This window comes from Ursus americanus, chromosome 10, assembly GCF_024610735.1.
Source record: "Ursus americanus isolate L20-20 chromosome 10, mUrsAme1.1.p, whole genome shotgun sequence".
In the NCBI taxonomy this organism is placed as follows: domain Eukaryota; kingdom Metazoa; phylum Chordata; class Mammalia; order Carnivora; family Ursidae; genus Ursus; species Ursus americanus.
Window position 1 is genome coordinate 78,316,344 of NC_142136.1, and position 71,922 is coordinate 78,388,265.

Here is a 71,922-nt window from a genome sequence, read left to right on the forward strand (position 1 = left end):
AGACCCCCTGGCCTCCTGGGGCTGGAATGTTCCATTCTCACAGGCCCTTGGCTGGGGAGATCCCTCTGGACAGTAGAAGCCACAGGGGCACCGGAAAGATGTAGGGGTGGCGGAAGTCTGGCCAGGAGGACAATAATAGCCTGCTGAGCATGGCCCATCTGGGAAGGGTTTTCCGGACCCTGTGGAGAGGAGGTGGAGGCAGACAGAGTCCACAACAGCGGGCCTGGCTGCAAATGAGACGGAAAAGGAGAAAAGGGACTGGAAGAGTGTCTGGAGCTGTGCCTAAGCTTAGACGTGCAGTATGCCCTGAGGCTCAAGGTACCAGGCTTTGCAGTCAGCTCTGCTGCTCACTCCCTATACAGCTGTGCAGGAGGCCTCTCTGTACTCAGGGTTTTCATCTGCAAAGTAACAGTCCTATTGTGAGGATAAATGAGTTAAAAGGCTTGTCTGGTCACATCCCATGGGATCATATAGAGCCAAAGTGAGAGAGTGCTGACTTAGGGACCTAGAGCTCTCCTGCCCTGGATGCAGGTAATAGGCCAGTGCCTCATCCTCAGCCTTATTCTGATGTGACACAGAGACGTGCTCCTATGGGGACAGCAGGGGACCATTTGTGGGAATTCACACCTCCCTTCTTCTGCTTCCCAGGACCGTGAACCAGTCTGTTTACTGCCCTACCATATCTGGTTCTAGGTGATTTATATGTGAATGAAGTAGACAACTACAATTGACAAGTGCACCCCATACTCTGTGCTCCTTCTCTTTCCACCATGGTTCCTGCTATGTCTACCCTCTTATTCGTAGGCTCAGCCCTGGCAGGGTCTCCCTGAAGTCCTGTCCCCTGCCATTCTGGAGAGAAGCCCTGCTTCCTGAACAAGGCCATTACCTTCAAAGCCCACAAGCGCTCCATGAAGACTCCACCCCTGTGGGATCAACGTCCCCCCACCCCAGGACATCCAAACCATCTTGTCTGCTAAAAATCAGTGTGCTTGGGCTGGGACATTCATGTTCTTGTCTGTCTTTTTCTATCCCCTTCCCCACTGTTAATTCTCAGGGGTTGGGGCCAGGTCACCTTTGACTTCCCCACCCATCCCCATGTTCAGGCCTCAGGCAGCATCCCTTATATACGGCTGCAGGTCATATGTGATGGGGGAACTACGATGTCACCTGCAAGCAGGTTAAATGCCTCTGGGACAAATGGATCAGTTAAAGACCCTGCAAAGTCCCGGAGACAGCTCTTGTCACCTGAATCTGAGCAGAATTGTCCTGCAGGACAAGGCCTACAATCCTTAGCACTGCGTGCGCCAGGCCACTCTCGGAAGGTGCCCCTGGGACATGGGTGCTGGGCGGGGTTCCAGGTACCCAAAGGGCAGTAGTAGCCAGCAGGACAGTCCACTGGCCAAGTAGGCCTGGTGCCTGGCCTCTGGATCCTGAAGGAACAGAACCTGTGGAAACAGTAGGTGGTCAGGAATGAGAGTCAGGGCCTTCTATATCCCTAGGTTTTCTAGGAAGTGAGGGTCCTCCAGAGGAAGGAAGCTCCTGGGGCATAAAGGATTTGGGCAGAAGTGAACCTCCCCATGACCATCTGAGGTCAGAGGAAATGGGTATCAAGGTGGACAATGGCCTCCTGTGTCATGAGTCTTGTACATGAAGCCTACAGCTCTTCAAGGCCCCTGCATTGGCATTAGGGTTTTAATTACACTGGGCTCTGCAGGGCAAGGGTGCCTGGAGTGCCTGTGGTCACTGGTCCCTGCAACATGTCTGAGTCCCTCTAACTTCAGAGATGGCAGGAAAAGTCAGGTGTCACCCAGATAAAGAAGGAGCCCCAGCCCCAGCAACAGTTCCTCACTTTCCAGCAGGGCATGTCTTGCAGATACTCTGTCCAGGTTCATCTTGATACTGCCCTGGGGGGCAGAGCTGGGGTTCCAGGCTGCCTGGGGGGCACAAGTGCCCAATGGGGCAGAGAGTGCCTAGAAAATCCACAGGAGACAATTATTTCCTCTTGGGAGACTCCCCATCTCCTTCCAGCCAGCACCCACAACAATTCTCTTTCCCCCCATGTGAGTATGGCTGAGGGGGTGGGGTATGTGATTCATGGTGCTTCTGATGTATGACACTCCTGCGTCTGGCCCCTTACACCTCAGTCCTACAGATGCCTACAGGGGACGTTCCCGCTGAAAACCAGCCCCGTGTGGAAGGCCCACGTAGGAACCTCCTGGTGGTCCCTTGTGGAAAGGAGCCAGATCTGTAGTGACAAGGCTGAGAGGGGTAGAAGGACAGTCAGTGCTCTCCACAAGTTGGGTGTTGAAACTGGGAAACTCACAAGTTACCTGAGGCAGCCCCAGGCTCCCAGGTCATCTCTCACCAACAGTGTTCCCAGGGGTCCTAGTCCTATGAAATGTTCCTCAAAGTCTAGCTTCTTTGGGCATGTAAATTTGTGAAATGCTGTGTCAACTAAGTCCCCTGGAGACCCCTGTGCTCTTCATCATATGGAGCACTAGCAAGCAGTAGGAAGCCTGTCCATGCTCATGATCTTGGTTTTCCATGCGCCTTGGATTAATGAAGGCATGAGATGAGGGTTGCAAGGGAGCTAGTTTAGAAGACAGACCACAGGAAGAGTTGGAGCAGGAGCAGGAACCCGTACTCTTTAGGATAAAGAGTTGAAACTGTTTCTATTCTTTTATATAGCAACTTTTAAATTTCCTGGGATATTTGATGCATTTTTTTGGAGATGTGGTCGTAAATAGATTGTACTCTGGGGTGGGGCTGTGTCCACGCTGAGGCCACATCTGCCAGGTGGGGACAGTGTGGGGGGATCCCTCTTGAGAGCTGCAGTATCAAAGGGAGCCTCCCTGTTTGGTGAGGAGCCCTGTCCCACTGAAGGACTATCAGGTTGTAACCTTGGTGAGAGCAGGGCACTTGAGCCCCTTGGTTCTCTATAGACAGTGCCCGACACACAGGTGGTTCTCAATGACTGTTGGTTGGAAGAATCCCTTAGAATGGAGGTCATAGGCCAAGTGGCCTGCAGGCTGGGTCTGCCTGCGAGGAGTTTTGCTTGGCTTGCACAGAAATCTAATCTTTTAAACTTAGTTACCTAGATTTGCAGCTTTCCTTGAGCCCTGATGTGCATTGTGGTCCCTTTGTGCATTTGCATTCACAGCTGGCCTGGGCCCTGAAAGTGTGATCTCTACTTCTAGGAGGGGTCCTTTATGCCCTTCCAAATCTCTGATTGGTATTCTGGTGGCCATTTGTGTGGGTGTGCAAAGATTGTGTCCTGGCCAGGCCCGTTTTTTGCATTCAGTGGCTGACCTTTCCTTGCACAGCACACTTGCTAAAGATTCTCAAGGCCAGGCACAGTTCCTAGGAACTAGCGGTGACCTCACCCTGCTTTCCATTGTTGCAGGAAAGAGTGTCAGAATGCAACTGAGTAATGTAGTGATAGAGCCAACTTTCAATACATTCTGATTAAAAAAAAAAAAGGATCCTGATTTAAACTTCTAGTGTAATTACTTACATCTCAAAACTGATTATAACCAACCTGTTCTTGGTTCTCAGCTGAGAACAGAGGCCCCAGAAGACAGAATTGTGCCCCCTCTGCTAAGGGGAGCTCTAATGCACCCTTGTCCTTGGGGTCTGAGCTTCTACCCCTTCTCTGCTGGACCCTGGGTAGCACATGAGGGGTGAAGACCCTTCCTGGCCCCTCACTAGAGTTCCTTATATAGCCTTCCTCCAAATCACGGGATTCTCCATTTTGACTGATTTTTAAAAAATGCTTCTTGTTTCTTTTCTCTACCACTCATCCCACACATTTTCCATCTCCCTTTCTGTGCTCTGGGCACATGAGGAGCCTTGCTAACACTCGTTGCTTTCAGCCCCTTCAATGGAAGTTTCCAGTTCATGAGGGCCTGTCTCACTGCAGTTGGACCTCAGGAGCCTGAATACAGAGGGAGAGCCCACAAGCATGTTTTCCTTCCAGGCCAGCCCACTCAGGGTCCCACAGCATCCTACCCCTAGCCAAATGCTGAGGAGGTCCGCACTTACCTGGACTGTGCCCAGAGACAGAGGCCCTGGGGCAGAACCAGCCTCCTTCACATGGGGCCTCTGGGAAGCTCAGGCCGGCCCTGGAGCAGAACCAGCCAGCTGGACATGGCTGGCAGTCCTCCCGAGACGTGGCCCCAGGGATGGGCAGGAGAAAGCCTGCAGGTATACACTCTGTAGCTACCGTCAGGGGGCCTCTCTTCCCGATGGAGACCCAAGGTGGCGCCTCTCAGATTGCGGAGCTGTGATCTGGTCCTGCTTTGCCTGCTTAGTCTCACAGACCAGTGGCTGAAGGACTCCTCAGCCTCCTGCGCTGCCTCACCACGTGGTGGTCTGGGCCACCAGATGAGGTGCATCTCATCCCCCCATCTTTGCTGCAAGGCATCACTCACTTGTTGCTGTGCCTCTACCACACACCCCTCCGTGTCCAAGCCTTTCCCAGAGAGCCTGGGCCCAAGCTCTATATCACCTCATTCATTATTCCACCCCCAAGCCCCAGCTATGTGGATGCAGGATGGACATTGCTCTTTAAGTAGTTTGGGAGACATCCCAAGATGTCTCTCCAAGGCTGGACCTCCACTCCTTTCTCTTCTCAAGGGCCGAGAGCACACCCTTGCACTGCCGGTGCCCCCCTCCCCCATCGGCAACTCACCCGGTGGGCATGGAGTGGGCCTGGGGCTGCCCTTGGGACAAAAGTGGCCTGGAGGACAGAGGTCTCCTGTGATCCCATCAGTGGGGTTTGGGACAGCTGCTGCTTGAGTGCAATGGAACCCTGCCCTGCAAGGCCCAGACACAGCCACCAGACCAGGCAGGAGGCAGTAAGAGCCTGTAGGAGAGAGGGAAAGACAGGATCCCCAGTCATGGGGAGGGGAGAGATTGGGGACCCCCCCCCCCACCCCAGCCAGCAAATATGTATTGCAGTCTACGGCCAAAGCATCCCCATCCAAGCCAGGCCTGAGTTCTGCCCTCCCAGGTCAGAGAGGATGTGGCCTAATATGGCTGTGGTGGGGTATGTCCCTGTCCCCTTACCTGGCTCACAGAGTGTGCAGTCTGACTGCTGGACACCCCCTCTCTGTGGCTTGTAGGTGCCTCTGGGGCAGGGGAACTCAGAAGCAAAAGATGTGGACACAGGGCAGTAATGGCCTGCAGGACACTCCTTCCCCACTACAGAGGAGGTGTTTGCTGGGCAGAAGAAACTACAGAAAAGACAAGTGGGGAGGAGGGGGCTCACAGGTCTCTGTGGCCCCACCAGCATGAAGGGGGGCAGAGATAGCTGCCTGGGCTCACCTTTCATCGCTGGCCTCAGGAGCTATTGGCCCAGGGTGGGTAGGGGCGGGGGGGGGGAGGGGCGGACAGGACTTAAATGGCTTAAATTAGAGCAAAAGAGGCCTAGGTTTGAAATTAGGAATGACTCAGCTATACCCAATAGAGACGTCAAGAGGCCTAAGAAAGTTGCTGGATGGTGTGGCAGTTCTTCAGAGACATTTTTTAAAGTCACAGAAAACTCAGGTTGAAAGGGGTCTTAGCAAGCCTCTGGTCCAGCCACTTCCTGTAGCAGGAATGCACACCCTGCCCAGCTGGACACATATGCTCCCAGGATGGCCTCTCAGCACTCACCCTTCAGGACAAGACTCGCAGTGGCCCTGGGCGACCAGGCTGTTGTAGGTGCCTGCTGGGCATGGCCTGGGGGTAACAGTGCCTGGGGGGCAAAAGTGCCCTATAAGGGAAGCAGATTCGACAAGTCAGGGCCTTCTTGGCTTTCAGAGTGTTCCCATCCTAAACCCAGCTCCTATGGGGTCCCGGGGACACTTGGCCCCTGAGGGCGGCCTTGGAGCTTGCTCCCTCCCAGCTCCCCAGGCTCCTCCTCAGGCCAGCCCCCCAAGGTACCTGCAGGGCAAGGGCCACTGGTCCCATCTCCCAGGGAGCCGTTGGGAACAAGGGCCCCGCGGCGGCAGAAGAAGCCTGTGCTGCAGGGCCCAGAAGGGCTGGTGAGACCCGCAGAGCCACAGTAGTGGCCAGGTGGGCACAGGGAGCAGGCAGCCTGCAGGAGATGCCCCCATTAAGATGCCAGCCCCCAGCTCTGTCCAAGGCAGGGAGGCAGGGACCACACCAGGAGGCCCAAAAGGGGCCTCATGTCCGAGAACATCTTGTCCTGTCTCACCTTCCTCCATCCACAGCACCCCTGCCGGGCACTCGCTCCCCTCACCTTGCACCTTCTCCAGGTGGGGCACAAAGCCTTAATGCTCCAAACTATTCTATCAGCAGGGTGTTCTGCTTGCTTGCTTTTTTTCTCTTTACCTTCATGTCCTTTTGTAGTTTAACCAATCACACCAGGGGAAGCCTATCCTTCTGATCTACCTCCAGGGAAGCCTTTTCTGCTCGTTTGAGTGTGGAGGACCAAGCACTCCAGAGCGCTGGGGTTTCTGGGGATTTTAACAAGCCAGGAATATTCTTCTAACAGCAGGAGGGCCTCTCAACAATGAACCTCAAATCATGACTTGGAGGTGCTTGTGAATAGAACCAGATATTAAAGTTGCTTTCAGAACCTGGAAATTTAAATAGAATTTTGTGCATCCTCTGGTGGCCCTTTATAAATTATATATTAATTATATTATAAAGTAATGCCTCATGTCACTCCTCTGCTCAAACCCTACTTTGGCCTCTATCTCACTCAGGTAGCAGTCCCCAAGGTGAGCACAAGGTGCTGTATAGCTGGCCCCTCCCTCCCTTTCCAACCTCCCTCCAGCCCACCCTCACAGGGCACCCTCCTTCTGCTCCCTGCAATCCCCAACATGCACCTGCCACATGGTGGGGGGGGGGCTGCACCCTCTGAGTTTCCAAAGTCAGCTTGTACAGCCATACACGCAGCTGACAGCTACATGCTGGGAGCCTGCTGTGTGTCAGGCACTATTCTGACAGAGAAGTGAGCAAAAGACAAAACTCCCTAGCTTTGTGGTGCTTATATTTTAGTGGGGGAATACAGAAAATAAAGAAGGCCAGTAAGTAAAATGCTATGGTAGGCTATGATATGTGCTAAGGAGGGCCAGGGAAGACCCCCCCTGGGAAAGTGACTACAGTCCCCAAGGAAGAAGAAACTAGCCAAGTGGCTCTGTTCTCCAATCCCCATTTGACCTCAAGGGCAGTATGGACTGGCTAGATCCCAACAGGGCCCTTCCCACACCCAGCCTCCTCCTGGGCTGAGGTCTCCCTACCTCTGAGCTGAGCTTGATGCGTGCACTGAAGGTGCCAGGTGGGCAGGGCTGGGGCACTGCTGAACCCCTGGGGCAGTAGTGTCCCTGAGGACAGGGGCCAGCCTCCTCTGGAACCAAGGAACAAGTTAGCCTGGCCCCTGGGAAGCATGTGGTGAGGAGTGGGGATTCCAAACAACTCCCTCTGCCTCGCTGGGACAGGCTCCGGGCCCTGGAATTGGGCTGCGGGTCTCTCCTGCAGGTCACACCCTCCACACCTGGTTACTCCACCACAGCCCTGTGCTGCTGCTACAGAAGGGAAGAGATTGGGGGAAGCTGTTCCTGACATGGGCTGGTGGCATCTGGAAGGGACTCCTGAGGGAGGCAGGGCTTCTGAGGGAGGCAGGGTCTCTCTGGAAGGCTCAAGCCCCAGGGTCCAGGGGTGGACAGATAGCGTTTGAGACTGAGGCAGGGTTTCTGTCACCATCCCAGCTCTTGCTATAGAGACCTTTGGAGACCTTCCCATGTTGGCTGGTATTTTGACATTTTTCCTAGTTTCTGGAGGTGCCTGGCTGTGTCTTCTCTCCTTCTCCCTCGACCCACATGGGCCCTGTTCCAAGACGCCTGTCACCAGGGCTGCTTGGTGACTGAGGATGGGGACCAGCCAGTTCTGAGCTGTTGCTGGGTAGACAGGGCTATTGCAGCGGGCAGGTCAGGAGCTGGAGGGATGAGCTGTGCTTCAGTCAGCGTCCTCACCTGTGTTCAGGCCGCCCTGAGCATGTGTGACCCTCAGGGCCCGAGGGCAGCTGCAGAGCGGCAGAAAGCTGGACTGGGGTCAGTGGGCCTGGGCACTCAAATTGGCTACTGACTATGTGCCCTTAGGCAAAGCACACTGTCTTCCCGAGCCTCAGTTTCCCTTCTGACAGAGACAGGGATTGTACTGGATCATGGGATTTTGCCCTGTGGTCCCTGGATTCCAGAGAGGACTTGAGCCCCTGAACATTAAAACCACTGGAATGATCCCTCAGCTATACAATGAGAACCACTTGGAAGGGTTAACAGATTGACCCTACCTTGGCTGGGCCCCACCCTCAGTCCTCGGATCTGATGGCCTGCCCTCCCACTACCCCATATCAGTATGTGCCAGGTGACTCAAATGCTCAGCTGACGAGTACTTCTCAGTGACCCCTAAGGTGAGCTTCCTCGGGCCTTCCTTGGTGTTTGCCCTCAGCCTGGCCTGTGTGCGGTACAGGAGTAATTGGGGTATCCTTCCCAGGAGGGATAGTAGATAGTGGAGACAAATGCCAAAGCATTGTTCATGCTGGGCACCAGGGTCCTGCTCTCCCATGAATGAGAGCTCAGGAACACAGCACAGGTCAGGTACCCTAGTTCTCCTGGACAGAATAGACTCATCAGTCTCTCTGGTTGACAGAGTAGAGGCAGGGCTCTGAATCTGTCCCCTACCTCCCAGGTGGGGGGCTTAGGAAATGGAGCAGGGGATCGGTGTCCCACAGGGAGTGCCTGGTACCTTCAGTGCCCTCCTCTGGGTTGGGCCGGGTGGACCCTCTGGAGCAGAAGAAGCCTTCCCAGCACTGTCCCCCGGCCTCTGTAGCATTGGCCCTGGGGCAGAACCGGCCCCTGTCACAGGCTTGACATCCTGGCAGGCTACTCAGTCCCAGCACAGGGCCGTAGGTGCCTGGGGGGCAAGGCTGCCAGTCAAGCCCTGTCCCTTCAGGGCAGTAGAAACCTGTGAAGGGATCAGGGCCAAGATTAGAGCCTGAGGAAGCAGGGGATGGGGAGGAAGGTGGCAGAGGGTAGGCTCTGGGCGCTGGCTAGAGTACAGCATGGAGGCCTGGCGTCTCTGCTGTGGGGCTCCTGCCTAGGAAGTAGAAATGCTCTGTAAATCCAGAAGTTACCACCTTACAATCAGACTATATAGCCCAGGCCTTTGAGGGAAGTTGGGGAAGATAACAGGCATGTTAACTGCTCTGTTGCTTTGGACCCTTTGCTTAGTCAGCCAGGCTACTGGCAGGACACTAACCTCTTGGACACAGCTGCGGCCTCAGCCCTGGAACACAGTAGTGGCCACTGGGACAGATGTCACATTTTGTTGTGTGGGTGCCAGAGTCATAGGAGCCAGGAGGACACGGAGTGGGGTCAGCCATTTCCAGAGGACAGAAGTGCCCAGGGGGACAGGATCTCCCAGACAGTCCCTCCATGGGGGTGGTAGGGACAGTTCCTCCAGTGCAGGAAACGCTGGAAAATGTGGGCCAAACAAAAGGGCCTCAGTCAAGGGGAGTCACTGAGGAGCACGCAGCCACAGGCAGTGGATGGACTTTAAGCATGGGTCTGGGAGCCGTTCCTAGCCTATTCTTTCTTGAATCCTGGCATGACTTAACCTCTACATGTCTGCAAGTGGCCCTCAGGCCCCACAGGCCAGTGAGGGTGGCACCTTCCTGACTATAGGGATTTCTTCTTCTTGTTTTCTGGCTGAGTGTGGATCCTGGAGTGGAAACAAATCCTCACTCTGTGGACACTGTTCCCTCAGCTCCATGTGGGTATGTTGCCTACCCTGGGTAGCAAGGTGCTGGCCAGATTGGCAGGTGGCCGCCAGAGCAGGGTCTCCCTCCAGAGCAAGCTTGACATCCTTCTGGGGTTCTGTTCCCTTCCTCAGACCAGGTGCCAGGTGGGCATTGGGTGGGGACAGGAGCTCCTGTGGAAGTCAAAGCAACAGAGGGAAGAAGCCCCGGGGGGAGACACTGGACTGAGTTAGACTCCGATCCATTGGATTTTTCCCTCTGGACAGACCAGTATGGAAGTGCTTCCCCCTCTCAGCTTCCAGAGGGTAGGGACCAATTCAGTTTTGGAGTCCTTGAGTCAACTTCACTGAATGAAAGGAAGACACTTCCCATTCTGCAAGGGAGTACCCAGGTGGAGGAGAAATAACCAGGCCCTGGAAGCATCCTCAGGGCAAAGGAGGAAGGTCAATTGCTCAAGTGAGGTTTCCTGAGGTCCAGGTTGGGAAAGGGTTCTGAGGAGGGGAAGGGTGAGGACTTTTGAGCAGAGTGGGGAGGGCATGTTGGGGAGAAGGGTCCTATGCTTGGCCCTGCATAGCTTAGCACTGCCCTCCATTTAGGGCTATGGCTCATGTGCTGGGAGAAGGGCTTAAAACCCGTAGAGACCCGCCTTCAACAGTAGAGGCTGGAAGGGACTTAGCCTCCTTCTGCCCTGTCATGGTTGGAGTGGCCCCAGAGATAGTGAGGTACCCTCGAGGCAGTAGTGCCCAGCAGGACAGAGGAGGCCCCGTGCCCCATCGGTGGGGTCCTTGCTGGTGGCTCCTCCCTTGCACCAGTGCCCGGCAGCACAGTCTCCTAGAAGAAAGGACACTTTGTCAGCCTTTCCCACTGCACCCCTTGCTGGAGAACACAGCACAAGGCACAGGGCTGCTCATGCTGTCCCCATACCCTCCCCCACCATGGCCACAGACTTCAGGAGTTCCTGACACAAAACCAGCCCGAGCAGCCCAGGCCCTCTGACGAGCAGAATCCAGAATCTCCTCCAGGTTTAGTCAGTACCAGGTTTCCGGGTCAAAGTGGCTGTGGGGTCTGGGCCAGTCTGAGATTTGCCCTTAGAGACTGCCAACTGCCAGGCCTGGATTTTCCTTATGGATCAAAATAATTCCAGCCATTTCACAGGGATGCCACCTAACACCCAAGAAAGTGACACCCTCCTTCTTCCCTGTACCCAAGTCAGCTGGGGAGGCTAGTGGCAGAAATGCTAAAGACCCTTTACAAGAACCCCTGAACACAGTGTTCATGGGGCCTCCGTGCTGACATTGGGCAGCTGGGGTGTGGCTCTACTTTGAGACGAGAGTTCTGCGATGAAGGGACTCCCAATTCTTGGTGATATCATATCACCTGGAAAGCTTTTTAAAACTAGACACTGAGGCCCAACCCCACACCTCCTGACTTTCTGGGGTGGGGTGGGAGATACAGTGTTTCTGATATAAGAGCTCTTGGGGAAGCAGTGGGAATCTTTGCCCAATAAACCCTGCTGCTTGGGCCCCATTTTTACCAGCGATCCAGGTTCATGTAGCTTCTCCCCAAAGCACCTCCTTCTCAGCCTGCTCTGGGACCCACCAGTCAGGCCCACCCACTGCCTGAGTCCTTTTCTGCCCTCCAGGACATACCTGTTGGTGCCGTGAGCCCTGCCAGTGCACAGAATTTCCCAGCGGGACACAGCTGGCATTCAGTCATGCTCCTCAGTCCCCTCCGAGGGCCATAAGTACCCACTGGGCACCTGTGGAGTGTGGCCACGGCTGTGCCCAGGGGGCAGTAATAGCCTTGAGGACAAGGATACAGGCTGAAGTCCTGGATGGGCCCAGCGCTAGGGTCGCAGTAATAACCTGGCCAGGAGTGAGGGACACTCAGGAACACTATCCCCTCCCTGAAGGCATTTAGTCATAGCAGGTCTCCTGCCACAAGGGCCCTCAAGGGCTGTGCCATGGAGCCCCGGACCCAGATAGCTGCCTTTGTGAGCTCTCACTCCTGGCCTTGTCCCTTTGCCTGCACCTCAAAATCTTGCTGCCTCTCACCTGCTGGGCACTGCCCACTTGGGGCCTGGAGACCAGCCTCCTTGCAGTAGAAGCTTCGTGGGCAGACCTGGCACGCAGAGGGCATGGTCTGCTCTGGGAGGCTGGAGAAGGTGCCAGCAGGACATGGTGTTGGCCTGTGGGATGCCGCAGCTGAGGACACAGGGAGGCAGCATGGCTTGGTTGAGGGGAGGCCACAGGTCCAGGGGGTAGGATCCTCAAGGGCAGTAGGTGTGAGCCCAGCCTCAGAGATGGGGCGGAGCCCGTCATGGTGTTGACTGTAAGATCCACCTCTGCTAACGTCCCTGAAGCCCGGCTCCCTCGCCCCTCTGCAACACACAGAGAGACCCCAGCCCTTCACCTGTATTTGGAAGAGCATCATCAGGGCTCATGCCACTGACAACTAATGAGACTCCTGGTGTGACAAGGCCACTGCCATCAGTTCTCAGCTGTCCATACCAAACAACTCAAACCATAGCAAACACCCCAAGTGTATTTTAACCATGCCCCTCTGCAACACTCCTTGGCCTTGGGCTGGACTGTCTATGGCACCCCTTTTCCCTTTGGCCCCTTCCCAAGTGTCCCAGCATCCAGACAAAAACTGAGGAATAGGATCTGTTAGCAGCCCCCTGGGCAGGAGGGTGCATCAGGCTGAGAGTGGGGCCCCTGGAGACACTCACGGCAGAAGGTTCCTGGGGGGCAGGGGGCCCCTGTCAGCCCATCCTCTGGAGCTGGGGACACTGCTCCTTCAGCACAGAAATAGCCAGCCTGGCAGGGCCCACTGGGAGTGGACAGTCCTGGAAGTGAGAGGGGGTACGGGGCTGGGGCTGAGTAGACTCGTTATGCAGATAGACGGGGGTCCTTGTGCAGTGTCAGGCCCCAGAGGACTGAGTCACACCAATGGCTGAGCCTATGTGGAGTGCTTCATCTCCTTCTCTCCTCTGCCCAACCTTGTGATACAGGTGCCACTCTCATCTCACAGAGGGCCTGAGGCGTTACCCGCAGTAGCAGAGCTGAGATCCGAGCATAGGCTGGGGTCTTGGCCTCACTGCGCTTTACCATCTGAGGGTGGTTGAGAGCTGGGACAGGAAGAGTCTAATTCACATCTGAGTCCCCAGTGACCGATAGCATCTGGTCATAGTAGGTGCTCAGGAAGTTACTCAGACATGGGGATCAGTGAGAGAACATGAGAGGGGCCACTGAGCCCCTCCCTCTGCAGAGAGACCTGCCCTCCCAATGCTATTCTGTGATGACCCACCTGTCTTCACTCAAACACGGTGGCAGCAGGTTTATGTTAGCACAGGCTGGCCTGTAAGCATGCCAAGAGCATCATCCCATGAGGCAGGTGCAGACATCAGCTCTCAGTTTACAGAGGGAATAGTGGTTCATGCCTGCATTCACACACTGGTGAGAAGGCTGGGGTTCCCACCAGTTCTCTCGCTATTCCATGCCTGGGTCACTGCACAGTGGCCAGAGAAGGCTCCTGGGTCCTTACCTGCCGTGGCGCAGAAAGAGCCTGGGGGGCAGGGTATAGGCTCTGGGCTGCCCTCGGGGCAGAAGGATCCAGCGGGGCACATCCCCCCTGTAGCCGTGGCTGGGCACAGGCAATTGGTGGTGGTGTAATTGTCTAGGTCAAAGGGGCGGGCAGTCCAGGCTGCCAACACGCAGAACCAGCCTGTGGTGGAGACCAGCACAGAAAGTTAGGCAGTGGGGGAAGAGGGTTGGTAGTGACCGGGCAGGGGTCGGGGCAGGGGTGGGGAGGATTCAAAGGCTGCGTTCACCCAGACTGCAGGCCTACCCCTACCAGTAGCTGTTCCAGGAGATGGTCCGGGTCAATCCAGGCCCAGGGACAGAAGTAGGAAGCACAGGGATAGGTGGGAGCTTCTTCGGGTGCTTTGGGAAACGCACCTGCATCACAGGGCCCAGAGGCCTGGGTCAGATTCTCCCGCCCACAGTAGTGGCCTGGGGGACAAGGCAGGCAGCTATCCAGGCTCTGGGTCAGTGGGTCTGGGTTGTAGTAGCCCCGAGGGCAGGGGAACTGGGTGGCGTATTTGGTGCCTAAAAAACAAAGTTCAGAGGAATGAGTCCAGCTGGGCCCAAGACTGGGGAGGGAGGCCCTGCTACTTGCTGCTCCTGGAGCTCTTGGGCAAGACCTGTTGTGGCCAACTTCTGGCCTGAGCCACAGGAGCCCCTCTCTCACCAACTGGTTACATTCGGCTTCCTAGGCTGTGCGTTCCCAGCCCCAGGGTCCACAAAGCCATAGAATATGCTGGACTCATCTTCCTGATGGTCAACTCTATTGAAAAGCATGTGGCCCAAAATTTGAAATGTTGGTAAAGCAATTTTAAATCTTTATTTTTTAGCTAATAGATTATGTTATGGAACAGAAAGTAAAACTCTCATAATTTTAAAGGTAAAGCTAAAGACATGAAAGAGCTGCCAGCTGCTTTGGGCTCAGCCTCTGTGAAGGGACAGGTGGTGGGAATGTCTCAGAAGCAGAGAACATCCGCGTGATCCTTAGTTGCTGCTGGAGTTTACAGAGCAGCAAGCGCCAAGCCCCACCCCACCCCCAGCCACCTGTACCAGGCCCTGCTATTCAGCCTTGCCTCTGGGAGCTGTGGCCCAGGCACTCACCCCTGGGGCAGTAGAAGCCGGCGGGGCAGGGGTGCCCGCTGTAGGTGGTGATGTTCTCAGGGCAGTAGTAGCCAGCAGGACAGGGGAAGCAGGATGTTTGGCCAGTTAGGTTGCTGTAGGAGCCAGCAGGGCAAGGCTGGGGGTGGCTGGTTCCACTGGGGCAGAAGTGGCCTCGGGGACAGGGCCCCCCGTGCTCTGAATGGCCTGAGGAAAGGAAGGAAGCTGAGTGAAGAGTGCAGGCCCAGTCACTACTGAGCATACTGGAGCCTGGGCCACTGGTGCAGTGACCAAATGTGGACTTGGGTTTGGGGCAGAGATTCAAAGGTTTTAGAAAGAAAGACTGCTGATAGCTAACATTTGTATAGCACCTTCCAGATCAAAGAGCATGTGCTTAATGCATGTGTTATATTATTTGAGCCTCAGAAAATCCCTCTTTCGTAGGTGGTCAGTAATAATGACTCAGTTTTATTGGGGATGGAATCCTGGGATGGTGATTGATGTGTGTGACCAACATCTCTCTGTGCTTTGCCCGACTCAAAGCCCATTTTTTTACATTCCCGTTTGTGTTCTTTTGAGGACACACAATGTGATTGTTAATTTTTTTAATAAGATGGATTTAGAAAACATTGCTTTCATGTGTAGTTGTAATGAACCAGGATGGCTGGTTCTCTTTTTGGCGAATTATCCTGGCTGAGGAGTCTCCTATGCCTCCTATAACCCCCACCATGTCCCTGCTCTCTTACTGCTCACCCAGCTCCCCAGAACCTAACCTTCCATGTGAGAGCTGGATTTTTGCCTCAGATGTTTTTTGGACAGATGGAAGTGCTTGAGAAGAGGGATTTTAAGGGCCCTGGCCCAGGTTCGATGGCCCTCACCAAAGCTGCAGCTCAGTGCTGTGTGTGTATGGTCCTCCCTCCCCCTTCAGATGCTCCCAAGGAAGAAAGAGCATCCTCTGAGAACGTGAGTGGAGAGAGTCTTCCCTGTGAGCTCACCTTGCACTATACCTCCCCACAAGGTGCTGTCTCCACCCCATGAGAGATGAGGTCCACACTCAGCTCACTTCTTGGTGCACCACAGGGCACCATTCTGGAACCTGCTGGCTAGTCTCTGGAAGCCCCCAGGTTTCCCCTGCTCACATTCCTGAAAATCTATAACATTTCCATCTTTGGGTCAGTGGGGCTCTGATTCAGGAGTGGGGCTGAGGTGGGCTTGGAGACACAGATGTGACAAGACCCCAATGACCACAGTCCAGAGACAGTGAGCCAACTGTGGGAAAAGCTGCTGCAGGCACAAGGACAGGAAGCCAGCAAGTCTAGGAATAGCGGTCAGACCTCGAAACACTCTGGCCGAGGATCAATTCCAGACCCCACTTGCTCACACCCTTCCCCTCTGTCCTTAAACTGCCCCATGACTAGTCACCTCCCATAATCAATGTGCCAGGACCTCTGGATATCGAGCCAGTGCAGGACCCATGCCTATCCTGAGAGACCCCGTACCTGCTGGGATTGGGGACGAGACTCCTTCCAGACAGAAGTAGCCAGGGGAACAGGGTCCAGAGGGAGCAGTGAGGCCAGATGCACCACAGAACTGGCCAGAGGGGCAGGACAAGCACTCCGATGCCATGGAGAGAAACATCCTGGGAAGACAGAGAGAAACATGGGCATTAGTGGGACCAGGAGGCTTTAAGGGTGGAGCAGCCACATTCTGGCAAGGGACATGCATTTCTGGGGTTGCCTTTTCATCTCCTCTTTTGGGTTCCCTGGGATTCTTCCTACTTGCAAGGCATCCACGGCATCATTCTGACAGATGCCTGAAGGACAGTGTGACAGGTCCCTCTTTCTCTTCCTGCCACTCTCCAAGATAGGCACCTTGGTATAGTTGTCCTTTTCCATCTTTTTTTTTTCTTAAGATTTTATTTATTTGAGAGAGAGCAAGCGAGATAGAGAGCACAATCAGGGGGAGGGGCAGAGGGAGAGAGAATAAGACTCCCCGCTGAGAAGGGAGCCCAAGGGGCTCAATCCTGGAATCCCAGGATCATTACAAGAGCTGAAGGCAGATGCTTAACCAACTGAGCCACCCAGGCGCCCCTATCCTTTTCCATCTTAATCCCTATTCCAAATCAGGCTGTTCAGGGCTACAGACCCTTTGGTCTGGCAGCAATAGGCAGAACATCAAACAGCCCTTCAGCCATTGGCTCCAAGCTGTCCCCTTGCTCTGCGTACTTTCTCTTGGGGACTGGGAGGTTCCTAAAGATGAGGAGGTGAGACTCTACTCTCAAATGAGACTCAGGCAGATGCACAGGATTCTTAACGGCCTTGCTTTCTTGGGCATGAGTGTTCTCAAGCTACCAGCAGCGTATGTCACCTGCCCTCATTCCGTCCAGCAACCTCTCTCTCCTTCCTCTACTGGTCACAGGCCAGGTGGAAGTCCTGCTCTGTAAGGCCTTATGTTCCTCTGTGGCAGAGGGATGCTGCTAGTGAGATGGTCAGCGTAGAAGGAAGACATCTCTGGGCTCACCCTTATGGGCCTGGAGGCAGTGGCACTCACCGATCTGAGAAGGTGCCCACAGGGCAGGGCAGAGGCACTGCTGTGCCCACTGGACAGAAGTAGCCTGGAGGGCAGGGGCCCCCTGCCATGGCATGGATGTGTCTGTCTGGGTGGGTGACGTCGGCTCCTGCCCAAAGTCAGAAGCGGGTGAGATCACAAAGCAATCCCTCCCCAGCCCAAAGCCAATCACTCAGCAATCCCACCTTGCCCACCTTCTGAAGAGGACATTTCCTGAAATAAAGCAACAGAGATTAAAAGCTGGAGTGGCATCACCCTCGACTGCCCAGGCAGCTCAAGTCCAGGGTCCTGCCCAGTCCTGGCTCCCTGCTGGGACAGTGGGTGGAGTCCCTGAGATGTGACCCCTTCTAAATTAATCAGAAGTTATTTAGGCAGACCCCAAAGTTGGGGAGAAAGTACAGGGGTGCCAGCATTTGGCCTATCCTGGAAAAAGGTGGGCACGGGACAGAATGGGAGAAGTGGGGGCTTCACACCCAGCTTGAGAAGGAGAGCCTGGGCCATTGAATGCAGGCCTCTGAGACATTTGTTTTGGAAACCTGTTCCCATCTTGGCCAAGTTTGTCATTTCTATTTGCACCATTATGTGCCCTTATGGTTAGCTCACAGAGCACACGAAATGCTGATGATAAACTCCTGAAGAAGAGGGCCCTTGTATAGTTAGGAGAAGAGCAAAGAAATTAGTGTGTGATCCCAGTTTTGTAACTGCCCCCAAGCTGGCGGATTTGCCTGTGGAACCATGTGTGTGTACGCATTTGTCCGTGTGTGTGTGCACGTGGGAAACATGGAGTGCGGCACGGCTACATGTTGTAGTTCTGAAACAGGTAGCGTCAGGTGGGGAGGAAGGCAACATAACAAGAGTTTTAAAAATCTGTGTTCTTACAGCTTGCATGAGAATTGTCTCCTAAGGATGCTGGTGTAACAAGGGGAGGATGAATAGCAGCTGCACTTTGATGGGCCTTCTTGGGATAAGGGAGGGCTGGGGTTGGGGAACGGTTCTGTTAGCCTCTGGACCCCATGATCTCATCTCTGGTGCACCCCTGGACCCACACGTGAGGTAGAGGTGCCGCCCAGCAGGGACTGCTGGGCTGGTGCTCATCCCACAGCACAGTCCTGGAGTGCTGCCCTGGCCATGGAGAACCCACACTGGTGACACCGAGATCATGATGGCAGGGCCTTGGGAGACACAAGACCTCAGCAGGCCTTGGTTGGGTCACTCCACCGGTCAGGCCCAATCTCGTCATTGGAAGAAGGACATGGAGGGAAGTCCTGTTCCAGAGGCTCCTCCAGCCCAGAGTTTCCATGACTTGTGATCTGATGGTTGCCCTTATTTAGCCCCACACTTAACTCACCCCCCAGAAGGTCTCCTGACACTGCCCCGGGAAGTCAGGCACGGCCAAGGTTGGGCCTGCAATACTCCCACCCTTTGAAGAGGGTGCCAAATGGAGCCCCTGCTCAGCCTGCCCTGCAGGAAGCCCAGTCCCATCCTGTCACTTCTGTGCCAATGACAAGAGTGTTACCAAGTGTATGTCCTCGCTTACCCAGGTCCAGGCCAAGCCCCTTGTCTCCTCCGCAGAACCTGCTCTCCTGTGTTGTGGCCACTTCTTAGAGCCTCAGGCAAGGTAAGCATTAATTACTGTCCTTCCCATGCTCTGTCTTACTTAATTTTTATCTCAATATTACAAATGTCTTTACTCTGTATTCCTATTGGGCACATGAAGAAACTGAGTGAAGTCATTTCCCACAGCAAGGAGTGGTGCACTGGGCTTCTGCCTAACCCAAAGGCCCTGTCCTCGACCACCGTTCATAGGGCCTCCTGTATTGTAGGCTAGCAGGGACAGGTTTCCAGTGACCTGTTGCTCCTCAGGTCCCAAAACACAGCTTTTACCTGTCTCCCGGAGAGACCCCAGCTGTCCCTGTCTGTCTGTCTTCTCACCTGCAAAACATGGCCAGCAGCCCTGGGCCGGGCTTCGACCCTGCCATGGACTGGGCACACCCTGGGGGCAGGGCAAGGGGAAATGGCCAATGCCTTGGGGGCAGTAATGACTGGGGGAGCAGGTCCTCTCCTGGTGGCTCTCTTGGTCTAGAAAGTAAAGCAGCTGTGTCATCTTGTGGCCCTGCCCACCTTGTGCTGTAGACGGTTTCCATAGCAACTCCGGTCTGCCATCCGAGCCAGCCCAAGTACCTGATCCATTGCCCTGCTGCCCATCTGGCTGGGGTGTGGCCACCAGCGAACCTTCAGGGCAGATGTGGCCCACAGGGCCAAGGTCTCCCCATGGGCCACTGAGAGGTCTCGGGTTCCATGCCCCTCCTGGACAATAATATCCTGGAAGCAGAGAAAGCACACAGGCTGGTCTGTTTTTTGGTGCTGGAGTGCAGCTTCTTGCCTTCCCATCTATGAGGGTCCCGCCACACTAATAACGGCTTTGAAGGGAACAGGCTCTGTGGATGTCCCTGATGAGATATTAATTTAGGTCCCTTTGAATGCGCATCTTTAAATACATGTCCATCATTTAGTCAAAGGGAGGCTGAGGAAGGCGGCAGGATGGCAGAGCAGAGTGTCTGCCTCTCATCTATCTGGGCCTAAACTTTACTCTCCAAGGCGCCCATGGATATTTTGTTGTACATGGAACCCCCCAACCTGGAGGCCCTTGGGGGGAGGTCAAAGTTTTATTTCAATCACAGATGAGGTAATGGGCCTTCCTAAACACTGTCTCTGGGCCTTCCTTGGCTAAGCAGGCAAGAATCTCTTCCTTAGCCTCTGGAATACTGCTGCCCTCCCTTGGACATGACCCTTCTTTTCCTTCTCCTTCCCCGTCATCTAGGCCTCAGGGGCTGGGACAATCCAAAAGACTTGTGCATTCCCACCACATTTAGAAGCCCCACCCAGCAGCTTCCAGCCTCCCTCCCTCCTATTTTGGCCAAGCCCAGCTTCACTGACCTGGGCATACTTCCCCTAGGCTCTCTCTAACATGTCTCTGCCTCAGGAGCTGAGGGTCCCAAGGCCAGAGCCCAGGAGGCAGGCCTGACAACCCTCTGCTTGGTGCTCTTCCTGCCAGGCCATCGGGGGAGATACGGGTGTCCTCACCTGGTGCACATGGGCCCTTGGGGGCAGCCTGGCCTGCTGCAGCACAGAAAAGCCCAGGTGGGCAGGGCAGGCACCAGCTCATGTCCCGTGCCCCTCTCTCTGCATTCCAGGTGCCAACTGGGCAGGGCCTCTGCCTGGCATCCTTGGTACCAGCGGGGCAGAAATGGCCAACAGGGCAAAGGTCACCAAAGGGGAGTCCCTCCTGGAGGAAGAAGGTCCTGTTGAGGTTTAAAAGTTGAGAACAAGGGGGTCCTCTCCATTGGGCTCCCTCCTAGTCCTTCTGAACCCCTCTCTGAGGAAGCCTGCCTTGCTCAGCCAGCCGCTCTGGCTTACTTGTGCACGTCAACCTGAGCTTACACCTCCCTCCACGAAGTGCTTTCAGGAAAATGAAACAAACTTTAATAATAATAGCCTGAATAATCCCACTTCTCTGCCTATTGGCTGAAAGTGCTGTTACACAGCTTTACTTTGTCTGTCTTCTCTCTCTCACTATCATCTTTCAGTCATCCATGATTCAACAGTATCTGTACTTATCGTTATTGATAGTTACCTAGTATCCCATTGGGCTGATAGGCCATGTCTGTGCCTAGACATTTCCTTTGTGTTGTTTTGTGTTTTGTTTTTGCTATTAAAATGTGTGGTGTTTGACACATCTTTAGCATCTTTAAATAAATGATATTTTTTCCTTTCATGTTCTTTCCCACGTGGAAGCTATTGGATCAAAGATTATGAACATTAACTCTCGTTAATGTTGTGCAATCGTTGTCCAGCAGCCTGGGCCCAGGCACAGCCCACTGGCAATAGACTCTATCCCTTAGCAGTGCCTTCTTAGGGCTTTGGCGGTTGTGATTACTTTTGATGATTAATAGATGCATATTTTACAGAAAAGGCTTTGCTTCCTGTGTCTTAATTATCAGGCCTGCTGTGCCTTTTCCTAGTGTATCTGTATTTGGTGCCTTTTTAGGTGGAAGCTGGAATCTGACATTAGATACTTTGGTCCATCTCATTTTCTTGGCTATATTTAATGGTTGTGGTTCTTCTAGCTCTGTTTCTGCAGTGGTTTCATCCCATCTTCTGGGGGTACTCTGTCACCCCACTAGGCAGTGGGCCCTAAAGGTGCATGCTGTGTCCTCTGACGCTGGCCCAGGCCTCTGAGCTTAGGCCAGTCTTGCCTCCATGAGGCCCAGGAGGGTCTGTACTCACCGGAAAGGAGGTGTTGGAACCAGGCCCACAGTGATGCCCAGGACTGCATAGCCCCTGGGGCTTGGCCAGGCCTGCTCTGCCACAGAAGGTCCCAGGGTGGCATGGCTGGCAGTCTTCCACATGGGCTGCCCCTGGGGCCTCTCGGAAAGTGCCCTGGGCAGAGGGAAAGATGTTACTGAGGTCAAGGGCCTGGAGGCCAGAATGGGACTCCAGGGTTGATCAGGCTGGCCACTGTGCAAGGAAGGGAGCAGAGCAGGGCCCCTCCACCCTCTGGACAAACAGGGCTGGGGAGGAGGAGATGGCCTGCTTAAAGAACCAAGCCTCCAAGACACTCATAAGAATGAGTGAGATTTACTTTTTGATAGACCAAAAGTGTTGGATGGCAAAACACCCACCCAGTGAAGAAATGTTGTAAATTCATGCAAGATTTTGATAGCAGGCCGGAAGAGAAAATAGAGGACACCAGATCATCTGAAGAGGTGTGTGTATCTTAAGGAGAGGAAGCCATGACTGCAGTAGGGGATGGGGTGATTGGAGGGTGGAGGCTGGAGAACAAAGCTGCCCCCCCCAGCCCCACCCCTGCTGGGAGCTCTGCTTGAGCCTCAGTCTCCCAGCTCCTGAGCCCCTCCCTCGTTCTCCCTGTGCACCCCCCCCAAGCCTGGGTTGCTTTGTCCCTTGTGACCTCTGGTCTAGCACCACTATCAGAAACCAGCTTCAAGAAAGGGAGTGGTCCAGCACTCCTCATCCGAGTGGGGCAGGAAGCACAGAGCTGGGCATGTGGCCATGTCACAGTGAAGAAGTGTCCTCCATCCCAACCACCAGTGCAGGGCTGATGGCTCCAGAGCCCTTGCAGGCAAAAGTGAAGAGATGCCAGGAGGGCTGAGGGGAGCTTCTCACCATGGGACAGGGGATGGACAGCAGGCCCCGGGCTGGGCAGTAGTGCCCAGGTGGACATGCTATGGGGCCAGCCAGCTTTGTCTGGTTGCAGAGCTTTCCTCCTGGGCATTCCTGGCACCAGAGATGGCCTGGACCCTGGAAGGGGGATTGACAATAACATTGGTTTCTTTCCACGCCTCTAACATTTGGGCCAGGCCTGAACATAGCAGGTACTCAGAATACATCCTGAATTGAATTGGGAATGCTGCCGCCTGGGACCCCAGGCTCTGTGATTGTGCCTTCCTTTCTGAGGAGGTCAGGGCATGGGAGGCGTTCAGAGCAGGGCAGATGCCAGTAAAACTGAGGTGCGCTCTGAGGTTGTCAATGCCTGGAGGAAGAGGGCTCAGGATGGAAGCTGCACTGGCCATTTTCCCTAGCCACATTCCCACCTCCCTGACTTTAGGATCCTCCCACTTCTGGGCCCTCTAAGGGATGGAGTCGGTTCTGGGAACACTTACAGAGAAGCTGCCAGCACCACATGGCAGTGGAGTGGCAGTGCCTGGCTCAGGACAGTGGTGACCTGCGGGGCATAGCACACAGGCCACAGCCAGCCTCGCACCTGGACTCTGGAGGAAGGTTCCCCTGGAGGAGAAGCAGAGAGTGGGAAGTGTGGGTGCCCACAGCTTTCCTGCAGTCACCATCGGTGGAAGGCAGGAGACCTCTGCTGCCCCTAGGCTTACCCTCAGGATTTAAGGGCCAAGTCCCATCCTGGCTGTAAGTCTCTGGATCATACGAAAGATGTGGTGGGTGTGGCCCTAAATGTGGCCTAGATGGGGCAGTATATTGAGAGAGATTTTAAAACCAGGCTTATGGGCTAATTGTGCTTCTACTAAAAGTTTGCAAATGACATATCTGATAAAGGGATGGTATCCAAAATATATAAAGAAATTTTAAAACTCAATACCCAAAAAAACCAAATAATCCAATTAAAAAATGGGCAGAAGGCATGAACAGACATTTTTCTAAAGAAGACGTACAGAGGCCAACAGACACGTGAAAAGATGCTCAACATCACTTATCATCAGGGAAATACAAATCAAAACTACAATGAGATACCACCTCACACCTGTCAGAATGGCTAAAATCAACACAAGAAACAACAGGTGTTGGCAGGGTCGTGGAGAAAAAGGAACACTCTTGTACTGTTAGCAGGAACGCAAACTGGTGCAGCCACTCTGGAAAATAGCACAGAGGTTCCTCAAAGAGTTAAAATAGAACTACCCTATGACCCAGCAATTGCACTACTTGGTGTTTATCCAAAGGATACAAAAACAGTGATTCAAAAGGATGTATGCACCCCGATGTTATAAACATTATCTATAATAGCCAAATTATAGGAACAGTCCAAGCATGCTTGATTGTTAAAGATGTGATATATATATATATATATATATATATATATATATATATATATATATACACACACATCTTGTTACATATATCTGTATTTATATATATGTATGGAGTATATATATCCGTATATATATCTTGGAATACTTACACTACTCAGCCATAAAAAAATGAAATCTTGCCATTTGCAATGACATGAATGGAGCTATGTTTGCTTATGTTGCTTATGTTAAGCTAAATAAGCCAGTAAGAGAAAGACAAATACCATGCAATCTCACTCATATGTGGAATTTAAGAAACAAAACAAATGAGCAAAGGAGAAAAAAGAAGAGAGAGATGCAAACCAAGAAGAGACTCTTAACTATAGAGAAGAAAATGATGGGTACCAGAGGGGAGGTGGGTGAGGGGATGGACTAAACAGGTGATGGGGATTAAGGAGGACGCTAGTGATGAGCACAGGGTGTTGTATGAAGTGTTGGATCACTATATTGTACACTTGAAGCCAAGATTACACAATATGTTAACTAACTGGATTTAATTAAAATCTTTTTTTTTAAGATTTTATTTATTTATTCGACAGAGATAGAGACAGCCAGTGAGAGAGGGAACACAAGCAGGGGGAGTGGGAGAGGAAGAAGCAGGCTCCCAGTGGAGGAGCCTGACGTGGGGCTCAATCCCATAACTCCGGGATCACGCCCTGAGCCGAAGGCAGACGCTTAACGACTGCGCCACCCAGGCGCCCCAGGATTTAATTAAAATCTTAAACACAAACAAAAAGTTGTGTGTTCCTCTACTTTGGTTATGTTTTTCTGTTGATGTGGTCTGTTGTATGTCTCTCTCTTTCTCTCTCTCTCTTTCTCTGCCTTATTTTAGCTGATTTGTAATGGCCCTTATATAATAAGGTGGTAAGCAGGTGGATGTTGGGCCTGACATTCATACTGAAAACATCTCCCTGCTTTGTTTGCCTTTAACTTTGTCCACGACGTTGCTGAAGGACAGACGTTTGACGTAACTGCCTTCAGACCCTGTGGTCTTTTCTCAACTATTTCTGCCTTTCACATCATGCTTAGAGTTTCCATTCTCTCAGATTTTATAAATATGCATTTATATTGGTCTCTTAATTTTACAATTTTGTTTTGTACATTGAAATCTGTATTTGATCTGAAATTTATTTTGATTACTGCTGTTTTCACTGTTTACACAAAGAACATGTATTACTTTTTTTAAATAAGAAAACCTCTTAAGTTTTGCTTTTCGACCAGAGAAATTAGGGCACATCTTCATAACGCAGTCAAATCAACAGAGAACCCCAGAGCTTGGGCCAACTGATACCGGCTAAGACTTCAGCTGGAACTAGCTTCCAGAATGTTTGGCCTTTGGGGTGCGCTGTTCTGAAGCAGCTTCTCTACTGGGGTGTGGGCACTTCCTCAATGACTCCAGCCCAGAGTGAGTTGTCTCCCTTTCAGTATCTAGGGCCATGGGGAGTGGGAGTTGGTCCCATTCCAACTCTCCACCCTGCATCCCTGAGCCCTGGCCCTTGCCTATTCTGTTCCTATGCCCTGTCTCAACAAAGCTGCCAGGTCCTGTGGCAGGCTAGGCCTCATCCCTCTTTATAAATCCCTTGGTGCCTGGGACAGCACTGGGCTCCAGCCTGTACTTAATAAACATGTGGTAACTTGCAGAACAGCCATACCCCTCAGCCTCCCTTACCGTGGGCAGAGCATGGGCTTGGGGGCACCACTGGGGCAGAAGGCCCCTGGGGGACAGAGCAGACAGTCTTCCACTTGGCCATTGCCTGCTTGAGAGCTGTATGTGCCTGCTGGGCAAGGGAACTGAGTGCCCCACATTGTACCTGTTTCAGAGAGAAGGAGAGGGGTCTCAGGAGGAAAGAGAGAGGTCAGAGCTGCATTATCAAGGCACAGAAGCTTCTCACCCTACTCCCTGGAGACAGTTCCCCAACAGTGGTCACAGGGGAAGGGGCAGGGAGTAAGGTATGCCACTTACCTAGGATCAGCCTTGTCTGGGCTGAGATACACTACGAATTCCCAGTCAGGAACCTCAGCAGCTGACCAGCCCTGGCCCTCCTCTCAGGAAGGTTTTCCTGAAATCTAACCTTATTTTGGGGAGTGTGCAGGCTGGTTCATGGCTTTCTCTCCTGGCACTCACCTGTGACCTTGCCAGGGGAGACCCTGGCCCCACTCACCTTGTGGGCAGTAATGCCCAGCTTTGCATGTGCCTGAGGGCAGTTGGGCTCCACCGATACAGAACCAGCCCCTGGGACAGGGCGCACACTCCTCAATTGCTGTCAGTCCAGTCTGGTTACTCCAGGTGCCTGGGGGACACTGGAACTGGGTCGGCTGTTTGGTGCCCAGAGGACAATAATGACCAGCTGGGCAGGGGATTGGGGGCCAGTCTGGACTCCCAGTTCCTGCAAACACAATCCTGAACTAGACCTGGAGGAGCAGCAGCCCCTCCAGCTACATACGTCTGGCAAGTGCAGGGACATGGGCTAGGGCCTGGCACCGGGGGAGGGGACATCTAGACTAGCAGGGGCTCAGAGGCTTCTTGAAGCAGCAGGGTGGGAACTCAGAGTGGTCTTCATGGTCCCATCCCTGGGCACCCTAAGGTGAGATGAACCATGATATTTGTGGGCAAACAAATGGCTGTGAGTCAGCGTCTATTTTCCTGACCTTCCTGCCTTGGAGTGGAGATGGTTCTTCACCCAAAGGCAGGGTCCAACAGGCAGCAAGGTTGCCTTTCCCCATTTTCACTCACCCCTAGGACAAGCTAATCCCGAAGGGCAGACGTCACACTGTGACAGGTCGGAGAGGTTGTTGCGGCTGCTGTATGTCCCAGGTGGGCAGGCATGGGTGGGAGCATGGGGGCTGGAGGAGCCCAAAGGGCACACATACCTATGACAACAAAGGAGCACCCATTAGACAGAGTTCAATGGCCTGGATAGTCACAGGGAAATCCTACTGTGCCTGCTGGCCTTTGTGGCTGTGGCACAGTAATCTCCCTGTGCTCCTTTTCCCCATGCAAAAGCCAGGAGTTACTCAGCTGCTTCCTGGTCATGCTCAGGCCCCAGTACTCCTGGGGAGGGTCCTGGAGCCCTAGGCTGGTGTGACACTGAGCCTTGATCTGGAAACAGGGGCCCTCCCAGGATCCTGAGGGGGATGCATGCTTGCAGAAGCCTCACCTGAACCTGAGGGTCTGACTCGTGAATGGTGGTAGGACTCTGAGCCCCCATGCAGTCACCTCTATCATTAAGAAATCAAAGGTCCTTACCCTGGTGTGCACTTGGCATCTGGCTGAGTCAGTCCAGCCCGGGTACAGGCCCTGCCTGCTGGGCACAGAATGCAGTCTGTGGCTTCATCCTGGCCTGGATTAGGGCTAAATGTGCCTGGCTGGCATGGGATGGGGTGAGTGGTTCCAGTGGGACAGAAGTATCCTGCTGGGCACTGTAGACACTGGCTGAGAACTGTGGACAGAAAAGCTCTCGTCACTCTAGTTCTCTCTGAAGGACCTGGGCTACTGGCTTCAAAAGAAAAGCAATGAATGCTTGCCAGGCCCTAGTGGACCTGATCCCCCCATGGGCCTGGGAGTGCAGGGAGCAGAGCTGCCATCCCCATTTACCAAGGTGCAGAGTGGGGGTTCCTTTCCCCTCCATGCAGACACTAGTGGACTTGCTCTCAATGCTGCCAGTTTCAGGGAGCCCCCGCTGCCTCAGTAGCACAGCCCGTAGGCGGCTCTGATACGGAGTCTCCCAACTTCTCAAGCTCCCACTTTCCTTTCTATAAAATGGGATCATAACAACACAGCTTCCCAAGCTTGCTGTGACAACATTATACAACGTGACAGAGCCCTGCACAGCACTGGGCCCACAGTAAGTCTTAGTGAGTCCTACTTTCAACATCAAAGCATCACAGTTTCAACACTCCTGGGAGAAATGAAAGTTTCAGGCTGCTCTGGCTCTCATCAGACCTATGTTCACTATTCTTGGAGGCTGGGTCACTTCTCTGCCATGTCTGTTGCTCTGTCCCAGCATGGGACAACTGCTCCCCTCACTCTGCCCTCAAGTGGGAATTGGGGCTCCTGGTAGGGGAGTTAGTGTGTGAACACGGGTGGTGCTGCTTTGCCCCTCACTCTCCAACTTCTGGGACTTGTGGAGGAAATGGGTCCTTCCTACCCAACTGTCTCTCCAGAGTGCCCAGCTTGGCCCTGTCCTCCAGGGGCTGGCCTCCAGTGGGGCTGGTCTTCGCCCTGGCCTGCAGAGGAAGCATCGGCACTGAGTGGGGAACATGCTTTCTGCATGGCTCTGAGGAATGGCCCAGGGAGTTGGTGGCTTCAGAACATCACAGAAAAGTAGCTGAGAGACTCTGTCACAGAAATCTGTTTTTTTTTTTTTTTGAACCGTTTACCAGGGACTCAGCCCTGTCTCTGGTAAAAAGCCTCAGAACTGGGCAAAATGGAGGTTGTGAAAAGTTTGTCCCTGGTACCTCTTTCTCTTCCTTTCAAAACTTGTCCAACATCCATCTGTGTGGACTTCAGGGTGTTTTGGGGTGGTACAGAGTAATGAGACAAATGTGAGTTTGCACTGTGACCTCATGCTGTGTGACCCAAGCCACTTAGTTGACTTCCGAAGCTCAGAGGGGATTATGAACCCCAGGTCCTGGAGTGTTCAGTGGTGGTATGTGAGTTATCACCTGTGAGAACACTTGAAAGAATAAGCCATGAAGAGCTTGCAGGCAAGAACATTTTGGTTAGGGGATAGGTAAGGGCGCAGTGAGACCTACTGTGTGCAGGGAGCAGTGGCCTAGGGCCCAGCCTGTGGTCGGTCTTTGGGGCATGCAGAGCCCCCCAACACCACACGCCATTATTGCTGAGGGCTGGAGCCTGCCAGGAGCCTAGCAGCTGGCTCAGTGAGGACCATCCTACCCCATACAGTGCCACGTCAGGGACTGAAGTTCAGGAGTTCCAAACTCTTCCCAGGCTCTTAGGGAAGGGCAACAGCCTTGTGTTGTCTTGACACCTGGTTTCTGATCCTGGCTTCACTACCAATTAGATATGTGATCTTGGTCAGCCAGTGAGCTTCCCGAGTCTCCAATTCTGTACATCTCCAGGAGAGTCACAAGCTCTCCTCCAGCACTACTGAGCTGTCATGAGCACGTATATGACAGTGCTTTGTGATCTATGGTGGTGCATCTGCTAGTGCTGGGGCAAGAAAGGGGAAATATTCCCTCGGGACCCTGGGTGGTCCGACTGGACAAATACCCCTTCTCTGCCCCCAGACTTGTTCTTCCAAGGTGGAAGGGGAAGCTGTTGATAGTGGTGATTATGAAGGCAGAAGCAACTCTTTCCTGAGCATTCAAAATGTGCTAGGTTCAGTGCAAAGTCCTCACATAGGCATCTCGTCTGATGTCCACAAAAGCCTTATGAGTCAAATATTACTACCTTCCTTATAAAGGTGAGGCTCAGAGAGGTCAAGGGACCTGCTGATATGACACAGCCCATCCATGGCAGATCTGCTCCCCCCACCCCCACAACTCCCACAGGGTAGTCTCTGTGCTCTTGACTACTCCTCCCTTGTGCCTGTCAGCACTCGCATTCTTCATTTTTAAACAGTGCATGTCTTCTTCTCCAAGTCCTCAGTGTTGGTGGTTCCCAGCCTCCTTACCCCTCTGTCGTTATACTTTATGTTGAACAATCTGGGCTGCCTTTGAACTTCCTGCAGAGGTCCTGATCTTCCCAGCTGAGCACAGACCCGCAGACCTGGGGACCTGATGAAGTCTCTGGGTGTGGCTTTCCTGACATTCTCCCCTACCAGAGCCTGGACACACTTCTGGCTATAGTCAGCATCATGAAGTCAGTGTCTGCTAGCCTTTGGATGAGCACCTAACTAGCAAAGTCAGCAAATCACTCTAACCGTTGTGCAAACAGCAGACAGAATTCAGAACTGACCTGCTGAGCAGAAGCTGGTGTTGGGGTGGAATGTCTCCCTCTTGCTTTCGAAGCTCCCAGCCAGGCATGGAATGGCGACAGCACCATCTAGGCAGAAGTAACTTGTGAGGGGAAGCCTCAGGGGTAGGGCGAACTGAGAGAGGACTGGCCTCTGAGGGGGTCTGTAGCCCAGAGTCCCCTCAGAGCAGCAAAGTCTCTGCTCTCTGCTTTTCGAAAAAGCTGCTTCCTTTGCTTGAAGGTTCTCCCTGCCCTCCCTGACAGCTTGACTGAACCTCTACTCCTTCTGGGCCTGACTCCCATGTCTACTCCTCCAAGAAGTCTCCCAGGCCTCTTGCCAAACAGACTGCCAGTGGTGCTTCTTTCTGAGCTTCAACAACCCTGTCCTGACTTTGATTCAATACTCTCCACATTATAGTTTAGGGGGTTCCTGTGTCTGTCTCTCACCTAACAGTGAGCTCCGGGGGCCTGGGCACTGGTCCAGTGGCCAGCACGTGTAGGTGCTCAAGAAGAGTGTGTGAGACAGAACATGGGTGTGTGGAGGGCTGGTGGGACCTCCATGCTGGCCTTGCTCCTCTTCCCACTGCCATCCCTTTAGCCTTCTTGTCACTGCAGTGCAAACTTTGGTCCACCTCCAAGACAGTCAGACACTTCGCCAAGGTCCTTGCCTGTCTCTGGTCTTGCTGTGTACTTCCTTAGGGTGCTTCACTGCTCAAAACCTGTCCAACATCTATCCATGTGGACTTCAGGGCATTTTGGGGTGTACAGAGTAATGAGACAAATGTGAGTTTGCACTGTGACGTCACACTATGTGATCCAAGACACTTAGTTGACCTCTGAATCTCAGAGGGGATTAAGGCTGATGGGCAAAGCCCTCTTTGCTCCCTGGGAGTAGCTCTGTTGCCTAAGTCTTCCTTGCATAGAGTGGGCTTCCCCACAGCTCTGGCCCTGTCCCACAATATACATCAAAGAGCAGGTGGATGGGAGAGGCTGGGTGACCTTGAGGTGGGGGCAATATCCTTGCAGAAGGGAAGGGATGAAGACAAGAAGCCACTCCTGTTCATGAAGGTATCAGCACCCACAGTGTCAGCCCTGCTTCCCCACTGCCCTCTGGTGTGGGGGCTCTCCCTCCATTCCTCTTCCACTGCTGCCCTTTGGCCAGTGCCCTGCCAATGCAGACACACTTCATTTTCAACTTGAACAAAATTAAGGAGGGAAATCCTTACTGGTGGGAAAAAAAAACTTACATAGTCTTAAAGTTAATGAAAAGAAAAATGATGAATGTTTTGAGATGTTCCCTTCCTGATCTTCAGAACCCCACATGTCTTGTGGCCCTGTGCATGCTGCTTATGGGATTAGGGGGCACCTTGGAGCCAACTCCTGGTTTCTTGTGTTCTGGCGACCCTTTCCTGGGGAGGCCTGGTTGTTAAGGCCTTGGCACTCTCTGTGTCCCTTATTTCACATTACCTTCTTTTCTTCAGGCCCCTTGTATCTTTCATGTTCTTTGTCACTCCAAATCACCCTTGCACAGTGATGGCATCATCTGTGCACACCTGAGTGGGATAGGATTCCCTGAGCATCCTCTCTTGAGAGAGTGCTCACTTCAAACCTGAGTGTCTTTGTGGACAGAAGACAGAAGGATTGCAGGACTCATAGCAGTGGGGAGGGTAGGTAGCTGGGCAAGAGGACCTCTCTCTTTCCACCTGACATTTATGGGTTCTGAATTGAAGTATGGCTCTACCCAGGCCCCTCCCCAGACTGTTTATGTCTATCTTTCCTGCTCCCACTTCTAAGAACACAGGCAATGATGGGGCTTGTGGAACACTCAGAAACTGGAGAGGAAGGAAGAACAGGTCATGTGCACATGCCCAACCACAGAAGGTTCCTTGCCGTTGGGCAGCACAGCATGCTGGGAAGTGACAGAGCTCTTGTCTCTGAGATTAGGCACCTAATGGCCTGTTATTCGCTCTTTAGCCACAGATTTCCCAGCTCTCACGTGATGAACACTTGGTTCTGACTATAGAAGGTACCATTTACTGAGCCTTTACTTTGAACTTTCTACATATGTCTTTACTTAGTAGGTATATTTAGTCACTATTATTATCAACTCCATTTTAGAAATAAGGAAAAAGAGTTTTAAGGAAAATTTAAATAAACTTCCCAGACTCGGATGACCATAAAAGAGTCTCAATAGCTTTCAAAAGATTGAAATATCAGAGAGCATATTTTCTGACCACAATGGAGTTAAAATAGAAATCAGTAAGATATCTAGAAAAGCCCCAAATATTTGTAAATTAAACAACACACTTCTAAATAATTCACTGTTCAAAAAATATCAGAAGGAAATTAGAAAACTTTTTAACTTTAGTGATAATAAAAACCCCACATCATAAAAGTTGTGATATAGCTAAAGGAATATATAGATTCAAATTTTTAGGTTTAAATGCCTATATATTAAATGCTTATTAGAAAATAAGAAAGGTGTAAATCAATGATCTGTTTTTACTTTAGGAAGCAAGTAAAAGGAAGGATATGATAATAGCAGTAATCAATGAAATAAAAAAATTAGGAAAATCAATAAAAACAAAAGCTAGTTATTTGGAAAGATAAATAAAATTGATAAAGCTCTAACTAGACCAATCAAGAGAAAAGAAAGAACACAAAGTACCAATATCAGGAATGAAACAGAATCACTACAGATGATATGCTAAAAGGATAGTAAGGGGATAGTATGAACAACTCTATGATAATAAGTTTTACAACTTAAACAGATAAATTCCTTGAAAGACTTAAATTACCAAATTGTCACAAGAAGAAACAGAAATTCTGAAAAGCCTTAAATTTATTAAATTTTTGAATTTGTAATTAAAGACCTTCTCACCAAGAAAACTCTAGGCCTTGTGGCTTTACTGAGTTCTGTATAACACTTACAAAATAATTCATACCAAATCTACATACACTCTTTCATAAAATAGAAATAAACTCTTTCATAAAATTCGCTAAAGAGCGAATAACAGGCCATTAGGTGCCTAGCTGTTGCTAGGGCACAGCTCTGAAGAATGGCAAGCTCTGAGGGGACCAATATTACTTTGATATCAGAGCCAGAAAAAAATCATAAAACTGTAAACTAATATCTTTCATGAACATAGATGCAAAAATTTAACAAAAATACTAGCAAATCAAATTCAGTGATATGTAGAAAGGATACACGAGCACAACCGTGTGTTTATCTCAAGAATGCAAGGTTGGTTTAACATCCAAAAATCAATGATACTTATCATCTTATCAGAATAAAGGAGAAAACCATATGCTATGCAGATGGATGGTGATAATAGTTGGACGACATTATGAATGTATTTAATATCACTAAGCTGTACACTTAAAATTGTTAAGATGCTAAATTTTACATTATGTGTATTTCACCACGATGAGATACCACCTCACACCTGTCAGAATCGCTAATTTAACAACTCTGGAAACAATAGATGTTGGTGACGATATGGAGAAAGGGGAACCCTCTTGCACTGTTGATGGGAATGTAAATTGATGCAGCCGCTCTGCAAAACAGTATGGAGGTTCCTCAAAAAGTTAAAAATAGAACTTCCTTATGATCCAGCAATTGCACTACTAGGTATTTAGACAAAGGATACAAAAATACAGATTCGAAGGGCACATGCACCCTGATGTTTACAGCAGCATTATCAAAAATAGCCAAACTATGGAGAGAGCCCAAATACCCATTGACTGATGAATGGATAAAGAAGATGTGGTATATATACATAAAATGGAATATTACTCAGCCATCAAAAAGAATGGACTCTTGCCGTTTGCAATGATATGGATGGAGTTAGAGTGTATTACACTAAGTGAAATGAGTCAGTCAGAGAAAGGCAAATTCCATATGATCTCATTCATATGTGGAATTTAAGGAAGAAAACAGATGAACATACGGGGTCGGGGGAGAGGGAAACAAGCCATAAGTGACTCTTAGGGTTAGAGAACAAACTGAGGGTTGATGGAAGGAGTGGGGTGGGGGATGGGCTAGATGGGTGATGGGTATTAAAGAGGGCACTTGTGATGAGCACTGGGTGTTGTATGTAAGTGATGAATCACTGAATTCTACTCCAGAAACCAATATTGTACTGTATGTTAACTAAGTAAAATTTAAATTAAAAAATTTAATTTAAAAAAATCACGATAAAAAGCAAATTGAAATAAAACTAGCAACCAACACTTGGAAATTGAAATAAAAATACAATTCCATTTATAATAGCACCCAAAAACATGAAATACTTGGGGGTGAGTTTAATACCAGTGGTGAGGTGCTCCTCACCACTCTGCATGCTTCTTTCCTTCTTTGTAGCTTCCATTTCACTCTCCACAAGCCATGTGGGTGTGTGTCTGGGGCCCAGGGGTAGGATTTCCCTCAGAGACTCTTGTGCTTCCAGGGGGTGCAGGCCAATCAGAGCACTCTCCTAGCCCACCCTGTGTCAGTCCTTCATCAATGGCATCAGGTCCTAGCCCATTCTCACCTACCTGTGGGGCAGGGCTGGCAGCTGAGGACACTGTCTATGAAGGAGTAGACCAGAGGGCAGAAGACACAGGCATCATGCTTTGTGCTTGGCTCCTGCCTGAGCAGGTAACACTGAGAGACAACAGAGAAACACAAGTTGAGAGGACAGGTAGGTCTTTATTAACATCTGTACCTGGAGGCTGCTGAGAGGTGGGATCTCGGCTCAGGTGCTTACTTTGCCAAGTGTCTTTCCAGATCCCCTCACCTTTCTGCCCCTCCAACTTCCTCTGTAAAGGAAAATCACCACCAACACTGCCTCCATTTCTCATGGTGAGGTAGAATTAATTCTTGTGATCCATAGAGCTTTGTGGTTAAGGGGAGGTTCTCACCTACTTCTTGTCTAACTCTTGGTGGATGCTGAAGCACCAGCACTAACCTTCCTGAGCTGTAGCTGTTGCTAGGGCACAGCTCTGAAGAATGGCAAGCTCTGAGGGGACAAAGGTCTGCCTGACCCTTGTCCTCTACCCAGTGCTACACACAGTAGGTGCCTGGGGACACCTACCAAGTGAATGACTGAGTCATGAGGTGGCTGCTGTGGGCATTTGCACCACAGCACCATAGTTTCTAGCTTAACTGCATGTCACATGAGAACAGTGACTCTGAACCTCCCAGCACTTCACAGGTATCATCTCATTTGATCCCCACAGTAGGGGTGGGTTATACTTGTTTCCACATTGAACTGGCTGGGCAATTTCCTGGGGAATGGGTCAGAAGTGAGCAGGGAGTGTTGGCTGTCTCCCCAAGGGGAACATCACCACCTTACTTTTTACACACTTGCTCCTGATTCTGAGAAATTTAACCCTTTCTGGGGACTTCTTGATAACCACCATGGCCCCTCCCACAGAAACAGTTGAGACAGGAGCTGCCCTTCCCCCAGGGTCACCTGGCAGTCCTTGGTTTCTGTGAGTCCTGGGGGCCCACCGCAGATTCCAGTGGGGCACAGCTGCTGACCTGTTATGCCACCGAGGCAGCTGCAAAAGCCAAAGGAAGCCGAGCAACTGAGGATAGGCCCTGCAGGCCTGGGTTCCAGATCCATTCAGGTCTGTCACCATCTGGTCTGAGGAGGAGCTGCAAACAGCCAGAGCTGCTAATAGTGAGTGTGGAAAGAGCATATCATGTGATGGCCAGTCCCATTTCCCAGGTGAAGACTTACTAGGTCACAGGACAGGTGAGAAGCAGTGACGTTCTAGAGCCCAGATCTGGCACCCACACACCACCTTCGTTGAGATTGAGGTCGGAAGTCCAGGGACTGTGCCCTGGGCAGGCTCTGGGGGATCAACCACCAGGCTCCTGGGCTTATGCCCCTGGTAGCTTATCAGACTCAGGGCCACCATGGAAGGGACTTGTATAGGACCCCTTTCCTCCAGACAGCAGGTAACCGCCACCTCCCTGAACCCTTTGCCCTTTTGCATTGCCCTTTCCCTCCTCTCTTCCTGGGGCACAAGGGTGTCTGTTCCTTACTGAAAGCCCTCAGGGCACTGCAGGTGGCTCCCAGCCATGGAGTGCTGGCATGGTAGGCAGGCGACGAGGCAAAAGAGGTGGTACTGGGCCCCACTGTGGAGACAGAGGGCAGCTATCCCTGCAAAGAGTGAATGAGAAGAACAGCAGGCTTGGTGTGAGGGCACTGGTACCCTTCTGTCTCTAGAGAGCTCCTCTGCCCTGGACCTTCTGCTGTGATGACGTTACATCAGGAAAAGCCTGCAATTACTGATAAACTGCCAAAACAAATGGGTTTTCACTGAAGACATGGGGCACAATGACTGGTGCTGAGGATGATGGTTCTTTTAGATAGGGCCAGCCTAAGACATGGGAAGAGGAAAGCACAGATGAAACAGGGCCACAGATTGGCTTAGAGCCGCCCCCCTCCCCAGCCAAGGCCCCAAAAACCTGACACTGTGAGGAAGACTCATGGCTTTGTTGTTACCCTCACCTTCTAGAATTTCAGGTGCTTAGTGTGCCCTGCAACCAGCATCATAGAATAATAGAGCTGACATTTCATCTGGTCAACCCTCTCATTTTACATGTGGGGAAGTGGGGACTCAGGTCACATGGCTGGCCAGAGCCACCCTGAGGCCTTGGTGGAAGGACGGGCATGGGTGGGGGGGATGGTATGGCAGGGGTCCTGTCTGGGCCTCCCTTGCAGTTCATGAGGCCTGATGTGTGGCCCTTCTTTGTGCTCATGCCCACACCTGAAAAACTGCTGCTGTGAAGACCCAAGGAAGAGCTGCCTGAACTTTACCTCAGAACTGCTCAGCAAATTCTTGTGAGCAGCCCTAACAAGCTCCAGGTTCTTGAAGGGAAGCTGCAGGCTTTGGGGACAGGCAGACCTCGCTCAGATCCCAGCTCTTCCACCCACTACCAGTTAACAACTTCTGTCCAGCTTGATTATATCATGTTATACTGGGACATGAAATGTACCTCAGAGAATTGTGAATAATAAATGAAAAAATTATATATACATTATATATATATGACTGATATATATATTTGCTATATATATGATTAATATATTAAATATGTATATATTTATATATGCTATAAGATTACATAAGATGTATATATTTTTCATTTGATAAAGCCAACTATAAGTACTTGCTTCACATGAGGCCCAGAGAGGCAGACATCTCACAAAGAAAAATTAATACTCATTAAGGCACACAAAACCACTCAGGCTGCATGTAATTCCAGGGCTCAAGAGAAGGGACTGAGTAGAAGGATGAGGGGACCAGAGAGGGAGTGATCCCTGAGAACCTGGAGAGGAAAAGGCTGTGTGCAGAAGGCAGCTTCACTTGGGTAAGGGAGAGAGTGTAAGCATGGAGATGGAGGGAGGACACACACACACACACACACACACACACACACACACGAGTGCAGGTTAGAGAAACCCAGAAGGGGAAAGCCAGTGGTGTGCACCCTCCACCCTTCCTTTAGGGCACTGACCCAGCAGTGATGAAGGCCATGGGCTGGATTCATACCTGGATCTGACACTTACTTACAGTATGCCCTTGGCCAAGTGGTTTACTCTCTCTGAACCCCAGTATCCTCATTTGAAAAGCTAGTGTTAGTCGTATGTATGCAGAGTTGACAAGAAGTCTAACAGAGAATGCACATAAGAGCCACAGGTCCCAACACACAGCATGAACCCAGATGTCATGGGCATTATTTCACTGATCTTGCTATTGACTCACCTGCACTGAGGGCACCTAGCAGAGGGGCCAGGGCCATCCAGAGCCCAGGCAGCAGCATGCTGGAGCAGTGACAGGGAAAGCCTGGAGCCAGAGAATGTGTCGGATCCTTGGCCTGTCCAGGCTGGAGCATGTGACCTACATTGCTGTAACCTGGCCCTCTGCAGCTGCCTTGGACCATACCCAGTACACCCCCACCGCAGTCCCCTGGGAAACGTGGTCTCCCTGAGAGTATCAGAGGAAGACAGACAGCATGTATTCTTTGTTCAGCTCTCCTGTTCTTCCAGATAACAGCTGAGAAGAGCCAGACTGCCAGGCCTGGTGCCCTTACCAGCTGTGGGATCCTACAAATAATTTAGTCTTTTTCCATCTCAATTTCCTCATCTTTAAAACCGAGGTGGCAGGAGTACTTACTTCCTGGGATTGTGGGAGAGCTAAAGGAGTTTCAGGCATCCTCAGAGCAGTGCCTGCACACACATGCTCAGTAGTATTCTTAATTCATGTTTTAATTTTCTGAGCATTTATTGAGCACTCATAGTTTGTCTGGCAGCATACAAAGAGGAGTGAAAATCCTGGTTCATGTCTTTAGGGCTTAGCTTAAAGGCGATGAGATTAGCCCACATGTAGCAATTCTAAACACAATCATCATAAACCAGTAAGAACTGTGTGGCCCTAACGTGGCCATTTACTTTTCTCAGGAGCTCTGGGAGAGATGGAATCTTTATGCGTGTGGTGGGAACAGTGACTTGCTTGAGGTGGTCCACTGGGTAAGTGACAGAAGCTGGTCTGTGGGCCAAAGCCCATGCCAACTCAGCCCTCTTTTCATGGAAGGTCTGTGGTTCTCATGGCCCCAGGGAACCACCTGGACATGGATGATGATGACCCTTTATTTATCCAAAGCTAGCTCCTCCAGAGGGGTGGGACACCAGTGGCTGGGTGGTGGGGGCTGGAGCTCTGCAGCTTGGGTTTTCTCTTGGAGGATGCTTCTCAGGTCTAAAGTGTTATGAGATCAGTGATGTTGGTGGGTGTAATACTGATTGTAATTGCTAATTGTAAAAGCCATCAGATTTTGGAGGGACTCAGAGCCCTCCATGCCCTGGACATGCCCACCTGTCCCACCTCTGTGGTATGACTCTCCCTCATCCCTGTGTCCAGTCAAAAGGCCATCTTTCTGTTCCTCACATACTTAAGGACAATTTCAGATTTCTGCTTAAGTGCTATCTCCTCCCTGTCTATCTGATCACTCTCTTGCCTGTTTTTTTTTAAAGATATCTATCTATCTATCATTTATCTATCTATCTATCATCTATCTATCTATCTATCATCTATCTATCTATCTATCTATCTATCTATCTATCTATCTATCATCTAGAGCATGAGTGGGAGGGGCAAAGGGAGAGGGGAGAGAGAACCTCAAGCAGACTCCATGCTGAGTATGGAGCCTGATGCAGGGCTTCATCTCATGACCCTTAGATCATGACCTGAATTGAAATGAAGAGTCGGATGCTTAACCAACTGAGCCACCCAGGAGCCCCTCACATTGCCCTGTTTTAATTCTCTGACTTGCACTTAGTACCACTGGTATTTATCTTATTTGTTTGTTCACAGATTGTTGGTCTCTCCGCAGTGGACTCTAAGGCAGGGACCTGGTTGGTCTCCTCCTCTGTGGTCCCAGTGCCCAGCCCTGGCATGAAGTGGGTACTTCATAAGTTCTTGAGAAGGGGAGAAGAGTGAGAGGTGCCCCTGCTCAGCATCTCTGTTAACTGCAGAAGTTTATTTTTCAATCTTAGACAGATGCCCAACAAAAAAAGTGGGTTAGAGTGGAGCGGCTTTGGTTAGTTAAGTGGTGGTGATGCGGATCCTAGGTGCCCCTTTCTCTCCAGCTTGCCCCACAAGAAGCCCCTGAGGTTCCCTGTGCAAATTGAAGAGCACAAAGAGCACAGTTTAAGAACTACTAATCTGGCTCAACTTCCTCATTTTCTGAAGGATAAAGGCACAGAGAAGTGAGGAAATGGGCCAAAGCTCACTCAGTGAGAAGAAAGCTGGGTCTGATCTTGACCTGAGGCTCTTTCTACTGCCCTCAATCACAAACCCAGATGGATCCTGCCCACATTCATCTTAAATCAACTATCTGGTCTGGGGCTACCTTTGGGTCAGCTGTACACATACCTGCCCCATCCTCCAGTTCCCAGATAGAAACCTGAAATAAACCCCAATCCCAGCCTTCTTCAGGAACGTGCTCTAAAAGGCACCCTGGGTGGAGAATAAGGATGGAGGACCCCCCCAGAAGGCTCAATCTCTGCCTAGGTGATCAGTGTGGCTCTGTCTGCTGTTCTGTGCCAAGGTGACTTTTCCCAAAGGAACCTCAGTGCATCTATTTCCTTCTACTTTGTGAAAAATTCCTGGGAACTTGTGTAATTTTATTTTATTAAAGATAAGAACTGCCACTTAAGGGACACTTGGGTGGATCAGTTGTTAAGCTTCTGCCTTCAGCTCAAGGGGTGATCCCAGGGTTCTGGGATTGAGCTCTGCATTGGGCCCCCTGCTCTGCTGGGAACCTGCTTCCTCTCCCACTCCCCCTGCTTGTGTTCCCTCTCTTGATGGCTGTCTCTCTCTCTGTGTCAAATAAATAAATAAATAAATAAATAAATAAATAAATAAAATCTTTAAAAAAAAGAATTGCCACTTAAAACTCAGTTAGCATAGTGCAAAGGGAAGCCAAATCACCTCTGCCAAGGTGGGAACACCTGGGGGACATGTGTGTGTGTTGGGGGTGGGGGTTCACCAAAGAACAAGGCTCCAAGAGAATAAGAAAACCCAACCAGCTTTCCCTTCAAAACCTCAAAGCTAGGGAGATTTTCAGTCTTCTGTATCTGAAATTCAGACCTGGCCTATCACTCAGGCGTCTCCCAGATTCCGTAGAAGGGCAGCTGGGGCTATGGGCAGCCAGCTAACTGCACCTTCAAAATCCCTTTTAATCTCTCTCAGTTGCTGGCTTCATCATTAGCAACAATGAAATCTGGCTCCCACTCCACACATAGGAAGAAAAGTAGTGAACTTCTGGTAGATTTTCTGGGATGGATGACTTTCTGTTATGGTAACTGCTCTATTGACTCAGGAGCTTCTGGACTTGGTGGACCTAGGAAGCAGCAGTCCATCTTTTTGTGTTCCTGATGGTTGGGTCTTGATGTCAGAGGGGGACAGTGAAGGTAAGAGAAGGACCTTGACTGTTTAAGGTCACAGGCCATGATTATGATGGTGATAATTATCTGATGGTAATGGTGATAGTGATAGTGATGATAGTGATATGGTGGTGGTGGTGCTGTTGGGGATGGTGATGGTGGGGATGATGATGGTGATGGTGGTGGTGATGATGATGGTGATAATGATGGTGATGATGATGATGGTGGTGGTGGTGGTAATGGTAATGAGGGTGATGGTGTGGTGGTAATGGTGATGGTGCTGATGATGGTGGTGATGGTGATGGTGGTCATGGTGGTGATGATGGTGGAGGTGGTGATGGTGGTGATGATGGTGGTGGTGATGATGCTAGTGATGATGGTGATGGTGATGATGCTGCTGCTGACCATTTCTTGGGGATTTCATTTTTTTGCATTGTATGAACACTGTTTCATCTGCCCCATCAATAATTCTGTGAAGTATCTAATATCACTAACTTCATTTAATAGATAAGAAGATTGAGGCTGTAACAGACTAAGTTATTTCCCAAAGTTATTCTTCTATTAAGAGACCAAAATGTGGGGTTCCTGGGTGGCTCAGTCTTTTATTGTTTTTCTTTTGTCTGGTCTTTAATGTGAAAGAAAGTATCAACAGACATTCATATAGGCACTATACTCATTCATCAGTTGTAACCAGTTTGGCTACGGAAACAAGAGTTGGTCAAAAATTAACAAAAACAATCCTTGAGAATTAATTGGCTATATGAAATTTAGTACTGTATAGTTCATTATTATTTGTAAATTATATGGAAGTAAAGTTTTGTAATGAATATCTATCTATCTATCTATCATCTATCTATCTATCTATATGTATGTATGTTTTGGAGAGCTGGTTTTCTACCAGTGCACCACCATGTGAACCTCAAATAAGCTTCAGAGAAGCCCTGTATGTTTGCAATCAATAACAGATCAGGTGAAATAATTTCAAGATTCCCTATGAACAAAGTGTGGTTCTGAGCCAGCACATATAAGGTGCTGCCACCTAAATAAGTTAGCAGGTATGAACCATGTACTCAGGTAAGCAGAAAATTTAGCATATTTTACTTCATTAAAGCACCTAATTTTTGGTTCAGCTTCATTCCACTGGGTTGGTAAGATGTCCAACCACAGGAGAGGGAGGAGTTAAGATGGCAGAGTAGCAGGGGGACCCTGAGATTGCCTCATGTCTCAAACACAGCTAGATCAATATCAAATCATTTTGAACAACTGGGAAATCCATCTGAGGATTAAGAAAACAATCTGCACAACTGGAGGTAGAAAACATGGCAGATGCAACATTTGGAGATGTGGAATGGGGAAGAAAAAAGCCAGGTGTTGAGGAAGGGAGGAAGCCCTTTTTGCAGAGAGAAGTCAAGGAGAGAGCGGAAGGAGAGCAACATGTAGGGTTCTCAGAAGATGCTGTGGTGTGAGGAAGATTGCACTGGTAGAGAATGAATGTTCTCCTTCCTGGAGTACATTTGGAAGAGGGTATATTGCCTCTCCAAGGACAAGGGACCTACCAACCACCACTGAGTGGCTGTTCAACAGCAGGGGCAGATAACCTGGTTACAGTTCTTTGTTGTACTTCACCATAGACCCCAGGCATCTCTGTGGCCATGTGACTGCTTTTCTAGGACAGAATGGTGTTGGGTGCAGTGCTGCAAGCCTCTCCTCCAGGGCAGGAGAGCAGGTCCATGCTTTGCTGGGTCCTTTAAGATTTGGAGTTTTGAATCACAGCTACTAACCAGAGATAAACCACAGGAGAACTGTGGCACTGGGCAGGCCCATGGTCCCCAGGCACAGACAGGTTGAGGGCAGGGATCTGATGAGGGCCTGGAACACAGGAGGGGAGATTGTTCTCTTTCCTGTGAGGGCCTTCTGAATAATGGCAGCTGTGAGTTCTCTTCCCAGGGAATGAGAGGGTGGAGTGAGGCCATCTTTCACCACCACCCTCCCCAATCCACCATGAAGGTCAGACTTCAGCAAGGAAGACAGTGCCTCCAGTGGAGGCTGAAGTCATTTACAAACCCTGCCCCTGCTGCACCTGGCAGGGACTTCTTTACTAGGCCAAGTCTGACTGTGAGTCAATGAAGCAGACTTCCACAGAAGATGAACACAGGCTCCTCACATGTACCAAGTCCACAGATCAGAGTGGTCCAAAGTGTTACCTTCAGTTCTGGTGGAAATAGGACCAGGCTCCCCCCCCTTTTTAAATTATTATTATTATTATTATTATTTTAAATTAAATTAAATAAAAATTTTCTTTCTTTTTTTCTTTTTTGTTTGCAACCAGACTTATAGTTTTTGTTCATTTGTTGGTTGTTTATTTCCTTTTCTTGTTTTATGGATCAGATTTCTCTCTTTTTCTTTTCTTTTCTTTTCTTTTCTTTTCTTTTCTTTTTTCCTTCTTTCTTTCTTTGTCTTTGGAATCAGGCTTATAGGTTTTTTGTTTGTCTGTTTGTTGGCTTTTTTGTTCCTTTTCCTTTTCTTTTTTCTTGGATCATGTTTTTTTTTAAATTCAGGCTTATTTTAATAAATAAATCAACCCACACCTAGTTAAAGGTCCAAACACTCCCCACTACAAGCAAGAAGGAGCTCTGTAGAGGTCTGACTTGTGTGAAAGAGCAGCCAAAACACAACAGCAGAGTACACACAGCATACACCAGAAACACTTCCTGAAGTGCCAGGGCCTGAACAGTGTATGACCCCTTCATAATATAGTATTACTCTCAGGAGAGGAAACATAACAAGCTTTCATAATACACAAAAGACGGCAACCTAGACATAATGACAAGATGGAAGAATTCTCCCCAAAAGAAATATCAAGAAGAAATCACAGCCAGGGATTTGCTCAAAATAGATATAAGAAATATATCTGAACAAGAATTTAGAACAACAGTCATAAGAACACTATATGGACTTGAAAGAAGCATAGAAGACACCAGAGAAACCCTTGCTACAGAGATGAACGACGTAAAAACTAGTCAGGCTGAAATAAAAAGTGCTATAACTGAGATGAAAAGCTGACTGGATGTAATCACAATGAGGATGGAAGAAGCAGAGGAACAAGTGGGTGATACAGAACATAAAATTATGGAAAATAATGAAGCTGAAAAGAAGAGGAAAAGAAAACTATTAGATCATGAGTATATAGACTTAGGGAACTCAGCAATTCCACAAAGTGCAATAATACCTGTATCATAGGAGTCACAGATGGAGAGCAGGAAAAATGGGCAGAGGGTTTATTTGAACAAATTATAGCCAAGAACTTCCCTAATCTTGGCAAGGAAACAGACATTCTAGTCCAAGAGTCACAGAGAACTCCCCTCAAAATCAGCAAAAACAGATCACCAAAGCATATCATAGCAAAACTTGCAAAATACAAAGATAAAGAGAGAATTCTGAAAGCAGCTATGGAAAAAAGGTCCTTAACATACGAGGGTAGACGCATAAGGCTAGCAGCAGATCTGTCCACAGAAACTTGGCAGGCCAGAAGAAAGTGGCAGGATATATTCAATGTGCTAAATGGGAAAATATGCAGCCAAGAATGCTACATCTAGCAAGGGTGTCATTCAGAATAAAAGGAGAGATAAGGAGTTTCCAAGACAAGAAAAACTAAAGGAGTTCATGACAACCAAAGCAGCCCTGCAAGAAATATTAAAGGGAACCCTTTGAGGGGGAATGAAAAACCAAAACAAACAATGACTAGAAAGGAACAAAAACAATGACTTTACAGGTAATACAATGGCACTAAATTAATATCTATCAAAAATTACTCTGAATGTAAATGGACTAAATGTTCCAAACAAAAGACATAGGGTATCAGAATGGATTAAAAAAATAAGACTCATTGATGTGCTGTTTACAAGAGACTCATTTTAGTCCCAAAGACACCTCCAGATTGAACATGAGGAGGTGAAGAACCATCTGTCATGCCAGTGGATATCAAAAGAAAGGTGGAATAGCCATCCTTATATCAGACAAACAGGAACTTAAACCAAAGACTGTAATAAGAGATGAAGGAAATTATATCATAATAAAATGATATATCCAACAAGAATATCTAAAAATTGTAAATATTTATGCCCCTAACTTGGGAGCAGTCAGATATATAAATCAATTATAACAAACTTAAAGAAACACATTGATAATAATACAGTAATAGTAGAGGACTTTAACACCCCTTTCATAGCAATGAACAGATCATCTAAGCAGAAGATCAACAAGGAAACAAAGGCTTGGAATGATACACTGGACCAGATATACTTAACAGATATATTCAGAATATTTCATCCTAAAGCAGCAGAATACATGGAAGAAAATGAATGAAAACATGACAGTTCAAAACCTTTGGGATGCAACAAGGCAGTCATAAGAGGGAAGTATATAGCAGTACAGGCCTTACTCAAGAAACAAGAAAAGTCTCAAATACACTGCCTAACTTTACATCAAAAGGATCTGGAGAAAGTACAGCATATAAAGCTTAAAACTAGTAGAAGAAAGGAAATAATTAAGATTAAAGCAAAAATCAATGATCTAGAAATCAAAAAACCAGTAGAACAGATCAATTAAACTAGGAGATGGTTCTTTGAAAGAACTTTAAAAAATTGATAAACCCTTAGCCAGACTTTTCAAAAAGAAAAGAGAAAAGACCTAAATAAATAAAATCACTATGAAAGAGGACAGATCATAACCAACACCACAGAAATACAATTATAAGACAATATTATGAGCAATTATAAACCAACAAATTGGGCAATCTGGAAGAAATAGATAAATTCCTAGAAACATATAAACTACCAAAATTGAAACAGAAAGAAATAGAAAACCTGAACAGACCCATAACCAGCAAAAAACTGAATCAGTAATCAAAAATCTCCCAACAAATAAGGATGTAAGGCCAGATGGCTTTCCAGGGAAATTCTACCAAACATTTGAAGAGTAATTAATACCTATTCTTCTGAAGCTGTTCCAAAAAAATAGAAATGGAAGGAAAACTTCCGAACTCATTCTATGAGAACAGCAATACCTTGATTCCAAAACCAGGGAAAGACCTCACTAAAAAGGACAATTATAGACCAATAACCCTGATGAACATGGATGCAGAAACTCCCAACAAGACACTAGCTAATCAAATTCCAATAGTACATTAAAAGGATTATTCACCATAATCAAGTGGGATTTGTTCCTAGGCTGCAGGAATGGTTCAATATCCACTAATCAGTTAACATGATACACCAGATTAATGAAAGGGAGGATAAGAACCATATGATCCTCTCAATAGATACTGAAAAAACATTTGACAGAATATAGCATCCTTTCTTGATAAAAAAAAAAATCCTCAAGAAAATAGGGATAGAAGGAAGATATCTCAACATCATAAAGGCCACATACAAAAGATCCAGAGCTAATATCATCCTCAATGGGGAAAAATGGAGGTTTTACCCTAAGATCAGGAACACGACAGAGATGTCTACTCTCACCACTGTTGTTCAATATACACCTGAAATTCCTAGCCTCAGAAATCAGAAAAAAAAAGGAAAAAGAAAGAAAAGACTTCCAGATTGGCAAAGAAGAGGTCAAACTTTCACTCTTCATAGATGACATAATACTCTTTTTTGAAAACCTTAAAGACTCCACCAAAAATTTGCTAGAACTAATATATGAATTCAGTAAAGTTGTAAGATATAAAATCAATGTACAGAAATCTATTGCTTTTATATACACATTACTTTTTATATACACGTATTTCTTATATAGTAATGAAGCAGCAGAAAAAGAAATCGATGAATTGATCCTATTTACAATTACACCAAAAACCATAAGATACCCAGGAATAAACCTAATCAAAGAAGTTAAAGATCTGTACTCTGAAAACTATAGAAGACTTATTAAAGAAATTGAAGAAGATGTGAAGAAATGGAAAAATATTCCATGCTCCTGGATTGGAAGAACATTGTTAAAATGTCTATACACATTCAATGGAATCTCTATCAAAATACCATTGACATTTTTCACAGAACTAGATCAAACAATTCTAAAATTTGTATGGAACCAGAAAAGACCCTGAAGAGCCAAAGTAATGTCAAAAAAGAAAAGCAAAATGGGAAGCATCACAATCTCAGACTTCAACCTATATTACAAAGCTGTAATCATCAAGACAGTATGGCACAGGCACAAAAACAGACACACAGATCAATGGAACAGAATAGAGAACCCAGAAATGGACCTTCAATTCTATGGTCAACTAAGCTTCAACAAAGAAGTAAAGAATATCCAATGGAAAAAGACAGTCTCTTCAACAAATGGTGTTGGGAAAACAGGACAGCAATATGCAGGAAAATTAAACTGGACCACTCTCTTACACCATACCCAAAGATAAGCTCAAAACGGATGAAAGACTAAATGTGAGATAGGAAACCATCAAAACCTTAGAGGATAACACAGGCGGCAACCTTTTTGACCTTAGCCACAGCAACTTCTTACTAGACACATTGCCAGAAGCAAGGGAAACAAAAGAAAAACGAACTATTGGGACTTCATCAAGATAAAAACCTCTGCACAGTGAAGGAAACAATCAACGAGACTAAAAGGCAGCCTACGGCCCTGCTCCTTGGCTGGCACCACATAGTGCCATGGAGCCACTTAGGTGAGGTGAGGTGAGGCACAGCAAAGGTTAGTATGGGCAAAGCCTGGGAAGCTGCGAGAGGGGGAGCCCCACACTGGGGGAGCTTGAGGACCTGACTGCCTCTCACAAGCCACCTAGTTCCAGCCACAACCTGATACTGTGTTTCGTACAGATTGAAGATTGTGACAACTCTGTGTCAAGCCTATCGACACCATTTTTCCCAACATCATTTGCTTACTTCATTCCCCTGCATCACACTTTGGAAGACTTCCTTGACTGACTCAGCGCTGGATCTCTCTTCTTTCCCTCCCACTTTACCACAGACCTTGTTTGGCCCCAAGCAAGTGTAAACTGGACCTTGTGAGTGAGGTATCATCTTGACAGCTATCTCTCAGGGTGAAGGAAGTGGGACTGGCAAAGAACCGTGAGAATCTGCTCACCATTAAATATTGGTGGCGAGGGGGGGAAAAGATGGCCGAGGAGTAGGGGACCCCTTTTTCAGCTGGTCCCCTGAATCGAGCTGGCTATCTACCAAACCATCCTGAACACCCACGAAATCAGCCTGAGATGCAGAAAGATACATCTGGATCTCTACAAACGAGCATCTCCAGGGCTGAGTATTGAGGTACGAAGCAGGAAGCCAAGAATCCGAGCACAGATATCAGAAGATAAACAGAAGGGGGAGGGAGCTGCCACACTTGGAGCCAGGAAGCAATAACCTCCTGCACTGGAGAGCAGCCAGACTCACAGACTGGCACCCACGAGAAAGCAGACTGAGACCATGAGACTGGGAACACGTGTGCAGCCAGACTGAAAACCGGAGCTCCAGAGTGCTTACTGGAACCAGACTGAAACCAGGAGCTCGGGCATGCGCGCAACCAGACTGAAAACCAGAGCTCCGGAGCGCTCATTTGAACTACACTGAAACTGGAAGCTCAGGAGCAAGCATGTGACCAGACTGAAAACTGGAACTCCAGAGTGCTCTCTGGAACTGGACTCAAACCGTGAACTCGGGAGCGCGGTCATGAGAAGACTGAAAATCGGCGCTCCGGAGCACGCATGAACCACACTAAAACAGGGAGCTCGGGAGCATGCGTGGGAACCAGGGGCAGCTGGTGGTGTTAGAAGCACAAAGAACAGAGACATGCCGGCCCTGGGACCGAGGGCTGGGAGAGGGGTTCTCGGTGCACAACCCCAGACGCTGTAGGGTTTTTAGCAGCACCGACAGAAACAGAGTTAAAGTGGCCAAGAGGGCACAGTGGTGAGCAGACTGCAATCTCTCCGTTCTGAGACAGAGGCTAGGATACGGGCACTGCTGCTCTGACTCTCAGAAGAGTCACGGCAAACCACCAGGGAAAGCTGCCAGAGAACAAAAGCTCAGAAATACCGGTTCGCATTGTGCCCACCCCCCCACACACACACAGGGGACAGGGCAACTCTACCAAAACAGGTTTGCCCGAGTATCAGTGCGGCAGGCCCCTCCCCCAGAAGGTAGGCTGAAAAATCAAGAAGCCCACATCCCTAAGGTCCCTATAAAACAAGTGCACACTGCCTGGGTCCCAGTCAATGATTTCGGCTCTGTGCATCCCTACAACCTCTCCTCATCAGAATGATAAGGAGGAGAAATCCCCCCCAAAAAAGAAAAGATACAGAGTCTGTCACCTCTGCCACAGAACTGATGGATATGGATATAACCAAATTGTAAGAAATGGGTTTCAGAGTAACAATGGTCAAGATGATGTGTAGGATTGAAAAAATATTAACAAAAATATTAACAAGAACATAGAATCTCTAAGGGCGGAAATGAGAGCGAATATGGCAGAAATTAAAAATGCTATGAATCAAATACAGTCTAAACTGGATGCTCTGACAGCCAGGGTAAATGAGGCAGAAGAAAGAATTAGTGAATTGTAAGATGAGATGTTAGAAAAGAAGAAAAAAACAGAAACTTGGCTCAAAAAAATCCAATCTCAAGAATGTAGATTACAGGTGATTACTGACTCAATGAAACGTTCCAATGTCAGAATCATCAGCATCCCCAAGTGGGTGGGAAAGAGAGAGGTCTGGAAGAGATATTTGAACAAATTGTAGCTGAGAACTTCTCTAATCTGGCAAAGGAAACAAGCATTTGTGTCCAAGAGACAGAGAGGACCCCTCCCAAGATCAATGAGAACAGACCTAAACCATGTCACATCATAGTGCAATTCACAAATATTAGATCCAAGGATACAGTATTGAAAGTGGCCAGGGGGAAGAAAATCCTTATGTACAGAGGGAAGAATATCAGAATAACGTCAGACCTGTCTACAGAGACCTGGCAGGCCAGGAAGGGTTGGCAGGGTACTTTCAAAGCTCTATCTGAGAAGAACATGCAGCCAAAAATCCTTTATCCAGCAAGACTGTCATTCAGAATTGATGGGAAGATAAGGATCTTCCAAGATTGGCAGAAAATGAAGGAATTCATGACCACCAAACCAGCAATACATGAGATATTAAGGAGGGTTCTATAAAAGTAAAAAGGCCCCAAGAGTGATACAGACCAGAAATTTACAATCTATAGAAACAAAGACTTCACAGGCAACATGACATCATTAAAATCATATCTCTCAATAATCATTCTCAATGTGAATGGCCTAAATGTTCCCATAAATTCCACAGGATTGCAGATTGGATAAAAAGACATGACCCATCCATTTGCTGTCTATAAGAGACTCTTTTTGAAACTAGAGATACATCCAGACTGAAAGTGAAGGGATGGAAAACCATTTTTCATGCCAATGGACCTCAAAAGAAATCTGGGGTAACAATTCTCATATCAGACAGATTAGATTTTAAACTAAAGACTGTAGTGAGAGATACAGAAGGACACTATATTATTCTTAAAGGATGTATCCAACAAGTGGATATGACAAGTATAAATACTGATGCCTGCAACAGGGGAGCAGCTAGATACACAAGCCAACTCTTAACCAGAATAAAAAGACATATAGATATTAATATGATAATAGTAGGGGACCACAACACTCCACTCTCAGCAATAGACAGATGACCTAAGCAGAAAATCAACAAAGAAATAAGAGCTTTGAATGACATACTGGACCAGATGGACCTCATAGATATATATAGAACACTACACCCCAGAACAACAGAATACTCATTCTTTTCGAGTGCACACAGAACGTTCTCCAGAATAGACCATATACTGAACAGACCATCACAGAACAGGTCTCAAATGATACCAAAAGACTGAGATTATTCCCTGCATATTCTCAGACCACAATGCTTTGAAACTGGAACTCAATCACAAGGAAAAATTTGGAAGAAACTCAAACACTTGGAAACTAACAACCATCTTGCTCAAGAATGATTGGGTAAATCAGGAAATTAAAAATCAGATTAAACAATTTTTGGAGACCAATGAGAATGAAAACACATCAGTCCAAAACCTATGGGACACTTCAAAGGCAGCCCTAAGGGGAAAATACATAGCCATCCAAGTTTCACTCAAAAGAACAGAAAAATCTAAAATGCAGTTTTTATATTCTCACCTCAAGAAGCTGGAGCTGGAACAGAAGAACAGGCTTAACCCATGCACGAGAAGGCAGTTGATCAAGATTAGAGCAGAGATCAATGAATTAGAAACCAGGAGCACAATAGAGCAGATCAACAGAACTAGAAGCTGGTTTCTTGAAAGAATAAATAAGATTGATAAGCCACTGGTCAGACCTATTCAAACGAATACAGAAAGGACCCAAATTAAGAAAAATTATGAATGAAAGGGGAGAGATCATAACCAAAACCAATGAAATAAGAAGGATCATTAGAAACTGTTATCAACAGCTTTATGCCAATAAATTAAACAATCTGGAAGACATGGAGGCCTTCCTGGAAACCTATAAACTACCAAGACTGAAACAGGAGGAAATTTATTATTTAAACAGACTGATTAATTATGAAGAGATTGAAGCAGTAATCAAAAACCTCCCCAAAAACAAGAGTCCAGGGCCTGACGGATTCCCCGTGGAATTCTTCCAAACATTCAAAGAAGAAATAATACCTATTCTCCTGAAGCTGTTTCCAAAAATAGAAACAGAAGGAAAACTACCAAACTCATTCTATGAGGCCAGTATTACCTTGATCCCCAAACCAGGCAAAGACTGCATCAAAAAGGAGAATTACAGACTGATATCCCTGATGAATATAGTCACCAAAATTCTCAACAAGATCCTAGCTAATAGGATCCAAGAGTACATTAAAAAGATTATCCATCATCACCAAGTGGGATTCATCCCTGGGATGCAAGGGTGGTTCAACATTCGCAAATCGAGATCTAGACATCTCAATCACATCAGCAAGATCACATCTAGATCACATCAACAAGAAAGAGTCAAGAACCATATGACCTCTCAATGATGCAGAAAAAGCATTTGACAAAATACAGCATCCTTTCCTGATTAAAACCCTTCAGAGTGTAGGGATAGAAGGTACATTCCTCAATCTCATAAAAACCATCTATGAAAAGCCTACAGCAAATGTCATTCTCAATGGGGAAAAGCTGAACGCCTACCCCTTAAGATCAGGAACATGACAAGGATGCCCACTCTCGACATTATTATTCAACATAGTACCAGAAGTCCTTGCAACAGCAATCAGACAACAAAAAGTGATAAAAGGTATCCAAATCGTTAAAGAAGAAGTCAAACTGTCTCTCTTTGCAGATGACATGGTACTCTATATGGAAAACCCAAAGACTCCACCCTCAAATTACTAGAACTTATAGAGCAATTCAGTAATCAATGCTGAGAGATCAGTTGCATTTGTATACATGAACAATGAGTCTGAAGAAAGAGAAATTAGGGAATCCATTCCATTTACAATAACACCAAGAATCATACGTTATCTCGGAATTAACTTAACCAGAGATGCAAAGAATCTATATTCTAGAAATTACAAATCACCCCTGAAAGACATTGAAGAAGACACAAAAGATGGAAAAATATTCCATGCTCATGGGTTGGAAGAATAAACACAGTTAAAATGTCTATGCCACCCATAGCAATGTACACTTTTATTGCCATCCCAATCAAAATACCAATGACATTTTTCAAAGAGCTGGAACAAACAGCCCTCAAATTTGTGTGGAATCAGAAAAGTCCCCAAATCACCAAGGAATTGTTGAAAAGGAAAAACAAAGCTAGGAGCATCACGTTGCCTGATTTCAAGCTACACTACAAAGCTGTGATCACAAAGACAGCATGGTACTGGCACAAAAACAGACACATAGACCAATGGAACAGAATAGAGAACCCAGAAATGGACCCTCGGCTCTATGGGCAACTAATCTTTGACAACTCAGGAAAAAACATCCAGTGGAAAAAAGACAGTCTCTTCAATAATTTGTGCTGGGAAAATTGGACAGCTCCATGGAAAAGAACGATACTTGACCAATCTCTCACACCATACACAAAGATAAACTCCAAATGGATGAAAGACCTCGAGGTAAGACAGGAATCCATCAAAATCATAGAGGAGAACATAGGCTGCAACCTCTTTGACATCAGCTACAGCAACTTTTTTAATGACACATCTCCAAAGACAAGAGAAACAAAAGAAAAAATGAACTTGTGGGACTTCATGAAGATAAAAAGCTACTGCACAGCCAAGAAAACAGTCAAAAAATCTAGGAGGAAGCCCATGGAATGGGAGAAGATATTTGCAAATGACACTACAGATAAAAGATTAGTATCCAAGATCTACAAAGAACTTTTCAAACTCAATACACAGGAAACAAATAATCAAATCAAAAAGTGGGCAGAAGTTTAAGTTCTTAGTAGATCTTGGATACCAGTCTTTTATCTGTAGTGTCATTTGCAAATATCTTCTTCCATTCCGGTGACTAACATAGCATAATAAAAAAATATTATTATTAAAAGAAATGGGAAGAAGATATGAACAGACATTTTTCCAATGAAGACATACAAATGGCTAGCAGACACATGAAAAAATGTTCAAAATCATTAGCCATCAGGGAAATTCAAATCAAAACCACCTTGAGATACCACTTTATGCCAGTTAGAATGGCAAAAATGGACAAGGCAGGAAACAACAATTGTTGGAGAGGATGTGGAGAAAGGGGATCCCTCTTACACTGTTGGTGGGAATGCAAGTTGGTACAGCCACTCTGGAAAACAGTGTGGAGGTCCCTCAAAAAGTTAAAAATAGAGCTACCCTATGATCCAGCAGTTGCACTACTGGGTATTTACCCCAAAGATACAGACATAGTGAAGAGAAGGCCATATGCACCCCAATGTTCATAGCAGCATTGACCAGAATAGCTAAGTTATGGGAGGAACTGAGATGCCCTTCAACAGATGACTGGATTAAGAAGATGTGGTCCATATATACAATAGAATATTACTCAGCCATCAGAAAGAACGATTATACAACATTTGCAGCAACATGGATGGGACTGGAAGAGATTATGCTAAGTGAAATAAGTCAAGCAGAGAAAGACAATTGTCATATGGTTTCACTCATTTATGGAACATAAGAAATAGCAGGGAGATTGGTAGGAGAAGGAAGGGAAGAATGAAGGGGGGTAAAGAAGGGGGAATGATCCATGGGAGACTCTGGACTCTGGGAAACAAACTGAGGGCTTTGGAGGGGAAGAGGGTGGGGGATTGGGATAGGCCAGAGATGGGTATTAAGGAGGGCACATATTGCATGGAGCACTGGGTATTATATGCAAATAATGAATCATGGAACACCACATCAAAAACTAAGGGTATACTGTATGGTGACTAACATAACATAATAAAAATTAATTAAAAAAATATAAAATAAAAGGCAGCCTATGGAATGGGAGAAGATATTTGCAAATGACATATTGGATAAGCAGCTAGTACCCAAAATCTATAAAGAACTCATCAAAATCAACACCTCAAAAATAAATAATCCAGTTAAGAAATGGACAGAAGACATGAACAGACATTTCTCCAAAGAAGACATGCAAATAGCTATGAGACACATGAAAAAATGCTCAACATCACTCTTCATCAGGGAAATAGAAATCAAAACCACAATGAGATATCACCTCACACCAGTCAGAATGACTAAAATTAACAACTAAGGAAATAACAGATGTTGGTGAGGATGGAGAGAAAGGGGAAACCTTTTGCACTGTTGGTAGGAATGCAAACTGGTGCAGCCACTCTGGAAAACAGTATTGTTTTCCTCAAAAATTTTATAGAGGTGCCCTATGAGCCAGCAATTGCACTACTGTGTATTTATCCAAAGGATACAAAAGTGCCAATTTGAAGGGACACATACACCCCAATGTTTATAGCAGCAATGTCGACAATAGCCAAAATGTAGAAAGAGCCCAAATGCACATCGAATGATAAGGAAGATGTGCTGTATATATACAATGGACTGTTACTCAGTCATCAAAAAAATGAAATCTTGTCATTTGTAACAATGTACATGGAATTAGAGTGTATTATCCATACTGGAATAAGTTAATCAGAGAAAGGCAAATATATGATTTCATTATACGTGCAATTTAAGAAGCAAAACAGATGATCATAGGCCAAGGGAAGAAAAAATAAAATAATATTAAAACAGAGAGGGAGGCAAACCATAAATGACTCTTAACTATAGAGAGAAAACATTGTTGCTGGATGGGAGGTGGATGGGAGGATGGACTAAATGGGTGATGGGCATTAAGCGGGGGCACTTGTGATGAGCAGTGGACATTACATGTAACACTAAATCACTAAATTCTATGAATCACTAAATTCTGTTCCTGGAACAAACAAGCAAAAAAACAGTCAAATCTTACCCTGGAGGGGAAACACATAAACCACTATTTTCCATTTAAATAAAAAAAATCCAACCTCAGTCATCCTTGGGGCTCAATTCATTCTTATGGCAAAATTCCCATAGCTTATATTATACCGAAGGGGTAATGCAGTTACAAGCCTCTTTGTGCTGAGCAGATTCCAAGAGGCACTTGTTGAGGTAATTATGCAATTACACTCAATTATTCAGTTACATTACATATTTAGTCAAAACCAGTAGACATGCCAGAGAACAAAAACAAATGGCTGGGTTGAGAAGGGAGGAAAAGAAGGAGAAGATACAAATAGACCACCAGTTATCTAAATATTGGTGTAAGAGGCAAGGACTTTAAAATACTGTAATTCATTAGTGCAAGAAAATAAATTACAAGACAAATACTTTTATTCTGGGAAACAGCATAAAATACATGCTTCAGAATGCTCCCACTGAGTGGCCAGGGAGCTGAGTATTAATACACCAGATCCAACTAGTCATTAGTTAAAAGATGGTCCCAGAGTGCTAAGTCCTGTTCTTTGGGACTGACATTGGCAGCTAGAAGATGCACACCGAGATGGCAGGGCCTAAGGAATATGGGGGACAGAAAGTGCTGATAAAGGAAAGAAACTCAGAGAGGGGTTAGATTAGAAAAACCTCTCACTGTGGAGCTGTTCTAGGTGGGAAGCCTGGGAACACAGACTACCAGTTAGAAGAGCCCCATCAGGGGCGCCTGGGTGGCGCAGTCGTTAAGGCGTCTGCCTTCGGCTCAGGGCGTGGTCCCGGCGTGCTGGGATCGAGTCCCACATCGGGCTCCTCCGCTGTGAGCCTGCTTCTTCCTCTCCCACTCCCCCTGCTGTGTTCCCTCTCTCGCTGGCTGTCTCTCTGTCACATAAATAAATTAATTAAAAAATCTTAAAAAAAAAAAAAAAAAAAAAAGAAGAGCCCCATCAGGCAAAAATCAACCTGGCTTAATAGAAGTCAAACTCTCACTCTTCATTGATGACATGATACTTTATGTGGGAAACCCAAAGACTCCACCTCAAAATTGTTAGAACTCATACAGGAATTCAGCAATGTGGCACGTTATAAAATCAATGTATAGAAATCAGTTGCGTTTCTATACAGTAACAATGAGACAGAAGAAAGAGAAATTAGGGAATCGCTTCCATTTACAATTGCACCAAAACCAGAAGATACCTAGGAGTAAACCTAACTAAGAGGTAAAGAATCTGTACTCTCGAAACTACAGAAGACTTATGAAAGAAATTGAGAAAAACACAAAGCGATGGAAAAATATTCCATGCTCATGGATTGGAAGAATAAACATTGTTAAAATGTCTATGCTGCCCAGAGCAATCTACACATTCAATGCAATCCCTATCAAAATACAATCAACATTTTTCACAGAGCTGGAAGAAATAATCCTAAAATTTGTGTGGAACCAAAAAAGACCCCAAATAGCCAGGGGAATGTTGAAAAAGAAAACCATAGCTGAGGGCATCACAATGCCTGACTTCAAGCTATATTACAAAGCTATAATCATCAAGACAGTATGATACTGGCATAAACACTGACACATAGATCAATGGAACAGAACAGAGAACCCAGAAATGGATCCTCAACTCTATGGTCAACTGATGTTTGACAAAGCGGGGAAGAAGATCCAATGGAAAAAGGACAGTCTCTTCAATAAAAGGTGTTGGGAAAATTGGACAACCACATGAAAAGGGATGAAACTGGACCATATTCTTATACCATACCCAAAGATAAACTCAAAATGGATGAAAGACCTAAATGTGAGACAGGAATCCATCAAAATCCTAAAGGAGAACACAGACAGCAACCTCTTTGACTTCGACCACAGCAACTTCTTTGACCTCGGCTGCAGCAACTTCTTTGACCTTGGCCGCAGCAACTTCTCACTAGACACGTCTCCAAAGGAAAAGGAAACAAAAGCAAAAATGAATTATTAAAACTTCATCAAGATAAAAGCTTTTGCACAGCAAAGGAAACAATCAACAAAACTAAAAGGCAACTTACAGAATGGGAGAAGATATTTGCAAATGACATATCAGATGAAGGGCTAGTATTCAAGATCTATAAAGAACTTCTCAAACTCAACACCCAAAACACAATCCAGTCAGAAATGGGCAGAAGACATGAATAGACATTTCTCCAAAGAAGACATACAAATGGCCAATAGACACTTGAAAAAATACTCCACATCACCCAGCATCAGGGAAATACAAATCAAAACCACAATGAGATACCACCTCACACCAGTCAGAATGGCTAAAATTAACAAGACAGGAAGCACCAAATAGTGGCAAGGATGTGGAGAAAGGAGAACCCTCTTACACTGTTGGTGGGGACGCTAGCTGGTACAGCCACTCTGGAATACAATATGGAGTTTCCTCAAAAATTTTAAAATATAGCTACCCTATGGCCCACAATTGCACTACTAGGTGTTTACCCCAAAGATACAAATGTAGTGATCCAAAGGGACACATGCACCCCAATGTTCATAGCAGCAATGTCCACAATAGCCAAACTGTGAAGAGAGCCAAGATGTTCATCAACAGAAGAATGGGTAAAGAAGATGTGGTATATATATATACAATGGAATATTAGTCAGCCATCCGAAAGAATACTTACCATTTACGTCGACATGGATGGAACTGGAGGGTATTCTGCTGAGTGAAATAAGTCAATCAGAGAAAGACAATTATCATATGGTTTCACTCATATGTGGAATATAAGAAACAGGGCAGAGGACCATAGGGGAAAGAGGAAAAACTGAACAGGAAGTCATCAGAGAGAGAGAAAAACCATGAGAGACTCCTAACTATGGGAAACAAACAGGGTTGGTGGAGGGGAAGTGGGTGAGGGGATGTGGTGAGACCACCACTGGGGTCTTTTCTCTAAAGGACTGCTGCTCTGGGGATGTCAAGGGACCCTGTGGGACTCAGGCTGGATCCTGATGGCAAGAAAACAACAGAGGCACTGATCTCACCAGTAACTGGCACAGGATGGGTAAGTGTCCCTCCTTTTCTTATTCATCATCATCCCCTTTATAGGCCCAGACCCAGCCTTAACCTGCTGCCAAAAGTCTTGAGTCTGAATTATGTTTTTTCTCTCCTGCTCTTGGTGGGAATGGAGAACCCTGGATGCCTTTTTCTTCCCATAACACAGTATCTCATTTGTTCATTTATTTTTTCTTTCATCCCACAGATACTACCTGAGTAGATGCTGTGTCCCTAAAATGTTGAATAAACCACGTTTATGCTTCCAGGAATATGCATCTAGATAAAAAGAAAGCCAAATGAACACATAGTCACAATTCATGGTGAGAAAGGGCTATGAGGAAGGAAAAGCACAGATATCCTCGGAGGGGCTTAACATTTTTACATTTTGGGGAAATGACCGTGCCCTATCAGTCAGTCATTGCCTCTTAACAATCATAACATTTCAGTGCCTGTAGTAATACACATTTATTTCTCTCACATATTTGTGGAACAGCTAGGGTTTTGTTGATAAGTTGGGCTTGACTGGGCATCTGCATCTCAGCTGAGTTGGATCCAGTCAGCTCCACATGTGTTTCTCATCATTATGAGCAGTGGGCCTACTAGGCTCTCTTCACCTCATGACAAGGGGAGACACACAAGAAGGTAAGCCAAATTCACAAGAATTTTTCAAGCTTCTGCTTATTTCATATTTGCTAACATCCTACTGGGCAAAGCAACTCACATGGGCTTCCTCCCAAGGAAGTCACTCTTTTGCACTGTAATTTGATCTACCCCACATCTCTGCATTGTCTTTATCTCAGAAACCATCTGGGAGGTGGACTGGTAGAAGAGTATGTATCCAGGTGGATCTCTTTCCATTGTTTTTATTCAGTGACTTGAAATAATTTTGGAGTTACCTGTTAATCTTAAGCCTTAGTGAAATATGGGCCATTTTTTCCTGAAAACAGCAACAACAACAACAACAAAAGCACATGCCCACGAAGCCAACATTGTATATCCAATTTTGGGGACAATGCAGGCAGCAATCACATCTCCAGTTACATACCTGATCATAGACATACTCTCAATTCCCATCCATCTTGCTACTTCCAGCATCAAAGAGACAAAATCAAGTGTGCTCACCCACCCAGTAAAATCAAACATGACTTGAGTTTGCCAAGGGGCAAATCTGCCTCAAAGAACCACAACCAAAGACACCTGGGGGTGGAGATCATGCAGATAGGTGTGTTGATTGGAAACAATCTGGAGAATACTTCTCCTGTAGAGCAGTACCCTGCTCTGACTGGGACACCACTTTGAGGTGTACCCTATTGAGGATGGGCCATATTACCCAGGGGTTCTCCCTATCCTGACAATGCTAGGTAGGATCCAGGAAGACCAGGCCATTGGCAGAGGATTTGGGGTGGGGCAGTCACAGGCCACATCCCTCTGGCCTGGTTCCCCTCCTTGTACCCTCACTCTCTAGAAACTCTGTGCACATGTAGGACACCAGGAAGTCTGTATACTTTGGCTGACAGCTGCACTGCAGTGCTTCTAATATTTGAGTTACAGAATGTGTTATATGGTAAACATGATTTTATTAAAATACTCTGCCCTCCAGCATATTTATTTCACTTCAGCTTATAGGAGTGGGTTTCCTGCTGCTTTGCTCCCGAGACAGAGAAATCTTCTGGAAATAGGGTCCTATTTTATATTAAACACAACAGCTGCCAGAATTGCTGGGTCTGCCAAGTTGGCCCAGCATCAGTCTGATGTCAGAGGCCACATTTCTTGCATTTCTCAGGAGACCACTGGCTTCCCCATGACTCAGAGTTCATCCTTACCTCGGACTCAGTTGGGATTAGGAGGGACAGGGCTTTGAAGCCTGCTGTGGGTGCTTCTGAAAGTGGGGAGGGAGGACCTGGATGGGATGAGACACATCATTTGTTGGATGATGAGCATCCAGAGAAGAAGCATTTTGCATTTCAGCATTTTGCAAAATGAAAAGAACACGGCACCATCCAACAACTGTGAACACGTGAAGTTCTTTTCTGTGGTGTAGTCCTTTAAACCCTGGTGTTCCAACAGAGATTGTCAAAGGGATTTTGGCCAGTGCAGCTATGGGGAGAGAGAAGAGGGTGCCTGACCCACACATGAGTTCTGTGTCCTTTCTGGGGATTACAGCTTGATCCCAAGGCACTTTCTTTGCACCTAATTTTCAGATGAAGTAAGGCAAAGTTATTAAATTTTATGAATTGCTCTATAGTTGGGGGGCTGCAAGAGCTTCTCAGAACTGCCATAGATCATGTGAGAACTTGTCTAGCGAGAGAAAGTCTCTCATGGAAAAATCTTACTCTAAAGTGACCTAGATTCACAGCCCGTCATCCTGGGAAAGGAGCTTCTGATAGAGTTGGCAAGGCTGTTTCCTATAAGATGAGCACCAGTTGGTCACCCTCTTCTGCCTAGAGATGGATGAAGAGCTGTGGAGTGTGAAGTGGCAGACCTCCATGGCTCCATGCCCAGAAAACTGCTGTGAGGGAAAGCACAAGAGCCTCTGGCCATCCCCAGTGCATCAGGCAGGTGGGATGAATATTGGGATCTGGTGACAAGATGAAAGTGCTCTTTGACCTTCAACTTCCTTGTACAAGAGCTTAACCGGCATCAGCAGCAGATGAGAAGAGATTACTTATGTTCCATCTGTCAATATCATCTTGGATCCCTTGCAGGTTACTGTCATTTAGGTTTCATGTGCATTTTCAATTTGTATCACTACGATGTCTCCCTTGGGGTAGTAACCCATCTGTTAGCAATGGCTGTTAGAGGTTGGAGTTTTCCTCTTTACTGTGGAGCTGTCTGTCCCAGGACAGGTAGAGGATGGGGTTTGATAAACACTATACCTCACTGCCTTGCTGGAGGGCCCTGTGCTCTGGGCATGGTGCGCACTGAGCAAACGGAGGACATTCAGGTTTAAGACAGCAGGATGGCCCAATCTTCTTAAACAAAGACTTCATGGGGCCACATCCTCCATCCCAGGTCTGCTCAAGGACCAAAAAAAAAAACAAAAAAAAAAAAAACAAAAAAAAACAAAACCCAAAAAACAATTAAAGCTCTCCAAAATAAATACATTTCATTTAAATTGGAAATAAAAAAAGGAAATGTTACCCCTTAACACTGAGAGATGCCACAGAACATGCTGATTTATGCAAGCTCCTTTTTATGCAATATATACTGCACTATATTTAGAGATTTGACACATGAAGCTTTCTCCTGAAGGCCGTGATAGGGACACAGCATTTACTTTGCCAAAGGCACTCAAGGTTTTACTTTCAAGGACCATGTGTAGGTCGGACACAGCATCTGCCCACAAAATGTTTTTACAGTCTAGTTGGGGAGATAGACATGGACCACAAATGTAAACAAATTCTATAATCAGAAATTGTGGTGCCTGCTTAGAAGGGAAGAACTGGGCTCTGAGAGAATCATAGGACAGATCTAATTTGGATTGCAAGGGGTAGGTAGTTGGTCAGGGAAAGCCCTTTCTGGAGAAATAATATTTCATTCATTTATTTAATTGACATTCAACAAATATTTATTGGGCATCTACTACTCTTGGTATTAGGGGTGAACAAGACATACAAAATTGTGAGTCTTTATAGAGGTTGCATTTCAGTGAGGAGAGGTAGACAATGAACCAAATGAAAAGTAAACTATGACATGGTAGAAGGTGATGAGTGCTATGGAAGCAGTGGTATACTGGTGAACGTTAACATTACTGGCTCTCCATTTTTGAAAAAGCCTTGATTTGTAGTGTCTACCAATTTCTGTGGTGTAAACATTCCTATAGTGGCCAATGTCATGCTGTCAACATGACATAAACAGGGTCACAACTGTCCTGAAGATTTAACAGTTGGCTTTCTTGTGAACTGATAAACTCAGGCCCCAACACACCACTGCATGAATGAACATCTACTAGGGTAGGGAGACAGGGAGTGGTGAGCTAGGACTGCATTGTTAAATAGGGTGGTTAGGGAAGACAACCCCACAGAGAGCCAAGACTTGCAGGAGGCAAAGGAGTGAGCCCTGACAATATCTGGTGAAAGAGCATTCTAGGCTATGTCAAGCAGGCTCTGAAATGGCCCTAATGATCTCCACCTGATATTCATGCCCCATGTAGTCTCCTCCCTCTGTGTGGAGCTGCATAGAGTGATTTGTTTCTGATCAACATGTATGATGTTTTTTTCTATAAGATTACAATAGACTTTGACTGTGTCTTCCTAGCAGACTCTTTTTTAGGCTTTGAAGAAGCAAGGAGCTGAGGCCCTCAGCCTAACAGCCCACAGGGAACTGAATTTCACTGACAGCTTGGAAGTGGGTCCTTTCTCAGTCAAGCTTTCAGATAAGGTCTTGGCCTGGCTGACAGCTTGATTGCAGGCTTGTGAGATACTCTGAAGTAGAGGACCCAGTTAAGCTGTGCTCAGACTCCAGACCCACAGAAACTGTGAGATAATAATGTGTGTTGTTCTAAGCTGCTAAATTTTGTTATGATTTGTCATACAACAATATATTGACAATAACTATACACTGACTGAGAGAAGAACAAGTGCAAAATCCATGTGGTATGAATATGCCTGGTGTGTTCTAGGCACAGCAAAGAATCCAGGGCGGCTGGCACAGAGAGAAGGAGGGAGGAGCAGAAATAGATTGAAATTAGAGAGGGAACCCAGACCAGAAGGCATAGGGCCTTGCATTCCCTGAAGCTGAGACCTAAGATTAACTAATTTGGTGAGAGAATTACCAGGGAATTCCTTTTGACTTCCTTCATGCCTCCCATCTAGGGCTTCAGTTCTGGAAGAGGAGAACTGGAGTGCCCTTTGGTTTCCACAATGTGAGACTAATGTCCTTGAATAAATGGCTGAGTTCTGCAGAGGTCCAGGGGTGTGGCAGGTTATAACAAGCTTGGAGTTGTAAATCCTCAGCCTGGGATAGACTCTGTAAGGTGGAGGAAGCAGACTGACTTTAGAGGTAGAATGCCTGGGTTGAGGCCTTGGCATTGTTGGTCACCAGCTGTGTGACACTGGGAAAATGGCTTAGCCTTTCTGAGTCCTAGATTTCTCAACAATAAAATGAAATAGTAACACCAGACTTCTTCAACAAGTTTCTTAAGAGAATCAAATGGAATTAATGTGCTTTGATACTTTAAAGAGCTAAAATAAAACATTCTCAATACTTTTCAGGTCCCAGGCCCCCGAAACTCAAGATTTAAAGCCTCTTTTGGACTGTCTGAACCAAAGAAAACATTTCTGAAAAGTGGCATACTGAGTCTGGGAGCAAGAGGCTGAGGGTGGCCAGGGAGGTTCCAGCACATTTCAGTTGACACATGGGGTCCTGCATGTAGGAAGATGCTCAGTGCTTGCTTTTAGATTCCAATGAGAATAGAACTGGAAGAAACAGATTGAAATCACAGCAGGGAATATGTAGGGTAAACAACTACAATGCAGCATTGTCAATAAAGGTGGGAACCTTAGGAGAACTGATCCAGGAGTTTGTGGAGTCTCCTTTCTTGTGCATCTGTAAGAAGGAGAAAGCAATTTCCTTGGAAGTAGAAAAGATAAATGACTACCCACTTTCCACATCTCAGCCAAGGATTCCTGAAGCAGGAGAAGAAGTTTAATGGGAGATGAATGATTTAGTTGTTTAGTTGTTGGCTTATTTTACTTAATTTTACACAAATTTACTTTGCTTTTTCTTCAATGGTAACTTATGGTAATCCAGCTTCATTGATTCACTTCTTTAGAACAATAAATTTTTCCAAAGTTCTAGTCCAGTGGTTTTCCATCTTGGTGGAGCAGCAGAATCACTTAAGTAGATAGATAGATAGATAGATAGATAGATAGATAGATAGATAGATAGATAATTGATGATAGATAGATGATAGATAGATAGATAGATAGATAGATAGATAGATGATAGATAGATAGATAATGGATCAATGGATGGATAAATAGATATTTGCATGGCATCCCTAGACCTTCTGAGTCAGAAACTTCTAGGATCTGGGCTCTAAAACCGCACAGATGACCCTGAAACATGACTCAAACTGAAGACCACAAATGCCATCCAAATCATTCTGCAATGCCACATTATAAGCCTTGAGCTCAGCTGTTTTAGAATTGTGTACTGCATTACTGAACTAACTTAAAGTATTGTTTTGGGGGGAAAGTCATGCACTCTTCCAAAACAAGATTTGACTAAATTCAATTCTGCAAATTTTGTCAAAAAGCCCATCTAATTTCATGGCAATTCTATAAAGCTGGTAGATAAGGAAAAGTCTTGTATTTGGAGAAAGAAAACCCTTCTGGCTGTAAAGGACTCTTATGAGTAAGTCATTTCACTTCCTCTGTGTTTCAGCCTGGGATATATGTGGGGTTAGGGCTGGGTTGAGGAAAATCTCTGTGTCTTTTGGCTTGAAATTCACTGGGCAGAAGCCAGTTTCCACTTATGCAGATGAAAGCCAAAGGAGATGGAAGGAGTAAAGAAAACTGAGATATCTAATGGGAAGAACAGAAAAAGATGCTGGAGTTTCATCTCCAACAAGCTCTAAGTTAAAAATCTCTTCAGAAAAGTCTTTGTACTGTATGGTGACTAACATAATATAATAAAAAAATATTATTATAAAAAAAAGACCAAAAAAAAAAAAAAAAAAGAAAAGTCTTTGGGAAGTTGTAAGTAAGGCTTCTCATACCAAGCTGTCTGGAGCTTCATCTCGCTCTCCTCTAACATTCTGTATGGATTTCCAGGAGGTTTCCATTCCCAAAATAACATTGCAAATGAATGCGTCCTTTTCCTATCGTGCAAACAGGACTCACTGGTAACAGTTCTAAATTGTGAGAAGATTTTTTACTGTACCTCAAGTTTTGTACACCATTCTCCACGAAATAACTAGATAAGACTTGAAATGACCTTTTAAGGAAAAATTTTTCCTACATAAAAAGTAAAAATTGTGCTGAGAGTTTGTGCTACACACATATGCTGAGTGCTATTTCCAAATCCTTTGAAGCTAACATTGTATGGCATTCCCAAACCAAGCCTGTGAGATAGAGCTCCAGTGTTGTTGTGCTCTTGTGTGCAGGTTTTCAGTGCCTAACCCCAAGGGGTGCCATTTTCATACACCCAATGATAATACATGTCCTAGGGTTGCACACTGCATAACATGCACAACTGTAGGCATGTACAGTGGTGCTGAAACCCCAGAGCATAGCAGGGGGCAGGGCTGGGGGCAGGAAGGAGGACCTCCAGTAATTTCACCCAGATGGAGTGCTATGTGAGAGAAAGTTCTGACCCAGCTGCTTTGAACCCTGGGCATGAAAAGCATGTATAGAAAGAGGGGTCATCTGGGGTGATGTCAGCATTATGGCAGTGTAAGTCATTCTTCTTTCCTCTCTCCCCTTTTAAATGACTAATTAAATAAACACTATGAGCTCAAATCCCTCAATGCCTATGCCAAAGGACTTGGGAGGACTCCTGCCCACCTGTGCATTTGAAAATAAACAAACAAGACCTTAGTAAGAATTCCAGATGCAAGGAAGCCAGTGAACTTGCCCCACCCTCACACAGCAAGGTGGGACAGGGGCAGGGTTGGGGGGTGGCCCTGGAAATTGCTGACCTGGGCAGATAAACATTGGTGAGTGAGAATTTGTGGAAGTGCAGCCTGTCTGAGAGGAGATTCCAGCAAGCCATCTAGTGAGAGAGAGATGATTTTGGATGCAGAGAATAGGCAAGAACTCCTCTAGAGCCGCTCATCTCCCCAGGATGACACTGCAAGGGGCAAAGCTGTCCCCTGTGGAGGAGGAAGAAAGCACAGAATGAGTGCCTGGGTATCTCAGTTGTGGGGGTTGCAGCTGGAGAAACCCATTTGTCTCCAGCAGTACCCTAATTTCTGAGGCAGGACCTCCATGACTTGGGGGAGGGAGAAAGGGAAAAAAGCATTTAAAAATATCAAGAGGCATTATGGGGCACTGGGATGGCACAGTCAGTTCAGTGCCCAACTCTTGGTTTCAACTCAGGTCATGATCTCGGGGTCGTGAGATCAAGTTCCGCTAGGACTCCATGCTCAGCACAGAGCCTCCTTAAGACCCTCTCTGCCCCTCCTCTCCTGGCTTCCCTTCCTCCCTCTCTCTAAAATAAATAAATCTTTAAAAAATATATCAAAAGGCATTAAAGGAACTTGGTTCCTGCTCTCTGCTTCAGGACTTCAGCAGGAAGTCCCCATAAGCCTCTGGGGGACTACTACACTTGAGGATCTCTCCATCCAGGTCCACAGGCACCCCCATTGCCCTGAGTGCTAAACCCACATCTCCCCCTACTCTGTGGCCAGCTCCATGTGTGCACTCCTGAGTGTGGCAGTGAAAGCAGATTGGGTAATTAGAGCACTCTCAGGAAAATGGACTACTGTCTGGGTGAAGGAAAAACCACAAACTGGAGTATAGTGCCACCTCCTGGAAAACAAAAGAGAGATTCCTGCAGCAAGCCTGGTGAGTTATAGGAAGAGAAAACATAAAGGGTAAGAATTTGTCCACAAGAATTTGTCCAAAATGAATGGAACAGGTTTACCCATAATAAGCCTAGGAAACCCCAGAGAAGCAACACACAAGAAGAGTGCCCCATCTGAAGATAACCAAGAAAGATACTTCAAATGTGAAAGCAGCGATGCAGAAATAAGAGGAACTTTAAAAATCTAGAAAGTGTATCATTACCAAAAGTTATCAGTAATTCTCTAACAGAGTCCAAAGACAAAGAATTCTGCAATCTAGCTAATAAAAATTATTAGCTGATTGAAGAAACTCAACAAGGTATAAGAAAACACAGAAATACAGCTCAATACGATTAGGGAAAAGATACATGAACAAAACGAATTCTTTTTTATAATATTTTTTATTATATTATTCTTTACAAAGGATATTTTGAAAGAAACATTAAGAAAAACAAGAATTCTGAAGCTGGAGATTTCAAAGAATGAGATGAAGAATGCAGTAGAGAGCCTCTGAGGTAGAGCAAAGCAGATGGAAGATAGGATAAGTGACTTGGGAGTAGAAATTGTGAAATAACACACTTACAAGACAAAAAAGAGAAAAGAATAAGAAAAGGGGGAGCCTGAATGACTAATGGACTCAATAAAAAAGGTAAACATTTGAATAATTGGGATTCCAGAAGGAGAAGAGAGGGAGAAGGAAACAGAACATTTATTTTAAAAAATTATAGCTGAAAACTTTCCAAGCCTGGGGAAAGAGTTAAACATCCACATTCAAAAAGCTAATAGGTCAAAGACACTCTCTAAGATATTATAAAGAAATTATCAAAACTCAAAGATAAAGAAAGAATACTAACTGCAGCTAGGGGGGAAATGTATAACATACAAAGGAATCCCCATTAGGATAACAGCAAATTTCTAAGCAGAAACCCTATATGCCAGGAGAGTGTGGGATAACAGTCAAGTACTGAAGGATAAAAATTTCCCATCTAGAATACTCTATCCAACAAAGTTACCCTTCAAATATGAAGGAAAAATAAAGACTTTCCCAGACAAACAAAAGCTGAGGAAATTCATCACCACTACACTTTTATAGCATACAGGTTAAAAGAAAAGCTTATAGGTTATAATATAAAGATTAAAGGAAAATAATTTAAAAAATAACTATAGCACTATTGTGACATTTGTTGACAAATACACAGCACAGAAAAAGGGTAAATTGTGACATCAAAGATACAAAAGGGGAGGAGTAAAAGGATGGAGACTTTTTGGTGACTGAAGAAAAGTTGCTATCAGCATAAAATGGACTATTTTATCTACAAGACATTTTGTGTAAACCTCATAGTAACCACAAGGCAAAAACTAAAGCAGATTAATGAAATATTTTTTAAGAGGGGAAATGGAGTATACCACCATGGAAAACCACCAATTTACAAAGATAAGCATAAACAGAGGGGGGAAAATGGAAATTAAAAAAAAAAAACAGGAAAGCAATCAATGAAATTACAGTAGTAAGTTCTTACATATCAATAATCACTCTAAATGTAAATGGATTGAATTCACCAATCAGAAGGCACAGAGTGGCTGGATGGGTAAAAAACAAACAAATAAAAAATAAGAATGACTATATGCTGCCTATAAGAGACTCATTTTAGCTTTAAAGACACATATAGACTCAAAATGAAAGGATGGAAGTAGATATTCCATGCAAGTGGAAACCAAAGAAAATGGGGATAACCATACTTATATCAGATAAAATAGACTTTAAATCCAAAATGTTAATGAGAAACAATGAAGACCACTCTATAATAATAAAGGGGTCAATTTATCAAGAAGATATAATAATTATAAATATATTTATGCATCCAACATTGGAAGATTTAAATATATTAGGCAAATACTAACAGATCTGAAGGGGAAAATAAACAACAGTACAATAACAATAGGGGACCTTAATAACCCACTTTCAGCAGTGGATAGAATGGAAAATAAAGAAGCAAACATTGGACTTGAACCATACTAGACCAAAAGGACTCAACAGACATATATAGAACATTCTATCCAACAGCAGCATGTTGCACATTCTTCTCAAGCACACATGGAACATTCCCCAGGATATATCATATGACAAGGCACAAAATAAGTCTTAACACATTTAAGAAGATTGAAATCACATCAACTATCTTTTTCTGATCACAGTTATGAAATCAGAAATCGACAAAAAGAGGAAAGCTGGAAAATTTACAAATATGGGGAAACTAAACAATACACTTTTGAACAACCAAAGAATTAAAGAAGACATAAAGAGGGAAATTTTAAAAATCTGGAAACAATTGAAAATGGAAACACAATATACTAAAATTTATGGGATGGTGTAAAAGTTTAAAAGTTTATAGCAATAAATAAATATATTAAGAAATTAGAAAGATCTCAAATAAACAACCTAACTACACCTCAGGGAACTAGAAAAAGAAGAACATATCAAGTTCAGAGTTAGCAGACGATGATAAAGTTAAAAGAAATAATGAAGATCAAAGAGGAAATAAATGAAATATAGATCAGAAAAACAATAGAAAGCATCAATAAAACTAGGAGCTGGTTTTTCAAAAAGATAAAATTGACCAACCTTTAGCTAGACTAAGAAAAAATTAGAGAAGACTCAAAGAAATAAAATTAAAAGTGAGAGAAGTCATTGCAGTTGATACTACCAAAATACATAGGATCATAGGGGACCACTATGAACAATGCCAACAAGTCAGATAATCTAAAAGAAATGCGTAGTTTCTAGAAATGCACAACCTGAACTAGAAAGAAATAAAAAATGTGAATAGATCAATAATGAGTAAGAAGATTAAATCAGTAATCCAAAACTTTCTAACACAGAAAACTCCAGAAGCAGATGCATTCACTGAACTCTACCAAATATTTAAAGGAAAATGAACATTAATCCTTCTTAAACTCTTCCAAAGAGATTAAAGATGGAGGAACGCTTACAAACTCATTCTATGAAGCCAGCATTATTCTGCTCTCAAAGCCAGATAAAGACACCACAAGAAAAGAAAATGATAGACCAATATCCCTGATGAATATAGATGAAAAATTCTCAACAAAATATTAGCAAATCAAATTTGAGAACATATTACAAGGATTAAATGCCATGATCGATTGGGATTTACCCTTGGGATGCAAGGATAGCTCAACATATGCAAAGCAGTAAATATGATACACCACATAGATAGAATGAAAGAACAAAATAATATGATCATCTCAATGGATATAAAAAAAGGCATCTGACAAAATACAACATCCTTTCTATATAAAAATCTTCAAGAGATTGGGTATAGAAAACTCAACATAATAAAGGCCATATATGACAAACCCACAGCTAACATTACTCTCAATGGTGAAAACTTGAAAGCTTTTCCTCTAAGATCAGAGATAAGAGAAGAGTACTCACCCTTGCTGCTCTTATTTAATATAATACTGGAAGTCCTAGCTGGAACAATTAGGTAAGACAAAGAAAGAAAATGCATTCAAATTAAATAGGAAGTAAAACGGCCATTATTCTGACAACATGGCAACATTAAACAGGCAACATAGCATCATTAAAATCATATCTCTCAATAATCACTCTCAATGTAAATGGCCTAAATGCTCCCATAATGCCACAGGGTTGCAGATCAGATAAAAAGACATGACCCATCCATATGCTGTCTACAAGAGACTCATATTGAGCCTAAAGATACATCCAGACTGAAAGTGAAGGGATGGAAAACCATTTTTCATGCCAATGGACCTCAAAAGAAAGCTGCGGTAACAATTCTCATATCAGGCAGATTAGATTATAAACTAAAGACTGTAGTTAGAGATACAGAAGGACACTATATTATTCTTAAAGGATGTATCCAACAAATGGATATGACAATTATAAATATCTATGCCCCCAACAGGGGAGCAGCTAGATACACAAGCCAACTGTTAACCAGAATAAAGAGACATATAGATAATAATACGTTAATAGTAGGGGACCTGAACACTCCGCTCTCAGTGATAGACAGATCGCCTAAGCAGAAAATCAACAAAGAAACAAGAGCTTTGAAGACATACTGGACCAGATGGACCTCATAGATACACTACACCCCAGAACAACAGAATAGCCATTCTTTTTGAATGCACACAGAACTTTCTCCAGAATAGACCATATATTAGGTCACAAAACAGGTGTCAACTGATACCAAAAGACTGAGATTAATCTCAGATCACAATGCTTTGAAACTGGAACTCAGACACAAAGAAAAATTTGGAAGAAACTCAAACACTTGGAAACTAACAACCATCCTGCTCAAGAATGATTGTGTAAACCAGGAAATTAAAAATCAGATTAAGCAATTTTTGGAGACCAATGAGAATGAAAACACATCAGTCCAAAACCTATGGGACACTGCAAAGACAGCCCTAAGGGGGAAATACATGGCCATCCAAGCCTCACTCAAAAGAATAGAAAAACCTAAAATGCAGTTTTTATATTCTCACCTCAAGAAGCTGGAGCTGGAACAGAAGAACGGGCCTAACCCATGCATGAGAAGGCAGTTGATCAAGATTAGAGCAGAGATCAATGAATTAGAAACCAGGAGCACAGTAGAGCAGATCAACAGAACTAGAAGCTGGTTTTTTGAAAGAATAAATAAGATCGATAAGCCACTGGTCAGACTTATTCAAACGAATAGAAAAAGGACGCAAATTAATAAAATTATGAATGAAAGGGGAGAGATCACGACCAACACCAACGAAATAGGAGGATCATTAGAAACTTTTATCAACAACTTTATGCCAGTAAATTAAACAAACTGGAAGAAATGGATGCTTTCCTGGATACCTATAAACTACCAAGACTGAAACAGGAAGAAATTGATAATTTAAACAGACCAATTAATCATAAAGAGATTGAAACAGTGATCAAAAACCTACCCAAACACAAGAGTCCAGGACCTGACAGATTCCCCAGGGAATTCTACCAAACATTCAAAGAAGAAATAACATTTATTTTCCTGAAGCTGTTTCAAGAAATAGAAACCAAAGGAAAACTACCAAACTCATTCTATGAGGCCAGTATTACCTTGATCCCCAAACCAGGTGAAGACCCCATCAAAAAGGAGAATTACAGACCAATATCCCTGATGAATATGGATGCCAAAATTCTCAACAAGATCCTAGCTAATAGGATCCAACAGTACATTAAAAGGATTATCCATCATGACCAAGTGGGATTCATCCCTGTAATGCAAGGGTTGTTCAACATTCACGAATCAAGCAGTGTGATAGATCACATCAACAAGAAATGAGTCAAGAACCATATGATCCTCTCAATTGATGCAGAAAAAGCATTTGTCAAAATACAGCATC

The 71,922-nt window shown here is 46.3% G+C and overlaps 1 protein-coding gene and 1 long non-coding RNA gene across 2 annotated transcripts; both read right to left on the reverse strand.

Moving 5' to 3' along the window:
• Window positions 1-1,289: 1,289 nt before the first annotated feature.
• Window positions 1,290-21,450, reverse strand: LOC123791749 (uncharacterized). Its single transcript, XM_087864920.1, has 22 exons — window positions 21,304-21,450; window positions 20,101-20,302; window positions 18,949-19,338; window positions 16,999-17,125; window positions 15,948-16,087; window positions 14,452-14,655; window positions 13,726-13,875; window positions 13,313-13,492; window positions 12,498-12,614; window positions 11,821-11,970; window positions 11,416-11,631; window positions 10,493-10,597; window positions 9,798-9,939; window positions 9,268-9,482; window positions 8,755-8,973; window positions 7,171-7,357; window positions 5,926-6,005; window positions 5,656-5,737; window positions 5,068-5,234; window positions 4,691-4,815; window positions 1,878-1,934; window positions 1,290-1,445 (listed from the first exon to the last, which is right to left on the reverse strand). The coding sequence occupies exons 2-22, from the start codon at window positions 20,180-20,182 to the stop codon at window positions 1,290-1,292; spliced, it is 3,291 nt and encodes a 1,096-aa protein (XP_087721046.1). The 5' UTR covers window positions 20,183-20,302; window positions 21,304-21,450.
• A 2,886-nt stretch (window positions 21,451-24,336) lies between these two features.
• Window positions 24,337-36,539, reverse strand: LOC123792002 (uncharacterized). Its single transcript, XR_006779570.2, has 4 exons — window positions 34,084-36,539; window positions 29,551-29,637; window positions 26,878-27,070; window positions 24,337-26,501 (listed from the first exon to the last, which is right to left on the reverse strand). It is a non-coding gene; the product is annotated as an uncharacterized LOC123792002 (long non-coding RNA).
• Between the last annotated feature and the right edge of the window lie 35,383 nt (window positions 36,540-71,922).

Excerpts from the sequence above, each read along its gene's own strand:
- LOC123791749 (XM_087864920.1), bottom strand. The coding sequence starts at position 20,182 with ATGAGCTGGTGCCTGCCCTGCCCACCTGGGCTTTTCTGTGCTGCAGCA. Across the intron at positions 11,971-12,497 it reads CCCCCCAGGAACCTTCTGCC|CTGCGGCATCCCACAGGCCA; the intron begins GTGAGTGTCTCC and ends CTGTGTCCTCAG. Across the intron at positions 7,358-8,754 it reads CCCAGAGGAGGGCACTGAAG|AGGAGGCTGGCCCCTGTCCT; the intron begins GTACCAGGCACT and ends CCTTGGTTCCAG.